The 72089-nt window shown below is 32.9% G+C and overlaps 4 protein-coding genes across 4 annotated transcripts; 2 read left to right on the forward strand and 2 right to left on the reverse strand.

Annotated features, from left to right (window-relative positions):
* Positions 1-16076: 16076 nt before the first annotated feature.
* Positions 16077-18109, reverse strand: LOC112805809 (uncharacterized). Its single transcript, XM_025848140.1, has 4 exons — positions 17999-18109; positions 17543-17881; positions 16481-17060; positions 16077-16387 (listed from the first exon to the last, which is right to left on the reverse strand). The coding sequence occupies exons 1-4, from the start codon at positions 18107-18109 to the stop codon at positions 16077-16079; spliced, it is 1341 nt and encodes a 446-aa protein (XP_025703925.1).
* A 22182-nt stretch (positions 18110-40291) lies between these two features.
* On the forward strand, positions 40292-40987 carry LOC140173731 (uncharacterized). Its single transcript, XM_072198281.1, has one exon. The coding sequence runs from the start codon at positions 40292-40294 to the stop codon at positions 40985-40987; it is 696 nt and encodes a 231-aa protein (XP_072054382.1).
* A 3656-nt stretch (positions 40988-44643) lies between these two features.
* Positions 44644-47552, reverse strand: LOC140173732 (uncharacterized). The gene is made up of 2 exons (XM_072198282.1): positions 46901-47552; positions 44644-44747 (listed from the first exon to the last, which is right to left on the reverse strand). Exons 1-2 carry the CDS (start codon positions 47550-47552, stop codon positions 44644-44646), a joined length of 756 nt encoding a protein of 251 aa, XP_072054383.1.
* Positions 47553-52293: 4741 nt separating this feature from the next.
* Positions 52294-62521, forward strand: LOC112697154 (uncharacterized). The gene is made up of 8 exons (XM_025750206.2): positions 52294-52469; positions 53839-53955; positions 54425-54672; positions 56873-56992; positions 57088-57244; positions 57792-57931; positions 58009-58044; positions 61208-62521. Exons 1-8 carry the CDS (start codon positions 52331-52333, stop codon positions 62003-62005), a joined length of 1755 nt encoding a protein of 584 aa, XP_025605991.1. The 5' UTR covers positions 52294-52330; the 3' UTR covers positions 62006-62521.
* Positions 62522-72089: the final 9568 nt, after the last annotated feature.

Here is a 72089-nt window from a genome sequence, read left to right on the forward strand (position 1 = left end):
GTCGGAGAGATTTCAATGTCGTAGACATGAGGACGAATGCCAATGATCCCATTTTCCACGAAGGAATAAGAGAGAGTCTCTTCGACATGAGAAAGTACATTGGGATCATGAGAGACAAGGAAAGTTTAATTCCAAGTCTGCCAGTCTAAAAGGAAGCGAACTTCGCAAAGGAGTCCGAGTCCTAGAAGGCATAGGGATTCTTGGGAACACATAATCATGGGACAAACTCCATTCACTTCGCATGTTCTTCAACTCAGGCTGCCCAAATACTTTGACAAGCCGATAGACTAGAGTATGAAGGCAAGTCAGGTCCTCAAGAGCAAATTGACGCCTTTGAGGCACGAATGAACTTAGAAGGAGTAGGAGATGCTATAAAGTGTAAGACATTTATGGTTACACTATTTGGGCTTACGATGGCATGGTTTAATACTTTACCTTTTGGTTCTATTATCGTTTCACGATATCAAGATAAAGTTTCTTACTTATTTCACTACAAAACAAACTCAAGCTAAGCATCCCATTTCACTACTTAGGGTAGAGCAAAGATTTGGGAAAAACATTTGAGATTCTCTAGATCACTTCAATAAGACACTTTTGGAAGTTAACACACAAACTCCTGAAGTCATGTGTCTTTGTCTCATAGTTGGATTACTCGAAGAAGATTTCAGAAAACATCTCACTTCTAAAGATGTCAAATCTCTGAAAGAAATCCATAAAATTGCTCTAGAATACATGAGGGACAAAAACATTTTGAGAGTAGTTTTAACGATACGAAAGAATCTAGCCCCCTTGCCTAATAAGGCGAGGAGTTCGGGGCAAAATACTCCGAAGTCATCAGTTCCACATGTGGAAAAGTTCTCCATATATACACCTTTGGTTGCATCATTGGCAGAAGTCTATCAACAAGTTTTTCATAAAGGTATGTTGCCAAAAGCAAGGCAACTTCTAGGATATATTGCCATGTTTTCCATAAAGGTATATTGCCATGTTTCCCAGGGGAGGCATAAAGTCCACAAGGTCATTTCCCGTCATTCCAAGATTCGCATTACCTATTCTACCTTTGCCTTACCCGCAACTGCGTCTACGAGTCAACATCAGGTCCATGTTCACACCAAACAAGTGATATCAAGTTAATCAATCTCAATATCGCAAGTTTAGTACTTTCAAGCCCCAAATGCATGCTCATGAACATTCATGCCACATATATCAGTTAGATAACCTAATTTACCATGTAAAGACTCCCAAAGTATGCCCAGAAGTACAGTCAGTTAGTCCCTCAAGCTCTACAAAAACGAATTACTCTGATACCATAATGTAACACCCTACCACACAGGGCTTTACGCTTAAGCTGTAAAACGGAGGTGGTGTGGTATTACGATCTCTAAAATAAAACATACATACATAATATGGTTGAAGGAATATAATATTCAAGGAGTCTTGAAGGTTGGTTAAAGTAAAGTCATGAAGATAAAAGTGCAATGCTCAAGATAACGTTTACTTGCGTACGAAGAAAGCATATATATATATATATATATATATATATATATATATATATATATATAGATAATAAGAGTGGAGAGTCAAGGATACAAAATATTCAAGCTCCAAGCTCAACCTGCGAAGCTAAGGTTGGCCAGAGAATATTTACATACATACATATAATCCCAAGTCTATATGAGGTATAGCAGCAAAACATAACATGGGAGAAGTCTATACATATACATAAACACCCCCAAAAAGTAATATCCCACTCCACTGCGACAGAAACTCCAGATGCCTAACGAGGTGTCTCTCGACTTGCATCTGAAAAACAAAACAAACATATACATATGATGTATGTCTGTGCTATGGCTAATGAGCTTATTTGTCAGTTATACAGCCAACCCGACATGTCTGGTAGCTAATCCGGGTATTATCTCTCTGTTGTAAATATCTCAGCACATCGGTTGACCGTTAGAGGGAGAGTGCCCTATCACCATTAGAGGAATATGTGCCATGTCACCATTAGAGAGAATCGGTGCCCTGTCACCCTTACAACCAGAGAGAAAACATAGCATACTCATCATCAAACATCCTCAATCATGACTTATTTACCATATTCATTCATATTAATTTTCATTATGGCCATATATATATGGGAAGTTCTATGGTGGCTAAGAATGACCAAGAGTTGACTAGTTACCATATTCATTCATATTCATTTTCATTATGGCCATATATATATATATGGAAAGTTCTATGGTGGCTAAGAATGGCCAAGAGTTGACTAGCCTATAGGAAGCGAATCTATAACGCTCCAGCTCTCTGCAAGTCTACCGTGTTCCATATGCTCTAGTGTTGCCAAATGTCAAGCTTTTGACTAGCCTATAGGAAGCGAATCTATAACGCTCCAGCTCTCTGCAAGTCTACCGTGTTCCATATGCTCCAGTGTTGCCAAATGTCAAGCTTTTGATATTTGGAAAATTGCAAAATGCTTCACAAAAGGGAGCGAATCTATAACACTCCAGCTCTCTGCAAGTCTACCGTGTTCCATATGCTCCAGTGTTGCCAAATGTCAAGCTTTTGATATTTGAAAAATTGCAAAATGCTTCACAAAAGGGGTTCGAACCCTTGCCCTCAAGGATATAAGGGAAAATATGAAACCACTATGCTAGAATGCTTCTTATCAATATATAGCCAAATTATAATATATATATATATATATATATATATATATATCTTTTATTTTACTTATATTTAATTTATTTTAATTTTAAAGTCACTCATTTTAAAATTAATTATATTTTATTTAACTATAAATTTTATTAAATATATACAAATTAAAAAGATAAACAATAAAATTTTATTAATCACAATTTATTTTTTTATGATTATATGATATCTATTAATATTATTTTTTCAATAAATACTTATAGTATATAATAATAGGTAAAGACTCACATGCAGCTGTCTTCATATGAAGTTAATAGTTGAAAAATTTTAGATGGTATTTAGTCAAACTTGTCAAATCATCTAACGGTTCTTAAATATCAACGTCACATGAAAACAACTGTATGTGACTTTTCACCTATAATAATATAATAATACAATAAATATAAACTAATTAATAAAGTATTAAAATTTGAAAATGATAATTATTTTTATAAAAACAAAATAAAAGTACTTATAATAAAAAAATTAAATTTTATATAATTATTTAATTATACTGGATTAACCGGTTCGACCAGTAATTCACCGATTGAACCAATGACCCAGTGACCCAATAACTTTACACCGATTCGGTTTTGACGTCCATTAGACTGATGTAGAGTGCAATAATTTGTATGAGTTTAATGCAGGGTAGACTTATATATACGTTGCCCAAAAGATATTTTTTATGTTCAGGCCTTGCAAGTAAGTGGACAAACTTCAATAAATTATTATGGTTTTTATTTTTCCTTTTCCTAATATTGGTCCAATATAAATAGTTATGAATTTGTGAAACAAAACATCTTCTCCATTTACTAAAATCAGCTATCTTTTGTGCAAAAAAAATGATCTATTTAGTGAAAATTTATAATTTAATTCTGATAAAAAAATTTCAATCTGAAAATACAACAACATTGATTATTATTTTTGGATCTATTTAGATTTATTTTAAATATAATAGTTGGACGTAGTTTGAACTAATAATTTTTAAATTTTAATATTGATATTTAGAATCTATTAGTTAAAATAATATAGAGTATAATTTTAAATTATAAATTAATGTATCTAAATTATATTAGATAATTTATTATTAATTTTAAGAATAATTAAAAGTAATTCACTTAGATGTAATTAAAGAAATAATTATATAATTATCTATTATAAAAGAATGATATTCTCGCAAAATAAAATAAAAATTTGTTTCGCAGTTAAAAATACAATTTATTTAATTTAAACATTAACAAATTCGATATGTATTAGACTCTTTTTTTTATCTATTAATTATTATACAAATATTATAGAAAGAAATATTTAGTATTGAATAATAAATATTATACAAAATTCAATCGTTGTTTTATTTTCATATTGAAATTTTTTATTTATTAGAATTAAATTATAAACTTTTCTCTAAATAGATCATTTTTTTGCACAAAAGATAGCTGATTTCAGTAAATGGAGAAGATATTTTGTTTCACAAATTTATAACCATTTATACTGGACCAGTATTAGGAAAAGAAAAAATAAAAACCATAATAATTTATTGAAGTTTGTCCACTTACTTGCAAGGTTCAAACATAAAAAATATCTTTTGGATAATGTAATTACAAGTCTATCCTGCATTAAACTCATGCAAATTATTGCACTCCACACCAGCCTAATGGACATCAGAACCAAACCGGTATAAGGTTACTGGGTTACTGGGTCATTGGTTCAATCGGTAAGCCACTGGTCGAACCGGTTAACGCGGTATAATTAAATAATTATATAAAATTTAATTATTTTTTTATTATAAGTACTTTTATTTTGTTTTTATAAAAATTATTATCATTTTCAAATTTTAATACTTTATTAATTAGTTTATATTTATTGTATTGTTATATTATTATAGGTGAAAACTCACATATAGTTGTTTTCGTGTGAAGTTGATATTTAAGAACCGGTTGATGATTTGACAAGTTTGATTAAATATCATCTAAAATTTTTCAACTATTAACTTCATATGAAAACAACTGTATGTGAGTCTTTACCTATTATTATACACTACAAGTATTTATTGAAAAAATAATATTAATTGATATCATATAATCATAAAAAAATAAATTGTGATTAATAAAATTTTTTGTTTATATTTTTAATTTGTATATATTTAATAAAATTTATAGTTAAATAAAATATTATTAATTTTAAAATAAGTGACTTTAAAATTAAAATAAATTGAATATAAGTAAAATAAAAGATTGTTATATATATATATATATATATATATATATATATATATATATATATATATATATATTATAATTTGGCTATATAATAATAAGAAGTGTCTCAGCATAGTGGTATGATCATTTTCTTTTTATCCTTGAGGGCAAGGGTTTTAAGCATTTTGAAAAATTTTTCAAATATCACTAGCTTGACACTTGGCAGCGCTGGAGTATATGGAGCACGGTAGACTTGCAGAGAGCTGGAGCGTCGTAGATTTGCTATCAACCCATTGTATCACCACCTCTCCTCTTCCTATAGGCTAGTCAACTCTTGGCCATTCTCAGCCACCACTTCCCATGCCACCATAGAACTTCCCTATATATATATTACATTAATGCACTTCTCATACATAATTAATCATATTTCAGGCTTCCTTCACTTCCAAGTTACCTCCGCTTTCTAGTTCAACCCCTTTCACTATCATTACAATTCAATTCTAGGGTCTTAGAGAATAAAAATAGAAATTTAGAGGTTCAAAATCATGTTTAAATCATAAAACTCAAGTTGCTGAAAAACAGGGCTCCGCATATGCAAACCATGTCCTGCATAGACGGTGGTCTGATTTTTCCCAACTCACGTACACGAGTATTCTGGATAGAGGTGAATGGTTGCTTAAGCAGCCATGTTTTCGCGTACGCGTGTGCCTCATTTTCCCAGGCCGCGTATGCGATCCTTGCTTACGTACGCGAGTGCACTGGACAGAGGCGAATGGCCGTGTAGGCAGCCATACTTCCGCGTACGTGCCCCCTTCATTTTCCTTAAAAAAACTGCTAATAGTGCAGAATTCACATTTTTCACATCCAACTTCCGACACGTATAACTTTTCAATTAGAAATAATTTTTAATTTGTTCTTCGAGCGGCGTAAATTTCACGGATCCAATTTTCAAATGAGACAAGTTTAAAAAGATTTGGGAACCTGGACGTCGAGTTATGACTCGCCAAAGTTCAGTCAAAAATCAATTTTTCACAAAAATTCTTAAACCTCTATTTTCACCAAATCACAATTTCCTACTAATCTTTGACAACTATACACAGCACCAATACATACCAATCCACGCATACATATGAAATATAAAGTATTTTTTAGATAAATCGTAATGATATTTTAATATTTTATTGATATTAAAATATAAATTAATTTTTTAATTATTTTTAATGTCTTATTTTAATTATATTAAGTATTTAAAATATTTTTTGTTTTAAAAAATAATAATATATACTATATCTAAATATATTTCAAGAATATATGTTAAGAATAAGACTGGACACGCTGACACGTAATGGTATTTAGGTGTGTCCAAGCGTGTTCAGAGAAGAATTTTTTATTTTTATTGAGATACGGTTGGACACAGCAGACACGCGTGTCGAACGAGTGTCGGTAAGTGTCGTGTCCAAAATGTGTCTGATATGCGGACACAGCAACTCAGCGAAGTGTCTGTGCTTCATAATTCTTACCAAATTGAGTATTGGGATTTGTAGAGCTCGACGCGGTGGACGCGTAGTCGCAAATGGCACCGCGATCGGAGCTCGGAGTTATGAGATATGTGAAATTTAGTAAAGGGTTGGAGTTAAAGTTCTTCCTTCTCCTTCCATGGATGCTCATCATGTTTCATTATGTTGGAGGGAGAGAAGAGTTGATGCTCATGTGTCTAAGTAAGTTGGGTTGGGCCTTGGGCCCGGTTTGGCCTAATATTCGGGATAAAACTTTTAAAATTAGTGTCAAAATTAATGTTTTAATTAATTATAGAGTAAAGTATCATTTTTGTCCCTAACGTTTGGGGTAAGTCCTAAAATTATCCCTAACATTTCAATCGTCCTATTTAAGTCCCTAACGTTTTAAAATTGACTCAATGTTGTCCTGCTGTTAGGGATCCGTTAACAGAATTGATGGTAGGGCAAAATTGAAACGATTTTAAAACGTTTGGGACTTAAATAGGACGAAAACGTTAGGGACAAAAACGATACATAAAAATAAATTTTAATTTAATTTTATCTTTCAATAATATTAATTTTTTTACTGTACATAGTATTCAATTATTTTTTAATTACATCTAAATAAATTACACTTAATTACATTACTTTCATTTTAAATAAATTTATTTTTTTTATAATTTTAAAGAATTTTGATACATTAGAGACAAAATGTATAATTTATATTTTATTGAATATATATTATTTTTTTTCTTTTTTACAATTTTATATACTAGTCATTCTACAAACATTTCATGATAACTAAAAATCTTTAAGAATAAAATTATAAAAAAATTAATTTATTTAAAATGAAAATAATATGATTAAGTGTAATTTACTTAGATGTGATTTAAAAAATAATTGAATACTATATATAGTAAAAAATTGATATTATTGAAGGATAAAATTAAAATTTATTTCTATGTATCATTTTTGTCCCCAACATTTTCGTCCTATTTAAGTCCCTAACGTTTCAAATCGTCTCAATTTTGTCCCGTCGTCAATTCTATTAATGGATCCCTAACAGCAGGACAACATAGAGTCAGTTTTGAAACGTTAGGGACTTAAATAGGACGATTGAAATGTTAGGAACAACTTTGGGACTTACCCCAAACGTTGGGGACAAAAACGATACTTTACTCTTAATTCTAACTCATTAAACTATAAAATTCTATCTTCTAATTTTTTATTAATAATTAATTTATTTGCTAATTATTTACTAATTACGCGGGGTTTACAACCTCCTCCTCTTCCTCTTCCTCCTCCTCCTCCTCCTCTCCTCCTCCTCATCTCCTTCTTCTTTTCTCATTGGAATTTCTTCTCCTCCTTCTCCTCCATCATCTTCATAATCACGATCATCATCGTTATAGTCATTGTCGTCTTCTTCTTATACATATCGTTATCGTCATTAATGTTATCGTTATCGTAGAATTTTTGCCATATTGATGACGTTTCTTGATCCAAAATTAATTTGGATGTATTTTTGTTGATAATTCAATTATTTTTTTGTGTTGTTTTTTAACTGAATTTGTGTATCGCAATCATTAAGTAATTTTGGTGCATTTCTGAGTTAATTGAGGTGTATTTGGTCTCCTTCACTTGGATTTTGTGCAATTTTGTGTAATTGTAAACATTTGTGCTTTTCTCACAAAATTTCGATGTAAAAATCAAGACATTTATGTATTATTGTTAAGAAATTTTGGTGTATTTATATTCTGATAAGTTTTGCATAATTCAAAACTCTTTCTCTTCCTCTTCCTCCTCATCTTTTGCTGTTTCTTCTTGTTTTTCATCATCATCATCATCATCATCATCATCTTTTTCTTCTTCTTCTTTTTTATTCATCTTTTTCTTCTTGTTTTACCTTCTCAAGTTTCTTCTTGATTTACTCTTTTAATAAGAATAAGAATAAGAACAAAAAAATTAAATAAAGAAAAAAAATACATAATGCTACAAAATTACTTAGAAGATGATGAACCTACATTCATTCAACTAAAAGAAAGAAAGAAATCAGGAAAAAAAAGAAGACGAAAAAAATGCAGCATTAAAAAAATATTTTTGTGTATTTATAACAAAATTTTGATGTAAAAACTAAGAAATTTATATGTTATTGTTAAAAAATTTTGGTGTATTTTTATTCTAATTTCAGAATTAATTAAGGTGCATTCCAAAAACAAGTTCAGACTAAAAATGTACCTTATTTAAATCTATAATGCACCGAAATTAAATATAGAATGCACCAATATTACTTACTGATAACCCTCAATGAATTAAAATTACTTAATGATAACCCTCTTAAAACCTTGTATCACAATTAAAAAATTTCAATATCAAAATTGAGAAGTTTCTGTGCAATGGTTAATAAATTTTGGTGTTATTTCCTGATAAATTCTACATAACTCAAAATTCATTTTCCTCCTCTTTTTTCATCATTATTATCTTCTTCTTTTCTTATTCATCTTCTTTTTATTATTTTACTTCTTAATAAGAATAAAAAAAGAAAAAATCAAACAAAAAAAAATACATAATGCTGTAAAATTTCTAGAAAGAGAATGAACCTACATTTACTCAACTAAAAGAAAGAAAAAATAAGAAAAAAAAGAAGAAAAAAATACAGCAATAAAGAAAATATTTTTGTGTATTTGTAGCAAAATTTGTGTGTAAAAACTAAGAAATTTATGTGTTATTGTTACAAAATTTTGGTGTATTTTTATTCTGATAAATTCTACATAATTCAAAACTCTTCCTTTTCCTCCTCCTCATCTTCTGTTGCTTTTTCTTTTTCATCTTCTTGTTTTGTTTTCTCATAATTATTCTTCAGAGAAAAAATCAAACAAAGAAGAAAAAATACATAATGTTACAAAATCAATAGAAAGAGGAAGAAAAAAATGAAGCAACAACAACAGTAATAAAAAGAGCGACATGAGGATGAAACACGTAAAAAAGAAGAAGGAACGCGAAGAAAAAGGAGGAAAAATACAATGAAAAAGGAGAAGAAGAAGGAAGAAGAGGAGGAACGCAGAATACAAACATTGGAGGAGGAATGCAAAGAAGAAGAAGAAAAAATACAAAGAAGAACGGCGTGATTTCACACGCACTTTATGTAAGTGGGTTTTGTTGGGTTAGGGTTAACTTGGTTGGACTTGTTTGACAAAAAGGGTTGTATGTGTAGGCAGGGACGGATGTATGGGGGGAAGTGGAGGCTTGGCCCCCAGCTTTAAAAAAAAAATAGTAGAAAGCTTAACCCAACCCAAATAAAACATAAATGCTTTTAAAATTTTTTAAATCCCTAAAACTAATTTTGTTTCTTCACGTTTCCTATTCCTGTGTTGTTTCCTCACAAGTCACGCGGCGCTCACCAAGTCAGTGTTACAGCGTCACTGCCATTCCCAAGCTAAGGTAAGTATCTAGTGTTATTTTTATATTTCAATCATATATAATATATTCATATCAAACGCAAGGTATTCATTTTATTTTTGAGATTTATTTTCTCTTATTTTTTTATTTTATTTTTTAATGAAATTGATAGTAATTTACTAAAAAAATTATTATTATTGATATTTAATTAATAAAAAATATTTAGATTTTGTTTATTTATGTAAGTATATAATTTTTTGAGTTTTTTTTTCAGGTAAAAAGAAATTAGAACATTTTATGATGAAAAAGAAAAGTAAAATTGATGCAATTTTTAAGAGAAAAGCTACTGATAATGTTGGAGTTCAAACAAGTCAACCCTCTAATCTTATTTCACAAGAAGTTCAAGTAAGTGAGTTCTCTAATCTTACTCAAAATACACATCAACATGAAACCAAAGTACCAAGATTAGAAAGAGATGTTGATATCTCTTTACTAGAAAGGGATCCAGGAAAGCGACGTCCAATTTGGCAGTATAATGTCAATGAACGTGATAAGATTCGTAGAGCATACATAATAGCTGGGCCATACCAACCAACTAATATTAGCTATCCAGCTTCTGGTAATAACAATCACTGTCGATATTTTCAATCTTCTTGGATTAAGAAATTTTCAAGTTGGTTAGAATATTCACCAGAAAAAGATGCTGCTTATTGTTTGCCTTGCTACTTGTTTGGTAAACATTATGGTGCTCGCAATGATGGAAAAAATGCATTTTCAGAGTTAGGATTTAGTAATTGGAAGAAAGTAAACAATGGGGTAAATTGTGCATTTGTATGTCACGAGGGTTCTATTCCTAATTCTCCCAATAATTTATGTGTGAAATCTTGTGATGATTTAATGGCTCAATCTAAGCATATTGACAAAGTTCTTGATAGGCATAGTGATGAAACTATTGCAAATAACCGTTTAAAGTTGAAGACATCTATTAATGCTATTCGATGGCTTGCATTTCAAGCATGTGCATTTAGAGGCGATGATGAAAGTCCTGGATCTTTGAATAGGAAAAATTTTATTGAGTTAATTAAGCTTTTAGCTTCCTGTAATCAGAATGTTAATAATGTTGTCCTTGAAAATGCTCCTGAAAATGCTCAATATATATCTCCCAGTGTTCAGAAATATATATTGCATATCTTTGCTAGAAAAGTGCGTGCAACAATTCGAGAAGAAATTGGTGATTCAAATTTTTGTATAATCAAGACATATTGAATGCTTTAACTCTGGTTTCTACTACCAAGACTTTAATCCAAAGAATGAGAGAATCAAGTTGGGAGGCTTTCATAAAAGAAGTTATACTATTTTGTGAGAAACATGAAGTTGAAGTTCCTGATATGAATCCATTGCATATTCCTAGAAGAGGCCGAACTCGCAAAATTGTTGATCAAATTTCAGTGGAGCATCATTACCGTGTTAATTTATTTTTGGCTGTAATTGATACACAATTGCAAGAGTTTAATGGAAGATTCAATGATAATATGGTGGAATTGCTTACTTTAAGTTCAACTTTAGATCCCAGAGATAATTATAAGTTCTTCAGTGTCAACAAAGTATGTGAATTAGTAGAACGGTTTTATCCAGGTGACTTCAGTGACCAAGAGAAATTTCACATTAGAATGTAAGCTCAACATTATGAACTTGATGTTCCTAATCATGCTGAATTAACTAACTTGTGCACGATTTCGGAGTTATGTCAAGGATTAACGAAGACAGGAAAGTCTTTAACATATCCTTTGATTGATCGTTTGATTCGCTTGGTATTAATTCTCCCTGTTTCAACTGCTACAACTGAGAGATCTTTTTCAGCTATGAATATTGTGAAGAATAGACTCATAAACAAAATGGAAGATGAATTGCTTGCTAATTGTCTTTTGATTTACATTGAGAAGAAGATTGCTGAAAATTTTGACACAGATTCTATTATCGATGAATTTTATGATATGAAAAATCGACGTGTACCACTTCGTTAGTAAAAAGTACACATTTTTTATACTTTAAATATATATTCTCTATCTATATATTTTTTTAATACATCTTACACTATAATTTATTTGCATATATTTTTTTATATTATATATATTATTGGCCCCCATAACAACATTTCTGGATCCGTCCCTGTGTGTAGGGGACTGAAAAACATATTATAGTTTGTATCTATATTTTACCAAAATTTACAAATATGAATTAATATAATTTGTACTCACATTTTCCAGAGTTTACACACATAAATTAGTAAATTTTATTTGTTAAAGACAATTTAGTGTTTGTGCTAGTCAAAAAATGGCTAAAAATGTTAAAAATGACTGCCCCAAAAGTTTCTCATATATATAATTTTTTTATTTTTTATTTATTAGATTTGGATCTACAAATTGAATTTGTGGATACTTATTAAAGATATTAATCATAAAACTAAATTTAAAATCAAAGATCAATAAATAGTTTTTAAAACTTATCTAATCACGAACCATTAAAAGAAACAATAACTTCATATCTATAAATTAGTAAAACTCAACATTATGTTCACCAATATTTTTCATATCTAAACCTACAAATTAAAAAAAATTAAAATTCGATGAATTCATAACTACAATTAAATTTACTACTTGAATAAGGGATTTTTTGTTTTAATAAATAAAATAAATATAATAATTACAAAAATAAATATTTTTTCGAAAAATTATCGATTTAAATTCTCTTTTCATATCTCGTTTACACTGTAAACGAGATGTGTCATATCTCGTTTACACTATAAACGAGATATGGCCCGTACCCGCCTATATATAGAAGTCGTTTACAGCCGACTTCCAGGCCCCAGTTTCACTTTATCAACATCTTTCTCTCCTCTTTAAACCCTTTCTGACTATACCTTTGACTCAAGCGGTGATGGCGCGCCAAATAGGAAATGACGGAGACATAAACAAGCTGAACGAGATGACACATTATGCCGGGGCGGCCGACTTTGAGGTTAGTTTCGTTATCATTGTTAAATTTAATGATGTTGTCATTGTTAGGGTAGTCATGAAGATCTGAAACATTGATATATGAGTTAGTAGTTAGGTCTGTAGGCTTAATTTAGAACTCTATCTGCTTGTGCTAGGTTCGTATAAACTCAGGTATGATTAGTTTGGAACCCCGTTATTCCTGTACTATTTTGTTAGTATTTATAAATTTAATGCTGTTATAGTGGTTACGTTAATAAATTTGATATTTTTATTTTATTAGAAATTTAAAACTTTATTTTGTTGCATTATATTATTTAATTTGTAATAAAAGTAATAATAAAAATAATTAATCTTGAGACTTTTGTGAGATAAATAATATGAGAAGTAAAATTAATTTTTTAAAATGTTAACAAATAATTTATAAGTTATAATTGATTTTATATAATTAAACTATATTTTCGTTTGTCGTTACTCAAAGGCCTCGCCTCCTACTGTTCGGCGAGTGAGCCATACTTTATCTCCACCGGACGCCATCGTCCCGTATCTGGCTGAGGCCGGATTCGGCGACATCGTGCCTCTCAAGGATTTTACCTTTGACAATTTCCTTATTTCGATATTGGTGGAGCGATGGCGTCTAGAGACGCACACGTTTCATCTCCCATGGGGTGAGGTCACTATCACCCTGTAGGACGTGGCATACCACCTAGGCCTACGTGCACATGGTAACCCCGTCGGGGTGCTTCCGTGACTTTGGTAGGTGATACCATACGGAGACGTGGGTGTTGGTGGAGCATCACCTCGGTGCTTGGCCTCCCGTGGCAGCACAGTAGGCAGCGTAGAGGAAGGAGTCATTCACGCTGAAGCTTGTGTGGCTACGGGATCGTGTCCACCAGATGCCACAGACAGACGATCCCGAGAACCTCCGACAGTACACCAGGTGTTATATCATATTACTGATTGGAGGGTATCTGATGACCGACAAGTCCAACAATCTGGTGCACCTTCGTTGGCTACCGTTGCTTAGGGACTTTACGGAGTGTAGAGCGTTTTTCTGGGGCTCCGCTGTGCTGGCCTGGACGTATCAGTCCTTTCCTTTGGCAGCTCAGCAGGGCATCACGGATATCACCGGCTGTACTTCGTTGTTGATGTTCTAGATTTATCAGAGATTCTCCCAGTGGTGTCCATCAGATAGACGCGTCTACCAGTATCCGCTGGCTGTAAGGTCAGAAATGTCTTTTTATGTATTTGAGTTAAATAATTTTGTCAAATCTTTTGGTATGTTACTTAAAGAATCCTTTTTTGCTCTCGTTCGATGTGTTAGGTTGGTTGGATTGCCACAGCAGAACAAGGATCAGCATGAGGCCAGGGTCCTGCGTTGGAGGGTTTCCCTGGACCGGCTACAGTTCGACGAGGTCAGTAGTTATTATGTATGTTTTTATTTTCTATAATTAGTTAGATATTGTATCCTTTAGTATGCTTGTTATAAGGATAATTCAAGAGATTTTGTATAATAATTGTGTTTGTGTTATTGGTGAAAATTTTCTTTCTTCAGTTTGCATGGAAAGTCTACGATGACCCCGCCCTGCAGGCGTTGTGTCCGTCCTGATTTCGTGAGGAGGAGGAGTGGGGAACATGGTTGTCAGCCGTCCTCCTGTTGTACTTCAATATCGTCCGATTTCACCACGTTGATTGGGTGAAACGACAGTTCAATGGAGAGCAGCAGGTATCAGGCACTCCGATAAATCTTGATAGGTGAGACTGATGCTGTATTTCTACTTACTTATCCGTTAAAATATTTCATTTATTATGACTTAACGAAGTATTTAACACAACATGTTCATTGACAAGTACCTGACTACTACTGGTCGAGGTGAGGATGTATGGTGGCCACTCAAGCTGAAGGAGTGGTACGATAGATGGCATCAGAGGTTTGAGCCCGGTCGCCGGATCACTGTGCACCACACGTTCGATACGAGGCCGACCTTGGAGTACTATGACTGGTGGCGTGGGGCTTCTCGTGTTAGGCATCTATCGAAGCAGGATTTATTAGAGGATCCGAGGCTGGCGAAGTTGCCCTCTGACGTACAGCCCACTGCCAGCAAGCCCAGGGACGATCTCGCCCTTCCTTGGGGCGTGCCAGATCGACGTCGACGTGCGAGGGAGGGTAGGGATGATACTCGACGACCTGCTCGGAGGGACAGGGGCCATAGAGAGCGTCAACCTGGCGAGCCAGTGAGGAGGGAGAGGGCCCGCCCACGACGGGTAGGGGTCGGAGTTGAATCTGATGAGGAGGCAGAGTACGCCCACCAGGAGGAGCATGGAGACATACCACAGGACAGAGAGGCCTCACCTCTACCTCTACCACCACCTCCTCCCCCGTCACATGGAGCTTGGCATGCATCTGGGAGCGGCGGTGCGTAGCCTATGGGAGACTGGGATATATCACCTCCTGGTTGGCATGAGGGTGGTCCTTCTGGTACCCATCGGGAGGAGGAGGAGATGCTTGATGAGATCCTCCTTAATGACGCCTTCCAGCTTCACACGGCTGCGCCGGTAACTATGGATCGTTTAGCCGAGCATTTCCACATAGATAGGGAGGTTGGGATAGCAGATTACCAGCATGTATCAGGTCTCGTGCAGACGACCTCCTAGATTCCTCAGATATCACCGGCTTCTACGTCGTCGTTCGGGGCGGGTATCCGGCCGGGTAGCCAGTATGCGACGCCGCCCTCCCATGACTACGGTATGTATCTAACCTCCTCCTAGCCGCCAATCACCCCTCCATCAGGGCCACCGTCTCATCCACACCTACAGCTACATCAGTACGCCACCGGTCCACCGTCAGCGGGGGCCCACCCATACCATGCCCCACAGCCCCAGCAGCCGGTTGGCCCGGCACCGCCCCGCGGAGACCCTAGGCCATCTCGACCGCATCGCCAGGCTCAGCCTCCACCATATGGCACCGGTCACAGACTCCACTATCAGGATCCCCACCACAGATGATGTTTACTAGTAGCCATTTTGTGTATTTTTTCTGTACTTTAGTTGGATTGTATGTGTGTACGTTATTATGAGTTATGTTTATGTATTCGTTGGATTTATGTTATGTTTATTTTGGTTGGGTTGATGTCATGTTATCTTTATTTTCATAGTAACGAATAATTCAGAGATACGACGAAGAAATTATTTAACATTAAAGAACTAAACTTTAAACGATGACAATAAGAACTAAAACATGGAGTTCAACACTTTCAAAATGAAACTAAAAAAGTAGTAAAGTACATCCAAACTAAAATGACCTAGGCATCTCCGGTGGGTTGGTTAGGGCAACCCCGTCTAGTGTGGCCGACTTGCCTACACAAGGCACACCGCTTCTCTTGATGCTCGACATCATCCATATCGTTTCGGAATCTGGTGGACACTGGTCTTCTGGTCGCCTTTTGCCGCATGGTTAGGTTAGGACACATCATCGTTCCATGCCACTCCGACCACAGCGACTCATTTGGAATGGGTGGGAACTCCATCTCATACACCTTGAACACAGCTTCCTGCCGGTAGATTGGATTCACATACGGGACCCACTCAATGCTAGCGGCGGTGCACCCGGCAACTGCGTGCCGGCACGGATAGTGAAGAGACTGGAATAACCCGCAATCACATGTGCCCTCTGATAGCCGAACCCGAAAGGAACCATGACCCTAGCCCTCGAACGGCTCTAGCTCCTCCACAACAAACACAGAGGCCCACCTATCGCAATGTGTCACATGCATCTTCGGAATGCCTTTCCTATTCTTCTCAATGGCCACTAAGAGTCTCTGTGAGAAGCGGTTCCCAGCCACCAACTGGCTCTGCGCTTCCCTACCCTTCGTAACAAACAACTTCTGCAGTCTCTCATACGTGATACGTATAACAGCTGAAATAGGCAAGTAGCGGGTCCCCTTCAACACAGCATTGATGCACTCGGACAAATTGGTGGTCATGTGACTAAACCTCCGACCACTGTCGCAATGCTGAAGCCAAATCTCCTTTCTGAAATGACCAGCCCAGTCCGCCATCGCCAGGGAGACACCCCTCAATACATCCATGTACCACTCAAACCCGGCCTGACTTGGACTGTAAGCAGCGTTTATGAGGTATCGCTTGCCCTCGGCTAACTTGAACCGGCTCATGAAATTCACTGTCATGTGTCTGATACAGTAATCATGGAAAGCCCTAGGGGGATGCCACCCACTATCATCGAATGCTAGGGCGGCCTTGATGGCCTGAGATCTGTCCGATATAACCTATGAAGCATGGACACTTCGCTGAATTGCCGTGTCCGTGTGTCGGACACATTTCGGACATGACACTCGTCCGACACGTGTGTCTGCTGTGTCCAACCGTGTCTTAATAAAAAATAAAAAATTCTTCTCCAGACACGCCTGGACACACCTAAATACCATCATGTGTCAGCGTGTCCAGTCTTATTCTTAACATATATTCTTAAAATAAATTTAGATATAGTATATATTATTATTTATTAAAACAAAAATATTTTTAAAATTTGATATAATTAAAATAAGACATTAAAAATAATTAAAAATTTTAATTTATATTTGAATATCAATAAAATATTAAAATATCATTACGATTTATCTAAAAAATACTTTATATTTTATATGTATGTCCCCGTGTCATGTAAGATTTTAAAATTCGCGTGTCGGCATGTCCGGTGTCGTGTCGTGTCCCGTGTCCGTGTCAATGTCCGTGCATCATAGGATATAACCAGTAAGCCGTCTTGTGGGGTGACGTGACGCCTCAAATTAGTAAGAAAGAATGACCATGACTCGGTGCTCTCAGACTCAACAATGGCGAAAGAAATTGGCAGTATATTGCTGTTCCCGTCTTTCGCCACCGCTATAAGCAACACTCCACCATACTTGCTATAGAGATGTGTGCTGTCTACAAAGACAAATGGCTTGCAATGCTTGAAGGCCTCCACACATGACAAAAAAGCCCAAAATACTTTGTCGAACATGCAGCAGTCTCGCACCATGAGGTGTCCTTCGTAGTACAGTTTGACGCGTAGGTCACATATGGTGTCGGGGAAACAGCTCTGCAGTGCCTGGAGCAGTTTTGGCACCTTGTTGTACGACTCTTCTTAATCACCGTAGATCTGTGCAATCGCCTTCTGCTTTGCCATCCACACCTTTCTGTATGACAGTTTGAAGTGATAGCTTACCTGGACCGCACCTTGCAAGACCGGGATACTCACAGACGGGTTGGACTGAATCAATGGCAATATGACTCTGCAGATGAGACTGCTATCTAATTGACGATGGTCTTGAGACATGGTGGGTGTCAGACAGCTATGTGGTCCACCAAACCTCCGAGCCTCCCTAATCACAATAAAAAATTTATTCTTACATAATATCTCTAACTAAAATAACATATCATACAAAACTACTCAAATTCACAATTAAACTTGAACTTATCAGTATCCGAGATTCTGACGAAGGGCCACACGGAGACTCCATTGACACCCACTGTCAGCTTGACGGTACTGCACATGGTACTTTAATCGGTCGGACTCGATCACACGGTACTCAGCACTCTTGCGAATACTGTAGTTCTTCACACCTTGAAGCACCGCCTCTCGGCTTCTGAACCTGTGTCCGACCCGAAACTCCACACCGCCGTCTAGGTTGTAATCCACTCCACAGGTGTCAGAAACCGAGATCCTCTCATGCATGGCATCCAGATCTAGACTGTGATAGTGACTAGGCACAGTCGATAGCGCCGGAATCGTGTGAGGTGGAGGCAGCACATGGCGCGGCATAGCCCCTGTAGGTGTCTCTAGCACAAACTCATTATCATCCTCACCATCGGAAATAATGCTACCGGTGCCCTCCCCACACTTAAAACCAAGCATCGTCCTCGATGCTAAACCGGAGGATCAGTGGGAGGTACAACGATAGGCTCTGTCTCTGGCTGTGGGACCGGCTCCTCATGAGTCTCTGGTGGCTCTATAGTGGCATGGGCATCCTGCTGAACCGGCACCTCCGCAGCCTCCTCCTAATGATCCTGGTCATCGGAGGCTGGAGAATCAGGAAGCGGGGGTAGCTCAAGGCCCTGGGCCACGAACATCTGGTCGATCCGATCCAAACGGCGTCTGATATGGCGTTTCTCACGCTCTAAGAATCGGAAAAGGCGCTGAACTAGGAGGTAAGTAGGCTCAGGTGCTGCGGGTGGATCAGTGGACGATGAAGGGGGTGCAGCTGTAGAGGATGATGGGGCAGCTGTAGGGGCTGATGGTGAAGGTGTCCCCACAACAGCTCTGGCCCGAGAACGGCGTCTAGCAAGTGGTCTCTCATGCACCCAACCACCCCAGGGGATAGTAACCTCCCTGTCATCATCATCAGGGGGCGGTGGTCGCACATCATCATCCAACCATGGAACCTCAGCTAGGGCCGCCATACTCGTGACCAATGTAGGAAATGGAAGTAGGCCACGAATATGCGCCCGCCACATGCACTGCCGGATGAGTCTAGGGAAAGAGACCTCCTTCCCCTCCATAACACACCCAATCAGTAGAAGCATCTCCATGGGAATCTCAGAGAAGTGGGTGGTGGGAAGGACATAGCAAGCAAAGATCATCTGCCAAGTCTTGGCCTCCCTAGTCAAATGAGTAAACAACATCCCTTTCGGCTTGGTGTTGTTGGCATCCGTAACCCAAGTAGCCTCTGGTAACCCAATAACAGTCCTGAGCGCCTCATAATCGAAGGTCATGCTGTGTATGGCTAACTCAACCTGCTGATGGGCACACAGCTCATCAGGGACATGCCGGCACTGTAGCGCCTCCTCAATGGCAGTCTCAGTGATCATAATCTCCCTATCCCTCACCTGAACCGAATCCAATGTCGGACGGAAGAAGTTGCAGTAAAATTCCTTCACCCAAGACACATTAATATCCCCCAAATCCCGGTCAACAAAGTTGATACCTAACTCAAGGATCCGACCGTCAATGGACCGTCTCACATCAGTAGGAAGAAGCAGCTTCTTCTCGATGTTCAGCTTTGTAGTCCGATATTTAGAAAACTGGAGCTCACAGTAGAGATTAGGGAACTTGTCCGGATTGGTAGAAGGCAACTGCTGATTTTCCTTATCCACATCATTTAGCGGATTCTTGGCATAATTCTTATAGATGGAAGGAATAGAGAGGGTAGAGTGTTTTCTCTTCTTGGAGGCAGTGGCTATGGCTTTGCCTTTGTCCGACATCCTGAAAAATATGATAGGATATATAAGACATTTAGCATGTAGCAAAGAAGGCATGTTCAGGAGACAAATGACAAAAACAATCATGATGTTGTAATGAATATGCAAAAGTGAGTCAAGCAACCCGTAAGTGAACAATTAAACCAAAAGATATAATCCTCATCAGGGCAACAAGTCTTATTCAAAAGGCAATAATGGCATCAAAATGTAAAAGAATGGTTAAAGAATGTTAAAGAGGAGTGGAAGGTAATTGGTTAAAGAAGTGAGTGAGTTTAGAAAAGTAGGTTAGGAAGATGATGACATTTATGCACAATTAAAAGGAAAAGATTGTGGTGCATGTTCACACTGGTTGTGCAAATCCGGGAAGTTAAAAGGAAAGGAAAGTTGCCCAAGTTTGAAACAAAGATTAAAATGAAACCAATTTTCGTGAAAATCGGGCAGCATTCCAGCTTAAAATTGGACGTTCCCGGATAGCAAATCAGCACAATAAGCATAGAAAACAACATCAATTAGGCACAGTGACAGTGATGTAGCATTCAGGTAACATGAATTGCATAAAAATCAGTCCAAAAAAAAATCAGCATACAACATCCAAATAGCAGACAGCAAATAAGCACGAACGGAGCACTTATCAGGCCTAGCATCCTCTATCCAGCCCTATCTACCTAACCGCAATTATTTCTATCTAACCTAGCATACAAAATTTGAATTTGAACTAACTAACATACAATTATACTAACTATAGAAATTAAACAGTAAAAGGAAAACAGAAAAAGAATTTGAGTGGAACCTGGGAGCAGAGGAACTGAGTGTGGGAGAGAAATGGGTAGTGGGGTGTAGTGGTGAACAGAGGCAGCAGTTGCGCCGCCGTGGGCGGTGGCGGTGAAGACTGCCGGTGCGGTGGTTCGGCTAGGAAACGAGAAACCGAGGGGCGGCGGGACAGTGATGATGAACGCGGAGAAGGAGAGAGGAATGAGCGGGAAGGGAAGAGCGGTGGTGAGCCGCCGACAGAGGTAACGGCGTGGCGGCGGGGTTGGTCACGGCGATGTGGCCGAAGGTGGAGGAAGAGAGGTTAGCGGAGGAGAGATGGAGGATGAGGCGAATGGAGGAGGGTGGAGAAGGTTGCGGTGGTGAACAGGGCGGCCGCGGTGGTGGCCGGCGGAGCAGTGGTTGAGGGAGAAAAGAAACAGAAATGGAGGTTGGGGAGGTGGGGTGCGCGACTGCGCAGTATGCGTCGCGCATTAGGGTTATTCCAATTTTTGAATCGACGCGCGCGCGCCACTTGCGCGTCCGCGTCCCTTGATGAAACGTGGGACCTACGCGTGCGCGTACAATGCGCTTGAGCGTGGATGAGGAAAATAGGAAAGGACGCGTGCGCGTACAGCGCGCGCACGCGTGCATGGAGTTGGGCTAGGGGCTTAGAGTTGGCCCAACTCAGGCCTAACTCTCTGGAAAATGGGCTGGAAGTCGCGCATTCAGATCGGCGCGTACGCGGCATGGGCGCGTTCGCGCGCAGTGAGACGAATTGGAGGTCCACGCGTGAGCGTGCAGTGCGCTCTAGCGCGGTTGGCAGAGTAGGTATGGGCGCGTGCACGTAGCGTGCGCGCATGCGTACATGAGATTGGGCCTAAGGCTTAGAGTGGGCATGAGGCATGCCTAACTCTCGGGTCCTTGGCCTAGATTGGTGGCAGCACGCACGGACGCGCGCGCGGCAAGTGCGCATTCGCGTACATTGCTAAGTGATGAAGCGGCGCGTCGGCGCGATGTGCGCGCTCGCGCAGACCGAGCTGGGCCAGGGGCCTAAAGTTGGCCCAGAGCCGGCTCAACTCTCTGAAATTTGGCGCAAAAACCTGCAGCAGCAAATCGGCGCGGACGTGGCATGGGCGCGTCCGCGTGAACGTTTATGTTCTTAGAAACGGCGCGCACGCACGTTGTGCGTGTCCGCGTGGATCGAGCTGGGCTTAAGGCATAATGTTTGCCCACGGGAGGCCCAACTCTCTGGTGTTTGGCTCGTGGTACATCCATACAGGGGCGCGTGCGCGTACACGGTGCGCATGCGTCCATCCCCCCCCCCCCTTTTTTTTTTATAATGAGAACAATTGCTGGGTGCTCCCCTTAATGTTCACAACTCTTTATTCACTCACCCATCATACAATTCACAAGAATGCAATTTTGATATTATTCATCTACTACTAAACACAACATGCATATGACTAAGCCAACAATTAAATTGTACAATCAAATTTGTATGAAACATCTACCTACAATGGTAACTCAAATCACTTATTAAGGGAATGTAAAAGATTGGAAAGAGTTTACCATGGTGGGGTGTCTCCCACCTAGCACTTTTAGTTTAAGTCCTTAAGTTGGACAATTGAGAAGCTCTTTGTCATGGTGGCTTATGTTTGTACTCATCCTTGAATCTCCAAGGATCTTTGCTCCTCAATTGGTTGACAGAATTTTCAACCATTTTTATTAAGCTTGGGCAGATTTCTACCCAAAATACGAGTCCCCATATTTGGTTTTCACATAGCGAACCGGGATCCCATATCTTATTTTCGCATCCATCCGTTAGTTGAGTTTCATGATTTTGTCGGATGGGTGGTTGACATAAACGTGGTGGACACACAGAATTCTCTTTACTCCACCAATGCTTCCTTTTAGATCCATACAAGGTGATCCTTGTCCCAACATCATCCCTATACCTTGAGACCTTGACCTTAGTGAGCTTAACACCAATTTTCCAACCACTGCACAACTCATTCTTACTTTTAATTCCACAAAGAGTTCTAAGTTGACCATCACTTTCAATCAAACCATATTCAAGTGAGAAATTAAAGCTTAGAGATAAGAGTTTTACCCACTTAAATGTTGTGTCGGATGGTGACTTGGGAGGGAAGGCTTCCCCACACTTAGACAATGCAAGATCTACCTCTTTGTGCTCCTCTTTGGTTGTTTCCACCTCTTCACAAGCTTCTTCAAGTTCAACCTTTTCCCTTTTGTTACATGGCTTGGTGTTAACATTTTGTTTAATGGGAGGTGATTCAATTTTGGATAGGAATTCATCGATGAATGAGTTCATCTCTTGATCAACCTCTTCATATTCTTCGATTTCGATATACACCATGCCATTTTCGTTTTCCATGGGAGGTTGTACACACTCTTCTATAGCTTCAACTTCATGTCCAATGGGAGAGGATTCGATTGTAGATAGAAATTCATCCATGATTGAATCCATCTTTTGATAAGCTTTTTCCAAGTCTTCAACTATGACATGCCTTGGAGGTTGCGCACCCTCCTCAACATCAATATCAAGCTTCTTGGGAAAGTGCTCCATGATGCTACATTCCCATGGACTTTCAACATCCCCTAGATCTTCAACCACTTCTTCCCTTTCTTCAATGATCATAGGCTCCTCCAATTGTTCTAACACAAAATGGCATCCCTCATCCCCCACCGGAGTTTTCAATCTCTCCTTCATGCTTTGTTCTTCTTTTGACTTTTCACATGGGATCACGGAGGTACCTGGAGTGTTCAAACATCGGTAGGCTAAGGTGGACACTACTTTGGTCAAGTTGGTCACAAACTCAAGTGTATCCCTCTTCATGGCCTCTTGTCCTTGAAGTAACAAGGTAAGAGAATCATCTATTGGGGCTTGGGGTGAGTAGGAAGGTTCATTATTTTGGAGAGAGGATTCGTGGTAGGAAGGTGGTTCCTCTTGATAAAATTGTGGAGATGGTGTGTATTGAGGTGGTTCTTGGGAGTAATCTTGATAGGGTTGTGGTGGTTCTAAGGGTTCTCGCTCATAATGGTCATAAGAATATGGTAGGGATGGTTGGTTGTATGGTGAATAAGGATCATAGGAAGGTGCTTGATGTGGAAAGGCTTGTGAGTATGGTTGAGGTTCATGTTGAGGATGAGATTCATAGGCATATGGTGGTGGTTCTTGAAAATCACAAGGTGGTTCACCATAGCCATTGGGTTGGTATGCATCATAGGATGGCTCTTCTTCATAGTGCATTGGTGGAGGTTGTTGCCATGAAGATTGATCATATGCATATGGCTCCTCCCACCTTTGATTGTTCCATCCTTGATACACATCCTCATTGAAGCTCTCATTACTTACAACATAATTAGAACCAAACTCATAGCCAACGTGAGAATTCATAATGGAAGAAGAAAATAAAATTCTACACTAGCAAATGAAGCAAAAAGCAGGATATTTACACTATTCACATATGTACAATAACCAATAACTCAACACCATTGCAATCCCCGGCAACGGCGCCATTTTGACGATTGGCTTTTTGATGGTATAGAATTTCACAAATGAATTCTCGTCGAAGTATAATCTCTAAACCAACAATAATCCTCTCATACAAAAATTTGTTTGTCATAAGTACAAACCCCTAAAATCTATAAACCGAAGTATTCAAACCTCGGGTCGTTCTCCCTAGGATTTACAATGAAGTGTCTTGTTATTGGTTGTGAGTTATTTTGGGGTTTTGGATAAGAAACATGAAAGTAAGTGGCAATGAAAATAAACTAACAACTATAAAAGGCTCTTGGTAAGGTATGAGAACTAGAAGTTCTATCCTAGTTATCCTTCTCAATTGTGATGATTATTGTTCATTGCTACCACTTAGTTAACCCTTACTAAAGAAAGGAAAGTCAAGTGGATGAATTGACTTGAGCCACAAGTCCTAGCCAACTCCCAAGGAAAGACTAGCTTTAGTGCACTCTAAACCAATTAGCAATCTCTCCAATTATCAATCAACAAAGGAATTAGATAACTCAAGTGTCACTAATTACTCTACCTAGGCCAAGAGGAACAAAATCTACACTAAAATCCAACCAAGCATTTCATCAAACACTTGGAAGGCATAGAAGAAGAGCATAGTAAATTGGCAACAAGAATAAAAATCTAACTGCAATTATTGCAAAGAATTAATCAACAACATCACAATCACATGAATTATCTCAAATTGCATTATTGAAAGGAAATAAAGGAACAATAATCTATCCAAAACAAAATGAAGAATCACAATTATGAAAACACATAACTAGAAGGGGGAAGAGAAGAAGATTGAGAATTGATAAAGAAAAATTGAATCAAAGCATGAATTAAACCTAGATCTAAGAAGAGAGATTAACCTAAACCTAATCCTAATTCTAATTCTAGAGAGAAGTGAGAGCTTCTTTCTCTAGAAACTAAAACTAAACTAATCCTAGTGAGTGTGTGTCTATTGATATCAATCCCCTTCAATCCTTGACTCTTATATGCATTTTGGCGCCAAAGTTGGTTGCTGAAACCTTCCCAAAATCGCTAGGCACATGTTGCTTTAGTGAGGTCATGTGCCATCATCGGCGCGTGCGCGCCCTTGGTCTGCTCCGCAATGTGCGCGCGAGCGCCTTGTGCGCGTGCGCGTGCATGACCTGGATCAGTTCTTTGGCTTTTTGTGCTTCTCTCCACTTGTATGCTTCCTTCCTTGCTTCCTTTGATCCATGCCTAGCCTATTTCAACCTGAGATTACTAGCAAACACATCAAGGCATCTTATGGAATCAAAGAGAAATTAGAATTCATCAATAATAAGGCTTAAAAAGCATGTTTTTACACTTGGGCACAAATACGGGAGAGATAGGAAAACCATGCTAATTCATAGGCTAAATGTGACAAAAGGTTATCAAAATACTCTGAATTCAATACAGGACAAACCGTCAAATTGGGGTTTGTCAACCCCACTACCACTGTGACCCACCTCGGCGGACAGCTCCATTACCTGTTCACACATGATCCTTCCATGAATGCTGAACATCAGTCACACATGCTTGTCCCCGTGAAATCGGAATAGTCGAAACCGGAAGACTCCATTTCCCATGGGTGCCAGCAACCTATACACCATCCTTCCGATTTTCCTCCTTTCTGTCCCACCAACCTTGCTCAATATCAAACTCTTCAAATCCGACAACGTCTCCACACGCTGAGTGCGAAACAATATCTGATCCTGACACTCGAATGTCACCTAATTGTCGCCATTTCTCATACGACAATTCGGATAAAGAAGCACAACTATGAATGGATTGTTACTGGCCATTCAGCTATTGTTACACATCCTTTTATAGAAGTTGGATATTTGTCTTATATTTATATGCCGTTTACAGTGTAAACGAGATGACGTTTTCACGTATCTCGTTTATAGTGTAAACGAGATATACACGTGTCAGTCTGACTTGCCATATCTCGTTTACACTGTAAATGAGATACATGAAAAAACATCTTGTTTACACTGTAAACGAGATATGTCAACGGAATTTAATTCGGTAAATTCTCTAGAAAATATTTATTTCGGTAAATCTTACACTTAATTTATTTATTAAAATAAAAAATCCCTTGAATAAGTTTGTTAAGTCAAATTTTACTACACAATATTCCAAAAAATGCAACCGATACTTCACGACTAGAAGTAGCAACCATTAAACAAGGCTTTTGAAACAAATTAAAAAAAAGGACTATATCATAAAAAATTAAAAAATACTTCCACAAGAAATACTTCCACAAGAATCCGAAAAATGGTACTTCCAAATGAACTATAAAAAAACTAAGGAAAAAAGGAGTATTTAGAAAGAAGAAGAGGAGGCTAGGAAGGGGAAAGCAAAACTCTCGGGCGCCCAAAAATTAATGTAGTAGTGGGGAAAAACAATTTAGATTAACCCCCTCACCACAAGTCAAAAATCGAAAAATTAGGGATAATTTGGTAACTACTATTATGTTAATGAAAGAAAAGGGTAAAATTGCATCAAAATTCGAACGACTAACGGAAGAAAAAAAAGAAAAATTCCACTCCAATCTTACAAACTGCGAAACCACCCCGCATTTTTTGTATCCATCAATCATTTTTGAAAAAGTTGCAAGAAGCATTAAATGCCAGGATCCGAGCATATGATTCCAACAATGAGAGAATCTGACTCCAAATAAAAAGAGGATTTGACTCCTATAAAGAGAAATCGAATGCGTTGTTCCGTTAGCTCAAAATGTGGATAGGCATTAGGCAGCCTAGATTATCCTTGTTTGAGAGACATTATCTTTAAATAATTACGATATAGATAAGGTGACGAGACTTTTTCGATGACTCAATCAGGGTCCGAAATCCCTTAATCATAATGAGAAAATATTTGATCAATTGAAAAGTATCCACCACAATTAAAAAGGAAGATTCCGACTTATTTTTTCGAATCATAGGAATTAATAGCCTGGTCATAGCTATTGGACAGATATAAAAAGAGGAGACTCAGAGCTCCTCAAGTACGTTTTAATCCACCCCTATGAATTTCAATTTTGCCTGCAATACCTTTTGCCTTACACACAAATGCCGGATAACTCTTTTAGTCGCAACCTCCCAACGAGTTTTATATTCAAGTACTTGATCTCATTAACTCGTATTAATAGTACTTATTTTTGAATATGATATTTTATATTTTAATCTCAAAATCTTATTTTAATAACTCGTGGTTAACTATTCAAAATGTCTAAAATATATATGAAATTTAAAAAATCTCAAAAGTCTAAGATAGTCTTTCTAAACGAAAAAAATTGATAAATTAAGAAATGAAAATGAAATCTTAAGAAAGTGAATGCACTCCTACATTTTTAAATTGATAAATCTAAGAAGGATATCCTTAAAGAAAACGAAATTCAAAAAAAAAATATTTATGAAGTTTGATAGAAAATATGATTAATAATTCTAAAAATATTGAAATAATATTTGATGGTCAAAGATCATATTTTATGAAATCTAGTTTAGAATATGTTAAAAAAAATTTGAAAAAAAAAAACTAAAAATTAAACCTTTTGCCGTGTATGTTATAAGCTTAGTTATGATATCAAGAATTGTTATCTGAAGAAAAAATAAATAAATTAAGAGTTTAAAAATTTAAAAATTTAAAAAAAATTATAAAATATCTCAAAAAAGGTCATGCTACTAATAACTAGTGTTAAATATGTGCGATGCACGAGTTTATATTTTAATTTGACATGATAAATTAAAAGTATTATTTTATAATCATAAAATTTTTAACTTTAGTATAATACTATCATCGTTATTATATAATAAGTGTATTGAATATGTTATTTTATATTTATTTAAAATAAAATGTAAATAAAACAGTTTAAAATTTATAATATTCTTGAACGATAAGAAAAGAGACCTAAAAAGATAAGAATATATATAACTGTATTGGTAGCATATCAATTTTGCACTAAACTTTATACCAAAAAACCTAACAAAAGTTTATCGGCAATATAATATTTTACTAACATCATTAGATAAACAATTGCCATATGATGTTGTGCTCTATGTTACACATTTCATTTTAAGTCTAAAAGTATAGTTATAGATAAATTAGTTAAATTTACGACAAATATTCGTACAAAATTATAAATCATAACATGTTACTAAAATGAAAATACTATTTTTCTTACCTAAATATTATTAAAATTTTTTTTGAACATGACAATATCAAGTATCCAACATCAAGTATCCAATTAGCAAATCTCTTTATTTCACCTTCATCTTAATTCGAAGAAGGCATTAGAAGCCTCCATATGCAGTTTCAGAACCTTACAAAACGACCACAGATGGGATGAGTTAATAGTTGATGTCAATATATCGTGTCTACTCCCTTTCGGAATCACCGGAAGTATCTGTCTAAAATCACCTCCTAGAACAACAACCTTACTACCAAATGATTGATGTGTCTTATGTTGATCGGTAACTAACATAAGATCCCTGGGCGTCCGATCAAGTGCTTCAAAGCACATTTTATTGAGTATTGGAGCTTCGTCCCAAATTATTAAGTTACTTTGGATGAGCAGCTCAGCCTTCAAACTGCCATGCTTGATGTTGCAAGTAGATTCATCAGTAATTGTAATGGGTATTGAAAATCTAGAATGAGTCGTTCTGCCACCAGGTAGGAGTAAAGACGCAATTCCACTGGATGCGACATTTAAAACAATCTTCCCTCTAGACCGAATAGCAGAAGAAAGTCCATTCCAAATAAATGTCTTACTACACCCACCATGCCCATAAACGAAGTAAAAACCACCAGAGTCTGTAATAACAGCATTGAGTATCTCATTGAATACTAACCTTTGCTCATGAATCATCTTTTGTTCCGTATATAAGTTTGTATGAGTCAACTCATTTGTGCCATATGCTAACTCCTCCTTTATTAGCTTATTCTGAAAAAGGCGAACATCAGACATCTCAAGATATGGCATTGATTGATAGTCTCTTAAAGATCTCGCATTGCTGTTGAGTATCTTCTCAATCTCAATAAGGCAGAGATTTTTCTATTCGTCATCAGTCATGTTTAGTCCTAGCAAAAGCACATGGTGGTTTTATGAAATATTTAATAAGTAATTCCAAAATAAAACTATTAATATTATTGATAAAATAATAAGAGAACACAATCTTGATATATAAAAAAAGACATAGTAAAATACCTTGATTTTTCAAAGTTTTTCTCCTCTCATATAGTATTCCATCAGCTAATAATGTCTAAGTTGCATTCCAAACATGCTCTGGGTTGCTAATGCTATTAAATATCAGTAGCATCGCAAATAATTTTCTTAATTGATGACCAGATGTAAGTTCAGCTACCTCATTAATAGCTGTAATGAATTCCCTATCATCGCATAGTAGTCCCATGGAATAGCAAGCATCTTGAAAGCTAGAATATGTAATTCCATTAGCTGTCCTAATAGACTCATATGTTGTGCAACCTCTCTGAACAGCTAACAAAATTCTCATATAATAAATATCACATGTACCCGGTGAAACATAGTTTAACCTCCCGATAGAATACCCTCTTTTGCGTGGATTCCATACCCTTACTTTTCTATCATAAACAAATTGATTTGGAAACTCAGCATATATCAAAATTTGACCTGATTCAAATTTTTTATTGGCCTCCATCCATGCTAAGAACATCGTACATTTTCCTTCCTCTTCTTTCACGATTTCCTCAAGATCATCATCGTTTTTAAAAATGATATTTTGTTCTCCAGGCAAATAAAAGGTTAATCTCATCACTGAAGGCCACCTCTAATAAATATCATAAGCTAAAGTTCTCCACACAACCTTACATACAGACAAATATCTGCAATCATAAAATTGTTTGATCTCATCAATAACCTGAGCATCCTCTCCACTGGAAGCTTCCTTTGTAACTCCAACTGCTACCCTGTCTGGACCTTTATTCACGTACTTGAACAAATATTTGATAGCATTTGACTTGTTGCAGTACTCTACATTAACATGCGCTTGATAAGACATCAGCAGATATGCATTGTATGGAACCACATTCCTATTATCCATATGGATTCCCTTCTTCTTAGTAATCACTCATGTGCCTCGTCTTCTATATGATGGGTATCCACTATTATTGATAACTGTGGTTCTACTAAATGTTTTGGGATAATATTTAGTGCAGTACCCATCTTTCATGCAGAAAGATTTTGAGAAAGCTCTACCACATGGTCCATGAATCATATATGTAGATACAACTCTAAACAATTTTTTAGGTGCCAAACAGAATCTAGCAACTCTGAAAATATTAACCGATCAATTTGAGTTGTCGTTGTTATCTTATGGTCTCCACTTAACCATAAAAGAATGTGAGTATGTGGTAGACCTCTTTTTTTGGAATTCCACCTACATCCCTTATACCAAAAAGACAAAAAAAATATATTATAAATAAACTATCTATTTTATATATGTACTTTGATAAATTAAGGATGATAATAGAAAATCAATAATATGTTAAGTAAGAAAATATTTTGCCATTTATTTTATAACAATCTAAAGGAATATTTCTCTAAAAATAAGGTTAGATAATGAGCAATACCTGCATTTAGCACTCTAAATAGAATTCCTTGCTTAAGATCCGAGATTATCATGTCAAGCTTAATTTTGAACACTCTACACGATATATCCGGCCGGTCTTCAACCTTTAAGTTCCTTGGATTGTTAACCCTGCCAATCTCTTACCAACTCGAGTTACGTGTCATTGTGATGAAAAGGTCTGGATATCTATATTTCTTATAAACTGCCATAACATCTTGACAATTATTAAACATGTATCTCATGTCACCAGTGAAGGACGCGGGTAGGATGACACATTTACCTGCTTTGGAAGCACGAGTTCCAACCCTAACAACTGCATCTTGAATCCCTTTGTATATATCACTCCTCATCCTGGTTTGGTTGTTTCAATAGTAGGTCAGCCTTTGTGCTTCAATCATAGAAAAGCAATCAACCAAGAACTACTGAAATAGTCGTCCACCATTGACAATGGTTACATACTCGACCCTTTTTTTCTTGTATTCTAAATGCTATGAACTCCTGAAAGAACTGGGAAGATTGATGGTTTAGAGGTTATAGTAAACTCTCGTTACAAGTATAGTTACTAAACCAAGCAATCAACCTTTCTTACAAAAGTTTTGGTTGTCACAAGTAACAAACCCCTTTAAAATTGATAACCGAGTATTTAAACATCGGGTTGTCTTCTCAAGGAATTGCAGGGAGGTATGTTCTTATTATTGGTTATGGGTCTTGTAAACTGGGGGTTTTGAAAGTAAGAAAGCAGTATGTTGAATGATAAGAAGAATAAAATAAATAAATAATTATAAAATAAACTCTTGGCAAGGTATGAAAACTGGAAGTCCTATCTTGGTTATCCTTATCAATTGTGATGAGAATTTGATTTTTCTCCCACTTTGTTAACTTCTAACTATGAAGGTAAGTTAAGTGGATGAATTAATTTTGATTCCTCAAGTCCTAGTCTTTCCTTGGGAAAGGCTAGAGTTATTGGAAATATAGAATTAATCCTTGAAGAATTCCAAATTTCAATCAACAATGAGTTTGATAACTCAAGTGTCTCCAATGACTCACCCAAAGCCAAAAGGGAAAAATCCAAATTATTTATATAATAAATAAAAGAAAGCAATCATAATTCTGAAATACCTCAAATAATATTAATCAAGCGAATCGTATGTAACATGGAAGAGTTCATAAATTAATTGGAAAAATAAATAAAAGGAACATTGAACCTGGGATTGAGAGGCACTCCTAAAACTAAGAAAAATCCTAAATCCTAATCCTAAGAGAGAGGAGAGAACCTCTCTCTCTAAAAATTACATCTACTCCTAAAATTGTGAATATGAAAGCTTTATTTTTGAATGAATGGATTCCCCTGCTTTATAGTCTTTAATATGTGTTTTCTGGGCTGAAAACTGGGTCGAAAACAGCCCAGAAATTGCTAGAGAAGAAATCTGTCACGCTGGTTTTTTGTCACTGCGATGCATCCGCGTGGAGTACGCGTTCGCGTCATCTATCGTCAGGGAAACTATGACATATTATTAATCAAATCGAAGCCCCGGACGTTAGCTTTCCAACGCAACTGGAACCGCATCATTTGGACCTCTGTAGCTCAAGTTATGATCGTTTGAGTGCAGAGAGGTCAGGCTGGACAGCTTTGCAGTTCCTTCAACTTCTTGTATTCCTTCCACTTTTGCATGCTTCCTTTCCATCTTCTAAGCCATTCCTGCCCTGTAATCTCTGAAAACACTTAACGCACATATCAAGGCATCTAATGGTAATAAGAGAGGATTAATATTAGCAAATATAAGGCCAAAGAAGCATGTTTTCAATCATAGCACAAAATCAGGAAGGAAAATGTAAAACATGCGATTAGTATGAATAAATGGGTAAAGAGTTGATAAAAACCACTCTATTGAGCACAAGATAAACCATAAAATAGTGGTTTATCAACTCCCTTAAACTCACATGCTGTCTCTTTCTATTTTCATCAGTCCTATGAGATTCTCGTAAAGGAATGTCTTCTTGGTAGCCATCTTCACCATAAAAAAACATCATAGGATACTAAAAAGGAATAAATGCGGTGTCCTTTGTAGATGTCCGAACTTTAATTGAACTATAATATCACGCCCTGCATCTCCAGAATCAAAATCTCCTACTATTAGAGCTGCGACCTCATTAGAAGATGGTAAATTATAGACTCTTGCGTCCTTTGATCTTTTTTGGTACAACCGTAGCCTTATATTTATGATATCTCCTTGATTCAGGTAGTTTCTCACTATCCTAAATTTGTGAACAAGAACATTTTGTTGATCGATCATGTCCTTGAGGTCTAGAACTAAGGACTGGTCAATGTTGTTGTTGGTTGTTCTTGAACTGTATAAAACATTAATTGAAAAATGTTAGTATTCATAATTAACCAAAATCAAAGTACGAACTACCTTAATATGTTTTTAATCAATTTGGAATGCATGATACAAACCTGAAAATCTCTATCCTTTTTGAAACAACTTTTTTTGTATCATAAATATATAACTGCGCAAATTTCGGTCTTTGTCCCTCAATTAGCACCAAACTTCAAATTTTGTGGTAGTTTTGTCCACTCACAATGAACTGAAGAGGACCTGTCCCATTATTGATGGAGGTCTCTATTTTACCTCCGAGGGACGTGAAGCAAAACATGTTATTATAAGTTCTTATATTATCCTTAAAGTGTTTGCTTCTTTGGTCTACTCCATATATTAAATCTTGCAAGAGCTGAGGTGGACGTTGCAAAAATGATAGTTGTACCTTCCCTCGCATACAACATATTGAAAACTCAATACTGGATCCTGTTTTGGACTTCTCTGATCTCTCCTCATACCACATCATAGCGTCGCAATGCCGACAAAAAAAAAATCTAGGTCACCAATATCTATCACATCTAATAATCACCAAGATAATAAATTATGTTTCAGTTATATCTGCAACAAATACTTTATATAAAAATATACTTTTCTTTCACCATGTGAGGTATAAAAATAATATTTACAAAAAATTACTGATAACTACAATTTATAGATTAAAGAGATGAGATCATATAATACGGTTTCATTATGCCAACCTCAAGACTTATATTTTACATGCACGCTAATCAAACAATAAGAATTACAATAAATCAATATTCAAATACAAAAAAGTATAACGTATAACCATATCTTTGTCAGAATTTTAAAAACTTGTACACTAAATGATAATTTTTTGTTTATAAAAAGCATAACAATAGTAAATAATAAAGTGCTGATATTGCTACTTCTTAGATTACCTGTTTCTCAGCAACATTGAATATGGTTGGGTATTCAATCCTATTATTTGTCGATAAAAATAAATAAAATTAAATACAATCTAAAAATTAATAACCTTATAAATTACATAAATTTAGAAAAAACTATTTAAAAACCATAAGTAATAACCAAATAACTTTAATTTATATTAAAAAAATTCTAAATTCCAAACATAAAAATCCAAAAGAACCAAAGGAAAAATAACAACTTAAGAAAAGACAATGTTTTCACCAAAACAAACATATACTTGACATTATTCTATTAGATATACTCTAAAAGAGATTCTAAAACATGTGCATTCAAATTCTCAAGTTTCATTCTCAATCTTGATCTTCTTGCAAGTTGAGGTATCTCCTTGCACTTTCGAATCTTCCGACCCCGAGGATAGTCGCTTGGTTGGTGTAATAGCATTTTCCAACACTTCGAATTCATCATTGTCCGCAATTTCATTGGAAAACTCGAGCAACAAATTCTGTACAAAATACTATGTTAAATTAAAGACTTCCTTCTCACCTTTGATTTTATCTCAATAATATTTTTTTAATAAAATAAAGATCTAACTTTGAAAAAACAAACAAAAAAAATTCATTTTTTGAACAAATACCTTAGCACCTTCTACTTTCTACCCTTCAATGGTTGAGGATGCCTTTAAAGTTGGAAGCAAACCACCGGTGTTGTCAACATCCTAAAATTATAACTAGTTATTAATTATTCTTTATAAATTAGATACTACTAATGACCAAGGAAGAGAAAAATAAACTAATTTTTAATAGAAAGTACACTTATAACTGTACTCACAATTTGAATAGGGTGAGCTTTTTTGAATTTATTTATGAGGTCCACATTATCAGTCATCTTCTTAACTTTATAAGAAGGTGAAAAATGTGGATTATCAGATATTTGAACTTCAACGATGACGAGGAATGTCTTATCAATTAGGTTGAGAAAAAGTATAGGTGTATCCGATCGATCTCCTTTATCAAGGTATTACATAATATATTAATAATAAATAATATAAAAATTAACATTAAAAATATCTTCACTAATATTTTTAGAAATAAATATTGGTTAGAACTTACCAATAAGAGTTGATCAAGTATCTCTACACAGCTCTTTCTCAAAACTTGTTTTGCCTCCTTGTTAAAGACTACGAAACATGCACAATCAGAGTCATCAATGACACCAAACTTTATTCAGTACCTGCTTAATAAAAAAAACAGCATAACAAAAGGTTAAACATAGACTTATTCAATATCTAATCCATTGTGATTAGACTTTAAATTAAAAATAAATAAATAACCTTGGAGTTATGGATAAAAGGAGACGGCCACAACTTGAACAATTGAAAGTTTTTGTAAAAGCATATGTGAATTTGTTGCATTCACATTGGCCGTACCATCAGTCTAGAGTATCTATAATATGACTTATAGTAGCCAAGACAACACAAATAGCATTTTGAAAAAAAAACTTAATGACTTAAATCTTTTGAATTTGGTGAGTTTTTAAATCTAAAATATATATCTAAATAACTAAGATGAATAAACAAAAATAATCAATGTACAATAGATTTAAATTAATTTTTTTCTCAATTTTTTTACAGAAAAAAAATTATCGTATCTATTTCTTTTAACTGCTCAATGATTTTGTCTTGATAAATTTTTAAGAATGCAGCCTCATTTAGAATTCCGCCGATATTTTCCCAAAATTCTTCAAATCTTACAAAGCTAGATAAATAAAGCGAAAAAAACTACGTTAGATAATACATATAATATTAAAATAAAAAATTAAAATATATATATATATATATATATATATATCTTTATAGTAATACAAATGGGGAGCTCATATGCTGACGTGGCGCTCATACGTTGAGTCTGGGAGTTTATTTGCTTAGGTGTCGTCACTAGAAATTTTTAGATTTATATTTATAAATTATAAATTATTATTTACTTAGATTGTTATTTTCAAATTTTAAATTATTTATTTGGGTTGTTATTTTTTAAATTTTAAATTTTTTTATTTAGGTTGTTATTTTTTAAATCTTAGATTGTTGTACTTAGATTGTTATTTTTAAATTTTAAATTATTTTACTTAGGTTGTTATTTTTTAATTTTAACACTATTTTTTAAAAATATGTTGATTCTTTTTAACACTATTTTTTAAATTTTTGTAGATTTTTTCCTAAAATTGCAACTAGATACGTAAATTTAAATATATTTACGTTAATTTAGAATTTTAAAAATTGTTAATATATTATTTACTTTATCTGCAAATTTAATTCAAATTTAAATTAAAGTCAATCAAATTTAAAAAATTTTAGCTATAAGTCAACTATAAAAGTATAAGTTATGAGATATGTGTAGCACCACAATTCAAAGTATATCAAACCCTTTCTTTACATACATCCAAAATCTAAAATTTCTCTACTTATTCCACTGGATGGTATTCACAAAATCGCAGAAATCAAACCTACAATCGACAATTTGTGTGTACGTATACGAGTGATACGGTTATGAACACTACCAAGTTACAGTAATTCTTCATTGTCATACTCAATTGAGATGGTTTGGCTCGATGAAGACGTAAGTTTTCTACTAATATTTTTTTATTTTATTTTAAATTTATATTATTTATATTTTAAATTTGTTTGTTTATTCCCATCTAATTATTCTTTGATTTTTGTTTATCAATTCTAGGGAGAAAAAATAAACACCTCGGTTAAGAGGGTTCTTGTGTCTCGATTCGTGACAAAGAGGCAAAACAAGTTTTGGGAAAGAGCTGTGTAGAGATACTTGATCCACTCCTATTAGTAAGTTCTAACCAATATGTATTTCTAAAAACATTAGTGAAGATATTTTTAATGTTAATTTTTATATTATTTATTATTAATATATTATGTAATACTCTGCAGAAAGGAGATCGATCGGATACACCTACACTTTTACTCAACCTAATTGATAAGACATTCCTCTTCATTGTCGAAGTTTAAATATCTGATAATCCACATTTTTCAGCCTTTTATAAAGTTAAGAAGATGTCTGATAATATGGACCTCATAAATAAATTCAAAAAGGCTCACCCTATTCAAATTGTGAGTACAGTTATAAGTGTACTTTTTATTAAAAAGTAATTTATTTTTCTCTTCATTGGTCATTAGTAGTATCTAATTTATAAATAATAATTAATAACTAATTATAATTTTAGGATGTTGACTACACTGGTGGTTTACTTCCAACTTTAAAAGGCTTCCTCAATCATTGAAGGAGAGAAACTAGAAGGTGTTAAGGTATTTGTTCAAAAAATAAATTTTTTATTTGTTTGTTTTCTCAAAGTTAGATCTTTATTTTATTAAAAAAAATATTATTGAAATAAAATTAAAGGTGAGAAGGAAGTCTTTAATTTAACGTAGTATTTTGTATAGAATTTGTTGCTTGAATTCTCCAATGAAGTTGCGGACAATGATGAATCTGAAGTATTGGAAAGTGCTATTACACCAACCAAGTGACTATCCTCGGAGTCGGAAGATTCGAAAGTGTAAGGAGATACCTCAACTTGCAATAAGATCAAGATTGAGAATGAAACTTGAGAATTTGGATGCACATGTTTTAGAATCCCTTTTAGAGTATATCTAATAGAATAATGCCAAGTATATGTTTGTTTTGGTGGAAACATTATCTTTTCTTGTGTTGTTATTTTTCTTTTGGTTCTTTTGGATTTTTATGTTTGGAATTTAGAATTTTTTTAATATAAATTGAAGTTATTTGGTTGTTACTTATGATTTTATTTTTAATTCGATTCACACCGTTGATATTCTGTTAATTTCTAATTTAGTATTTAATGTCATAAAGTTATAAATTTCTCATATGAATTATTGTTGATACAATCAAGTTAGTTATTGATTTTTAATGCGTACTTATTTTAAAAAGAAAATCTAATTATAATTTTTAATTAAAGTATTATGTTTAAAATTTAAAATTTAAATTCAAATAATTTTTTTTGAATTTTTAAATAAGATATTGGGTTTGAGAATATTTTTTAAAATTTTATATAATTTATAAGTTACTATGCTAATTACAAAATATTATATTAAATTAAATATAACTACCCGTCTTATTAAAATGTGAGGTTATTTATACTATTTAAAAAAAATTAATTTGACATTTTTCTATATTTGATTCTGTTTCTAATGTTGTTCCGACAAAATTGAATTAATTTAAAAAAAATTATTTAAAAATTTAAAATTCGTACTAACTAATTAGAAAATTCTATTTAAAAATTTAAAATTTGAAATTCTAATACTAATTCATAATTAAGTGACTTCTTAATCGTTTCGATTTTTAATTTTAATTTTAATTTTTTTTTACTTGCCACATTTATAAATTTTCTCTTTACTCAATTTACATTGTTATCTTTTAAATTGTTTCTGCACAATAGAAGTATTTTCATTTTTTTCTCTTTTTAAATATTTTTTCTAAATTTACGTAATTTATAAGGTTATTAATTTTTGGATTGTATTTAATTTTATTTATTTTTATCGACAACTAATAGGATTGCCACTATTTATGACGAAACTAATAAAATTATTTTTAAATTAACAAATTCCTATATTTCTGATGAACAACAAACGTTTAATTAGAAAATTTTATTTAAAAATTTAAAATTTGTACTAGCAAATTAGTAAACTCTATTTAAAAATTTAAAATTTGAAATTCTAATACTAATTCCTAATTAAGTGACTTCTTAACCGTTGTAATTTTTAAATTTAATTTTTTTATTTGTCACATTTATAAATTTTCCCTTTACTCCATTTACATTGTTATTTTTTAGATTGTCTCTGTACAACAATAGAGGTACTTTCATCTTTTTCTCTCTTTTTAATTATAAGCTATTCATTTTCAATTTTTTTATTTAAAAAAATAAAAAAAGATTTTAACTATTAGTTGAATTTCATTAAACTTATATTTTTTTGAAAAAAGAAACTTTTGTGAAAAAATATATATTATTTTTTGTAAAATATATTTACGTAACTAAATAAATGAGAATGAAAAGAAAATTAAAGCCGCCTTTTTAGAGATGCAGCGGAGTGAGGAGTGAGGAGTGAGGAGGTTAAATTCAAACAGGATAGTTGGTGAAATGGTTGAAAAAAATACAGAGAAAATGAGAACTACATGGATATAAATATATAACAAAACATAATGATTGATTTAGAATTTTTGATGGAATAGGAACAAAGAAGAAGGAGCAAATGTGCGTGGTGGGTCATGGGTATTTTGGCCAAATAAAATTTCATAAAATACAATATTTTCTATACATTATTTAGCTATTAACAAGTAATAAATTATTAGTTTATATTGTCTTCGTAATATTTTACTAAATTTGTTTATAAAAAAATTATAGAAAATTCGAGTGATAGTTTCAATGGTGTGCATTTTAAATCGGTATTGTCGGACATTACAAATAGCAGCATCAATACAGGTTGATTTTTGGATGAATTTGTTTGAAACTTGCTTATGTGAATATGCATTCACTTTATGTATTTTGATTTTTCTACCATTTATTCAATTATAAACTTTAATAGAAAATTTGTTCAAAACTACAGGTGATATTTATTATATGATAATTTTGTTAGCTGTTCAAAGAGGTTGCACAACATATGAGACTATTAGGACAGTTAATGAAATTACATATTCTAGCTTCCAAGATGCTTGCTATTCCATGGGACTACTGTGCAATGATAGGGAATTCATTACAGCTATTAATGAGGTAGCTGAACTTGCATCTGGTCATTAATTGAGAAAATTATTTGTGATGCTACTGATATCTAATAGCATTAGCAACCCAGAGCGTGTTTGGAATGCAACTTGGACATTATTAGCTGATGGAATACTATATGAGAGGAGAAAAGCTTTGAAAAATAAGGTATTTTACTATGTCTTTTTTTATATCAAGATTGTATTCTATTATTATTTTTATTTTTATTAATAATATTAATAGTTTTATTTTGGAATTACTTATTAAATATTTCATAAAACCACCATGTGCTTTTGCTAGGACTAAACATGACTGATAACGAATTGAAAAACCTCTGCCTTATTGAGATTGAGAAGATACTCATCAGCAATACGAGATCTTTAAAAGATTATCAATCAATGCCATATTCTAAGATGTCTGATATTCGCCTTTTTCAGAATAAGCTAATAGAGGAGGAGTTAGCATATAAGACAAATGAGTTGACTCATACAAACTTATATACGGAACAAAAGATGACTCATGAGCAAAGGTTAGTATTCGATGAGATACTCAATGATGTTATTACAGACTTTGGTGGTTCTTACTTTCTTTACGGGCATGGTGGGTGTGGTAAGACATTTATTTGGAATGGACTTTCTTCTACTATTCGGTCTAGAGGAAAGATTGTTTTAAATATCACATCCAGTGGAATTGCGTCTTTACTCCTACTTGGTGGCAGAATGGCTCATTCTAGATTTTCAATACCCATTACAATTACTGATGAATCTACCTGCAATATCAAGCATGGCAGTTTGAAGGCTGAGCTTCTCATCCAAAGTAGCTTAATAATTTGGGATGAAGCTCCAATACTCAATAAAATGTGCTTTAAAGCACTTGATCAGACGCTCAGGGATCTTATGTCAGTTACCGATCAACATAAGACACATCAACCATTTGGTGGTAAGGTTGTTGTTCTAGGAGGTAATTTTAGACGGATACTTCCGGTGATTCCGAAAAGGGAGTAGACACGATATATTGACATCAGCTATTAACTCATCCCAACCGTGGTCATTTTGTAAGGTTCTGAAATTTCATACGAACATGAGGCTTCTAATGTCTTCTTCAGATCAAGATGAAGGTGAAATAAAGAGATTTGCTAATTGGATACTTGATGTTGGAAATGGAAATATTGGTTCTGTTGTCGGTGATTAATCAGAAATTGAAATTCCAGATGATCTATTGATTACAACAACTGATGATCCTCTCTTTCATTTGGTAGACTTTGCATATCCAAATTTGTTGCAAAATATATCAGATTACAGGTATTTTCAGAGTACGGCAATTCTTGCACCCACGCTTGAGAGTGTCGAGAAGGTAAACGATTTTGTCTTGACAATCTTTTCAGGGATGGAAAAGATTAATAGTTAATGAACTTCAGGTTTATGCAACGGGACAAGATTAATAGTTAATGAACTTGACAGCAACGTAATTGGAGCGACGGTAGTGGCCGGTAGAAATATTGGAGATAAAGTGTACATTCCAAGAATGAACTTGATCCCTTCAATTTCAGGGTTGTCATTTAAGTTTCAACGGAGACAATTTTCATTAACAGTATGCTTTGCAATGACCATTAACAAGAGTCAGGGTCAATCATTATCACATGTAGGACTTTACTTGCCAAAATCAGTGTTCACCCATGGACAACTTTAAGTTGCTTTGTGATGAGCGGATAATTTATACGCTTTTTTGGCATTGTTTTTAGTATATTTTTAGTAGGATCTAGTTACTTTTAGGGATGTTTTTATTAGTTTTTATGATAAATTCATATTTCTAGACTTTACTATGAGTTTGTGTGTTTTTCTGTGATTTCAGGTGAATTTTGGCTGAAATTGAAGGACCTGAACAAAACTCTGAAAGAAAGGCTGAAAAAGGACTGCTGATGCTGATGGATTCTGACCTCCCTGCACTCGAAATGAATTTTCTGGAGCTAAAGAACTCCAAATGGCGCACTTCTAACGGCGTTGGAAATTAGACATCCAGGGCTTTCCAGCAATATATAATAGTCCATACTTTGTTCGAGAATTGACGACGCAAACTGGCGCTCAACGCCAGTTATACGCTGCAGTCTGGAGTTAAACGCTAGAAACACGTCACGAACCAGAATTGAACGCCAGAAACAGGTTACAACCTAGCGTTCAACTCCAGAAATAGCCTCTGCACGTGGATAGCTAAAGCTCAGCCCAAGCACACACCAAAGTGGGCCCCAGAAGTGGATTTCTGCACTTAGACTTACTTCTGTAAACCCTAGTAACTAGTTTAGTATAAATAGAACTTTTTACTATTGTATTTACATCTTTGGTCTCAGTTTTAATCTATTATTCATCTTAGGAGACTATTGATCACGTTTAGGGGGGCTGGCCTCACGGCCATGCCTGAACCTTTATCACTTATGTATTTTCAACGGTAGAGTTTCTACACTCCATAGATTAAGGTGTGGAGCTCTGCTGTACCTCGAGTATTAATGCAATTACTATTTTCTTCTATTCAATTCAACTTGTTCTTATTCCAAGATATTCGTTGCACTACAACTTGATGAATGTGATGATCCGTGACACTCATCATCATTCTCACCTATGAACGTGTGCCTGACAACCACCTCCGTTCTACATTAGACCGGGCGCATATCTCTTGGATTGTTGACCCACGATGCATGGTCGCCTCGCCTGACAACCGAGCTTCACATTCCGTGGAATCAAAGTCTTCGTGGTATAAGCTAGAATTGATGGCGGCATTCATGAGAATCCGAAAAGTCTAAACCTTGTCTGTGGTATTCCGAGTAGGATTCAATGATCGAATGACTGTGACGAGCTTCAAACTCGCGAGTGCTGGGCGTAGTGACAGACGCAAAAGGAGGGTGAATCCTATTCCAGTATGAATGAGAATCGACAGATGATTAGCCGTGCTGTGACAGAGCATTTTGGACCTTTTTCACTGAGAGGATGGGATGTAGCCATTGACAACGGTGATGCCCTACATACAGCTTGCCATGGAAAGGAATAAGAAGGATTGGATGGAAGCAGTAGGAAAGCAGACGTTCTAGAGCCATACAACATCTCCATACGCTTATCTGAAATTCCCACCAATGAATTTACATAAGTATTTCTATCCTTTATTATTTAATTAATTAAGTATCTCTTTATATTTCCCATAACCATTACCATTTGAATCTGCCTGACTGAGATTTACAAGATGACCATAGCTTGCTTCAAACCAATAATCTCCGTGGGATCAACCCTTACTCACGTAAGGTATTACTTGGACGACCCAGTGCACTTGCTGGTCAGCTACACGGAGTTGTGACATATTATGAATTAAGATTAGAACACAAAGTTATTGGAGCCATTACCAGAGATCACAATTCTGTGTACCACTTTGTCAAGAGTTAAGAGTCGCAGTGGCCTCAGGGTTTTAATTCTAGATGAAGATGGCAATCCAAAGTCATCAACAACAAATATCGTGTTCAAAGAAGTTTTTAATAATATTTAAGTAAGAATAATATTATTTTCATTTTAATAGCATGTTATGATTTACACTTTTGTATAAATATTTACTATAGATATAACAAATTTATCTATAACTCTGTTTTCTTATTTGAGATGAAATGTGTAACAAGGAGCACAACATCATATGCCAATTGCTTTTCTAATGAAGTTAGTAAGATACTAGGTTGTCGATAAATTTTTATTAGCCTTTTGATATAAAATTTAGTGTAAAATTGACATGCTATTATTACAGTTATATATGTTCTTATTTTTTTCATGTCTCCCTCCTTATAGTTCAAGAATATTATAGACTTTAAACTCTTCTATTTGCCTTTTACTTTGAATAAAGATAAAATAACATATTCAGTACGTTTATTATATAATGACGATAATCGTGTTATACTAAACTCAAAAAATTTATAATTATAAAATATTATTTTTAATTTAACATGTCAAATTTAAATATAAGCCCGTGCATCTTTAATACTAGTATATATGTATATATATCCACCTATTTTTAAATTGGATGACATTTGCTTTTTCAAGATTGAAGAACATCTTTGTGCCATACATGAAATTCTGTAAAACAATTTTTTCTGAAAAATTTAATTTAATATAAAATAAGTAAAAACTCACATAAAAAATGAGTAAAATAGAATGTTTAATGTTAAATATATTTTTTATAACAAAATAAACAAAAAAATAATTACAACTAAAAAAAGTAACTACTAATAAAATAATATCAAATTATATATATATATATATTATATTTTAAAATTTAAAAATTAACAATAAAATTAAAACGTCAAACACAATTTAAAAAAATTAATAATTAGTTTATTAATTATTTTAAATTCATAAAAAACTAACTATGGAAAAAAATGTTTTCTATTAAAATTCTTTCTAAAAAAAGATTTAAATTCTTTTTTTCAAAATCAGTCCGAACTGATTTTTTAAAAAAATTTAAATACTATTAATAAAAAACGTTGCCTTTTTTTCAAAAATGTTTGCCCTTGAATAAAAACGTTTGTTATCTATTAATAATATTAATAAAAATATTTATAATAAAATAAGTTAAAATAACAATTTAAAAAGATGAGAATATCAAAATTTTTAGATTTATAAAGATAAATATATGATTATTCATCGTTAATTTCTAATTCAATAACAATGTACTTGGTAAATTTGTCATTCTTTTCAAGAGTTCTCTCACTCTTAATTCCAGCAAGATATCCAACAACATCTGAAATGATTTAAAATAAAAAAATTGTTATCAATAAGTTTGTTAAAAACAAAACACAGCTGAAATTATCAATTAAATAAATAAATTTATAAATAAATGATATTTTTTCTAAAACAATAAATTTACTAACTAAGTAGGTGGAGCATTGAGAGTGTTAAAATTCACAAAATTAAATCCATATCGTGGAATACTTGACGATTCTGGAAGTCTATGCAAATTCAGTATATTGGTTTAAATTAAGGGTTTGATGTATGTAAAGAAAGGGTTTGATGTACTTTGAATTGTAGTACTACACATATTTCATAACTTATACTTTTATAGTTGACTCATAACTAGAATTTTTTAAATTTGATTGACTTTAATTTAAATTTAAATTAAATTTACAAATAAAGTAAATAAATATATTAACAATTTTTAAAATTCTAAATGAACGTAAATATATTTAAATTTTACGTATGTAGCTGCAATTTTTGAAAAAAAAATTATAAAAATTTAAAAAATAATGCTAAAAAATCAACAAACTTTTGAAAAATAGTGTTAAAATTTAAAAAATAACAACCTAAGTATAACAATTTAAGATTTAAAAAATAACAACCTAAATAAAATAATTTAAAATTTAAAAAATAACAACCTAAGTATAACAACCCAAACAAATAATTTAAAATTTGAAAATAACAACCTAAGCAAATAATAATTTATAATTTATAAATATAAATCTAAAAATTTTTAGTGACGACGCCTAAGCAAATAAATTCTCAGACTCACCGTATGAGCATCATGTCAACATATGAGCTTCCCATTTATATTTGTACTAGTATTAAACCCCTGCGATGCACGGGCTTATATTTAAATTTGACATATTAAATTAAAAATAATATTTTATAATTATAAATTTTTTGAGTTTAGTATAACACGATTATCGTCATTATATAATAAACGTACTGAATATGTTATTTTATCTTTATTCAAAGTAAAAGGCAAATAGAAGAGTTTAAAGTCTATAATATTCTTGAACCATAAGGAGGGAGACATGAAAAAAATAAGAACATATATAACTGTAATAATAGCATGCCAATTTTACACTAAATTTTATATCAAAAGGCTAATAAAAATTTATCGACAACCTAGTATCTTACTAACTTCATTAGAAAAGCAATTGGCATATGATATTGTGCTCCTTGTTACACATTTCATCTCAAATAAGAAAACAGAGTTATAAATAAATTTGTTATATCTATAGTAAATATTTATAAAAAAGTGTAAATCATAACATGCTATTAAAATGAAAATAATATTATTCTTACTTAAATATTATTAAAAACTTCTTTGAACACGACATTTGTTGTTGATGACTTTGGATTGCCGTCTTTATCTAGAATTAAAACCCTGAGGCCACTGCAACTCTTAACTATTGACAAAGCAACATAAAGTTGTCCATGGGTGAACACTGATTTTGGCAAGTAAAGTCCTACATGTGATAATGATTGACCCTGACTCTTGTTAATGGTCATTGCAAAGCATACTGTTAATGAAAATTGTCTCCGTTGAAACTTAAATGACAACCCTGAAATTGAAGGGATCAAGTTCATTCTTGGAATGTACACTTTATCTCCAATATTTCTACCGGCCACTATCGTCGCTCCAATTACGTTGCTGCCAAGTTCATTAACTATTAATCTTGTCCCGTTGCATAAACCTGAAATTCATTAACTATTAATCTTTTCCATCCCTGAAAAGATCGTCAAGACAAAATCGTTTACCTTCTCGACACTCTCAAGTGTGGGTGCAAGAATTGCCCTACTCTGAAAATACCTGTAATCTGACATGTTTTGCAACAAATTTGGATATGCAAAGTCTACCAAATGAAAGAGAGGATCATCAGTTGTTGTAATCAATAGATCATCTGGAATTTCAATTTCTGATTCATCACCGACAACAGAACCAATATTTCCATTTCCAACATCAAGTATCCAATTAGCAAATCTCTTCATTTCACCTTCATCTTGATCTGAAGAAGACATTAGAAGCCTCATGTTCGTATGCAATTTCAGAATCTTACAAAACGACCACAGTTGGGATGAGTTAATAGCTGATGTCAATATATCGTGTCTACTCCCTTTTCGGAATCACCGGAAGTATCCGTCTAAAATTACCTCCTAGAACAACAACCTTACCACCAAATGGTTGATGTGTCTTATGTTGATCGGTAACTGACATAAGATCCCTGAGCGTCCGATCAAGTGCTTTAAAGCACATTTTATTGAGCATTGGAGCTTCATCCCAAATTATTAAGCTACTTTGGATGAGAAGCTCAGCCTTCAAACTGCCATGCTTGATATTGCAAGTAGATTCATCAGTAATTGTAATGGGTATTGAAAATCTAGAATGAGCCGTTCTGCCACCAAGTAGGAGTAAAGATGCAATTCCACTGGATGCGACATTTAAAACAATCTTTCCTCTAGACCGAATAGTAGAAGAAAGTCCATTCCAAATAAATGTCTTACCACACCCACCATGCCCGTAAAGAAAGTAAAAACCACCAGAGTCTGTAATAACAGCATTGAGTATCTCATCGAATACTAACCTTTGCTCATGAGTCATCTTTTGTTCCGTATATAAGTTTGTATGAGTCAACTCATTTGTCTTATATGCTAACTCCTCCTCTATTAGCTTATTCTGAAAAAGGCGAATATCAGACATCTTAGAATATGGCATTGATTGATAATCTTTTAAAGATCTCGTATTGCTGATGAGTATCTTCTCAATCTCAATAAGGCAGAGGTTTTTCAATTCGTTATCAGTCATGTTTAGTCCTAGCAAAAGCACATGGTGGTTTTATGAAATATTTAATAAGTAATTCCAAAATAAAACTATTAATATTATTAATAAAAATAAAAATAATAATAGAATACAATCTTGATATAAAAAAAGACATAGTAAAATACCTTATTTTTCAAAGCTTTTCTCCTCTCATATAGTATTCCATCAGCTAATAATGTCCAAGTTGCATTCCAAACACGCTCTGGGTTGCTAATGCTATTAGATATCAGTAGCATCACAAATAATTTTCTCAATTAATGACCAGATGCAAGTTCAGCTACCTCATTAATAGCTGTAATGAATTCCCTATCATTGCACAGTAGTCCCATGGAATAGCAAGCATCTTGGAAGCTAGAATATGTAATTTCATTAACTGTCCTAATAGTCTCATATGTTGTGCAACCTCTTTGAACAGCTAACAAAATTATCATATAATAAATATCACCTGTAGTTTTGAACAAATTTTCTATTAAAGTTTATAATTGAATAAATGGTAGAAAAATCAAAATACATAAAGTGAATGCATATTCACATAAGCAAGTTTCAAACAAATTCATCCAAAAATCAACCTGTATTGATGCTGCTATTTGTAATGTCCGACAATACCGATTTAAAATGCACACCATTGAAACTATCACTCGAATTTTCTATAATTTTTTTATAAACAAATTTAGTAAAATATTACGAAGACAATATAAACTAATAATTTATTACTTGTTAATAGCTAAATAATGTATAGAAAATATTGTATTTTATGGAATTTTATTTGGCCAAAATACCCATGACCCACCACGCACATTTGCTCCTTCTTCTTTGTTCCTATTCCATCAAAAATTCTAAATCAATCATTATGTTTTGTTATATATTTATATCCATGTAGTTCTCATTTTCTCTGTATTTTTTTCAACCATTTCACCAACTATCCTGTTTGAATTTAACCTCCTCACTCCTCACTCCTCACTCCGCTGCATCTCTAAAAAGGCGGCTTTAATTTTCTTTTCATTCTCATTTATTTAGTTACGTAAATATATTTTACAAAAAATAATATATATTTTTTCACAAAAGTTTCTTTTTTCAAAAAAATATAAGTTTAATGAAATTCAACTAATAGTTAAAATCTTTTTTTATTTTTTTAAATAAAAAAATTGAAAATGAATAGCTTATAATTAAAAAGAGAGAAAAAGATGAAAGTACCTCTATTGTTGTACAGAGACAATCTAAAAAATAACAATGTAAATGGAGTAAAGGGAAAATTTATAAATGTGACAAATAAAAAAATTAAATTTAAAAATTACAACGGTTAAGAAGTCACTTAATTAGGAATTAGTATTAGAATTTCAAATTTTAAATTTTTAAATAGAGTTTACTAATTTGCTAGTACAAATTTTAAATTTTTAAATAAAATTTTCTAATTAAACGTTTGTTGTTCATCAGAAATATAGGAATTTGTTAATTTAAAAATAATTTTATTAGTTTCGTCATAAATAGTGGCAATCCTATTAGTTGTCGATAAAAATAAATAAAATTAAATACAATCCAAAAATTAATAACCTTATAAATTACGTAAATTTAGAAAAAATATTTAAAAAGAGAAAAAAATGAAAATACTTCTATTGTGCAGAAACAATTTAAAAGATAACAATGTAAATTGAGTAAAGAGAAAATTTATAAATGTGGCAAGTAAAAAAAAATTAAAATTAAAATTAAAAATCGAAACGATTAAGAAGTCACTTAATTATGAATTAGTATTAGAATTTCAAATTTTAAATTTTTAAATAGAATTTTCTAATTAGTTAGTACGAATTTTAAATTTTTAAATAATTTTTTTTAAATTAATTCAATTTTGTCGGAACAACATTAGAAACAGAATCAAATATAGAAAAATGTCAAATTAATTTTTTTTAAATAGTATAAATAACCTCACATTTTAATAAGACGGGTAGTTATATTTAATTTAATATAATATTTTGTAATTAGCATAGTAGCTTATAAATTATATAAAATTTTAAAAAATATTCTCAAACCCAATATCTTATTTAAAAATTCAAAAAAAATTATTTGAATTTAAATTTTAAATTTTAAACATAATACTTTAATTAAAAATTATAATTAGATTTTCTTTTTAAAATAAGTACGCATTAAAAATCAATAACTAACTTGATTGTATCAACAATAATTCATATGAGAAATTTATAACTTTATGACATTAAATACTAAATTAGAAATTAACAGAATATCAACGGTGTGAATCGAATTAAAAATAAAATCATAAGTAACAACCAAATAACTTCAATTTATATTAAAAAAAATTATAAATTCCAAACATAAAAATCCAAAAGAACCAAAAGAAAAATAACAACACAAGAAAAGATAATGTTTCCACCAAAACAAACATATACTTGGCATTATTCTATTAGATATACTCTAAAAGGGATTCTAAAACATGTGCATCCAAATTCTCAAGTTTCATTCTCAATCTTGATCTTATTGCAAGTTGAGATATCTCCTTATACTTTCGAATCTTCCGACTCCGAGGATAGTCACTTGGTTGGTGTAATAGCACTTTCCAACACTTCAGATTCATCATTGTCCGCAACTTCATTGGAGAATTCAAGCAACAAATTCTATACAAAATACTACGTTAAATTAAAGACTTCCTTCTCACCTTTGATTTTATTTCAATAATATTTTTTTAATAAAATAAAGATCTAACTTTGAGAAAACAAACAAACAAAAAATTCATTTTTTGAACAAATACCTTAACACCTTCTACTTTCTCCCCTTTAATGATTGAGGAAGCCTTTAAAGTTGGAAGTAAACCACCAGTATAGTCAACATCCTAAAATTATAATTAGTTATTAATTATTATTTATAAATTAGATACTACTAATGACCAATGAAGAGAAAAATAAATTGCTTTTTAATAAAAAGTACACTTATAACTGTACTCACAATTTGAATAGGGTGAGCCTTTTTGAATTTATTTATGAGGTCCATATTATCAGACATCTTCTTAACTTTATAAAAGGGTGAAAAATGTGGATTATCAGATATTTAAACTTTGACAATGAAGAGAAATGTCTTATCAATTAGGTTGAGCAAAAGTGTAGGTATATCTGATCGATCTCCTTTCTGCAGAGTATTACATAATATATTAATAATAAATAATATAAAAATTAACATTAAAAATATCTTCACTAATGTTTTTAGAAATACATATTGGTTAGAACTTACTAATAGGAGTGGATCAAGTATCTCTACACAGCTCTTTCCCAAAACTTGTTTTGCTTCTTTGTCATGAATCGAGACACAAGAACCCCCTTAACTGAGGTATTTATTTTTTCTCCCTAGAATTGATAAACAAAAATCAAAGAATAATTAGATGGGAATAAACAAACAAATTTAAAATATAAATAATATAAATTTAAAATAAAATAAAAAATATTAGTAGAAAATTTACGTCTTCATCGAGCCAAACCATCTCAATTGAGTATGACAATGAAGAATTACTGTAACTTGGTAGTGTTCATAACCGTATCACTCGTATACGTACACACAAATTGTCGATTGTATGTTTGATTTCTGCGATTTTGTGAATACCATCCATTGGAATAAGTAGCGAAATTTTAGATTTTGGATGTATATAAAGAAAGGGTTTGATATATTTTGAATTATAGTGCTACACATATCTCATAACTTATGCTTTTATAGTTGACTTATAGCTAAAATTTTTTAAATTTGATTGACTTTAATTTAAATTTGAATTAAATTTGCAGATAAAGTAAATAATATATTAACAAGTTTTAAAATTCTAAATTAACGTAAATATATTTAAATTTACGTATCTAGTTACAATTTTAGAAAAAAATCTACAAAAAATTTAAAAAATAGTGCTAAAAAGAATCAACATATTTTCAAAAAATAGTGTTAAAATTTAAAAAATAACAACCTAAGTAAAATAATTTAAAATTTTAAAAATAACAATCTAAGTACAACAATCTAAGATTTAAAAAATAACAACCTAAATAAAAAAATTTAAAATTTAAAAAATTACAATCCAAATAAATAATTTAAAATTTGAAAATAACAATCTAAACAAATAATAATTTATAATTTATAAATATAAATCTAAAAATTTCTAGTGACGACACCTAAGCAAATAAACTTTCAGACTCGACGTATGAGTGCCACGTCAGCATATGAGCTCCCAATTTGTATTACTATAAAGATAAAAATAAAGATAAAGATAAAGATTACTATTATTATTACTATTACTATAAAGACAAAGATAAAAATACAGATTTCAAATGACCTAAGAATTAAGTAATTAAGATAAAGAGAGCAGTGATTGTAAATTTAAAATTTAAAATAAATATGCTAAAAAGGGTCTTTTCACTAATAATTTTAAATGACCCAAGAATTAAGCAATTAAGATAAAGAGATCGTAATTATAAATTTAGAATTTAAAATAAGTATAAATGACCCAAGGATTAGGTTTTAAATGGAGCCAACTCAATTTGAAATCATGTTTTAGGGTTAAAATATATATTTTATAATAAAATTAATTGTAAAATGTTTTTATATTTTAATTAATATACTTTATATTATATAATATCATTTTAATTCAAGATAATTTTTTTAGTATAATATTATATAATATTTGTTAACTTTAATGAGAAAAGCATAAAATATAAATATTATTAACGGGTCTTGCTAAACCGGATCCGACCTGCCATGTACACCCCTTAGTCCCTAAGCATAGAATGAGACCCGATTTCAGCCTCACACAAACGTCAGTAACCCACAAACCTTCTTCCTTCTCCGTTGTTCTCTCGAAGAACCGCCGACAGCATCGCCGCCTCGCCGCCGGTTGGCCCTCCTCATCCTCCTCCACTACTCTTGGTTGGTTTACTTTTCGAACTCTTAACTCCCCTCTTTTCGAGACTCTGTTTCTGTTTCTGGTCCTCTTGTCCTTTCTCTCTTTTCATGCGAGACCTTGCTACCAAGGTTTTGAGCTTGATGAGAGCTAGTCAATCTAGATAGTTCATTTGTTAGTTTAAAAACATGACAAAGACAATGTCTTTGGGGTTTCTTTTGAGCTTTTAGTATTTGACTATGACATAGTTAGCATTTAAGGTCTTATGTTTTTTGGTGTTTTATTACTTAATGTTGGGTTTATTTGTTGAATTTACTACTGTATTTGATTAATTAATTGCATACTTTATGGGTAGAAAGTTGTTTATGTTGATTAGATTTTATAATCTATTACATGTACATTTTTTCCGCATGTTTTCTTGTGCATATACTTGTACTTTCAGTCTATCTACCGTTTCCTGCAAGGCCATACACATAATCCTGTGGCGGATTTTGGACTCTCCGCCATCTGCAACCGAACACTATGATGCAGTTGCTCATCTCACCACACCATATTTGGCTATTCTGTTGCTTTGTTTTCATTCTTTGGAAATTGGGGCTCCTCAGAGTTAATCACTCTATATGGGCCCTATTTGGATATTCTATGCTCAAGTTTAGTGTTTAGTTGCTTTATGTGGCTCCTATGGCTGAAAAGGGGAGGTTTATGTTTACCTGAGAAAATTATACTCTTCTTAGCTGTTGATTGCATGTTAATGGAATTATTATTCATAAAGAGTGCAGTTGGAGTATTAACTTTTAGGATGTAGTGTCAATGCATCATTTAGCAAGAACATGTCAAGAAATGTGACTTACAGTGGCTTTTCGGTGACTTTGTGGTTTAAGGATCATCTGTCATTTGAGTACTTTCTGCGTGTACTCATTTCTTTTTGGTGTGTTTTACTGCTATTATGCAAATTATCAACTAAGAAATTGTATAAATGATTTGTGATTCCATTCATCCTTTACAACATTATTTTTCAGGGCCTGAGCATTTGGTTTTACTTATTTGTATAATCTTGGTATCTATTATTAGTCTTCAAGCCTGAAAGGTTATTGCGATGTTTTATTTGTTGGCAATGATAACAATTTACAGTACAACTCATTGAAAACTGAGAATCTCTGGCCTTGGATTTCTGTTCTTTGTTACTGTTTTCGCTTTCCATATGTACTTCAAATGCAGACGGTAGGGTAGTCTGAACTGCTGATATTTTGTTTCGAGGGATAAACCTCTGTTTTTCTTTCGTAACAGTGGATGAATATTTTTACATATAAACTATAAATTGATCCTCAATTTTAATTGGGTAATTGATCTTTGTCCTGATATTCCTTTGCCTCCTTTTTTCTACCTTCTCTGAAGGTTTTGTGGAAGCTGGTGTTCTAGTGGATCTGTGCCAAAAGATGGGTAGTACATTCAATCCACAGATTTTAGTGGAAAAATTGTCCAAGCTGAATGCTTCACAAACAAGCATAGAGAGTATCCTTCAAGAAGTTCTTGTGGAAACAAACACAATATTTTTCTTTTTGATAACAAAAGAGAGAATTTCATTGAGGTATTAAGGGAACAATACAAAGGGGTGGAGGAAAAAGAGACAAACACAATATTTAGTTTACTGTTTGTGTTTGATATCCTATTGTTGAAGCAGACTTTATTGAGTACGCTTTTACTGTTTAATATAACTTATTTTTCTAAATTTGTTTTATAGTTTATGTGCAAGTTGGAATATTATCCATATGATTTTTTATGTTAGGGGTGTAATTTTCCTTTAACTGGTTTGCACAGAATCTTCTTCCCGCTTTTTCTTTATTGCAATTACATTTATGAAGCTCAATACCATTTGATGGCCAGTAATAAATGTGCATATGATTTTTTTCAGTATTTCTTTTCTTGTTTGGTGGAGATAAATATTTGCTGCAGCTAGATTGTGATCCTTAATGAGATTAAGCTTTGTCACATTGGTGCATTTTTCATATGAATAAAGCCAAACAAGTTGTTGAAACATGGGATAGACAATTCCACTGTTCTCCACGTGACAAGAGATTGGCATTTTTGTATCTTGCAAATGATATTTTACAAAATAGCAGGCGAAAAGGGTCTGAATTTGTAGGTGAATTCTGGAAAGTTCTCCCCGATGCTCTTCGAGATGTGATTGAACATGGTGATGAGTTTGCAAGGAATGCAGCGCTTCGGCTGGTAATTTAACAATGCATTCATTCTGAATTAGCAAATGAGATTCGTGCTTTCTGATTTTTATAGCTTTTACTAATCTTTTTAAACTATTTTTTTATTGAAAAAGAATTTCATGAAGATGAGGGAAAGAATAATACAAGATTAGGGGATAGGAATTCCTAATACAAAAGCAAAGCGAAAGAAGGATTTATCTATAAAGTATAGCTTTCTTAGCTCATAACATGTCAAGAGAGGGGAAAGTCTTCTATAATGCTGATGAGCTTTACACCAAATTGATGTTGGACGTCTAATCATATCCCATAAAACTTGTTTGGAAAATATGTCATTCAAGGTGCATGCATTTTGCTCCAACCAAATAGCCTTACTATGTGCATATCAACATAAGCATTCAGAATTATCTTGGTAGTTTGAGCTAACAAAATGTCCTTGGTTCTTTTGATTCAAATATCAGAAGAAAGATGTGTAATTTTTGTTGTGTTGTGTATCTCAGCATTTGCATTTTCTTATTAATTCTATGCAAGAATGGAATGTGTCTTTTTCTGAATTGGTTAATATGTTTTATACTTTTATCTTGCCCATGAAAAGGAGAAAAATGGAGCTGAAAAAGTGAGAGAAGAGGGGGAAGGGGGAGAGGTTTCCAACTGTTTAATCTGCTGTGAATATTCATATCTATAGGCTATGTAAAGGAAAAGGAAAGGCTTTTTTGCAGTAATGCTATAAATTGATTTGTCATGTTGATTTCGCATATAGAATGGTACTGAATCCGTCATCAAGTTTTTTGTTGGGGTTTTGTATTTTTCTTCTTAGTTTTAGATTGAATATGCATTGATAATGGTATTAATTCGGATCATTGGGGGATGCAAGGTTTTCATGGAGGGAGATGAGGGGCAAAACGGGACTGTGGCCCTTTGTGTTATGTTTTTATGCTGATAGGCTAAGCCTACAACCACAAGGAAATGAAAGATATATAGGAGTAGCATTATCAAAGTAGAAGTGTCAATATCCACTCCCTGTTGGCTACTATAAAGGAAGAAATATTGTCATTTCCATTTTGATAATGCCTGCCGCTCCTGTTTGCAACATATTCATGTAAAAATTCAATCCAATGGAAATGAAAGATATATAGGAGTAGCATTATCAAAGTAGAAGTGTCAATATCCACTCCCTGTTGGCTACTATAAAGGAAGAAATACATGATTCCTCCGTCTCATCAGGTTTTATGTAATGTAAATAGTAATAACTGTACTCTCCAGAGTACTACTGCCTTCTCTGGATTTATTTTTTGTATGATGCGTTAGATTTTATCATTAGTCCTGGGCTTACTGGTAGTTGGGTGGTTGCCTTATGCAGCACAGGTTTCCCAATCAACTGGCCCTTTGTCCCTTTATTACAAAATCAGTCTCTAAATAATTTTAATAAATAAAGTGTATATTATGTGGCATTTGTAAAGAATTTTTTTCTAGAAAATAATTTTGCAAAATGGAGAAATTTTTGATTCTTCCAAATGAATGTCAGTTAGGTTAATTTTATCAATTTTAACTTTGTGCTCTTTTCTTCAAGTTCATAGCTGTGTTCCTCTTAATGAATTGCTCTTTGGAATGAGGGAGGTCTAATATCCTTTCCATATCTTATAAATGAGTATTTATAAAATATGTAAATGTTGCTTTGCTTCATACTTCTTTTGTATTTTAAAGGATGTGTTTGGGAAAGCTGAAAATTAAATGTATTTCAATAATTACTTGTTTTTATAATTCATTTGTGAAAATTAATTCTTGCTTTGGATAGTTTAGCTGAAAAGGAAATTTAAGATAATTTGTTTTCTTTGGATCATAATATCATTTGTAAAGAGTTGCTATTATATAATGAAATAACTAAAATGGTATATGAAATGATTATTATTTTATTGTCGTTCAATATTTGATGGTTGGGGTTGATTTGATAAAATCATTATAATTCAGAAATAAAAGCTTTTGGTTATAATTATAAGCTTCAGATGTGTTTTTCAGCTTAAAAGGATAGTCTTTTGATTATAATCTGTTTTTGATTTTTTTAACTAAACAAGGTTAATTTTCCCAATGGACAAAAAAACTGTTCTTGGTTATTCTCAAACATGCCTCAGATGTTCATAGTAAAGTAAATTATGTGGAACATTGGGATTAGTAAATTTTCTTCAGTTGTATAATTTACTTTCTTCATCATGCAGATTAGCATATGGGAAGATAGAAAAGTTTTTGGTTCTCGTGGTCAACTTCTCAAGGAAGAGTTTGGTGGGAAGCATGCGGAGAACAATGACCGTGATGCTAAACCTTTGAACATGAAATTGGTATAAGTTTCTATGTTCATATGATGATTTTCTGCACCTGCTGTCTTCCTATGTGTTTCACATGCTGATTCCATATCCTATACTTTACCTTGCAGCGGTCATCTGCTGGGAATGCATTGGACAAAATAGTTGCAGGTTATCGTGTTATTTATGGAGGGCAGACAGATGAGGAGGCTGTATTGAGCAAATGCAGAAATGCCATTAGCTGCGTTGAGAAAACAGACAAGGAAATAGGTCATGATAGTAATTCAGGTTAGTCAAATTGTCAGTTACTTCTATTAATTTTTGCTTATTTGTGCCAATAACTTGAGCATATATAACTTTCTTTGCCGATTTTCTTTTATTATTATATCTGTATACATGAATGCCAAAAGGTTAACTGTTTTTTTATTTGATTTTGTAGCCAATCGATACTCAAATCAGAAACTAATTATAATAAGCAAAAATAAAATTTCTTCACTTAAGTTGAGACATCTCTAAAGAGAAATGGATTGAATGGGTTGGGTTGGGTTGAAAAAGTTCAAACCATCAACTTTTTTTTAACCCAACCCTACTAGTTTTATTTCTTTAGTTGGGCCAAAGCCCATGAGCCCGTAGGATGCCCTACCCAATTGACATCCCTAATTGAATCATTACCTCCACTAAATATTTGATTTAACTCTGTCAAATCACCAATTCATCCAATCAGCTTGTGTATTAGTTGTAATGTAAGTAGACTATTAGGTAATGTGTTTAATGAGAGTTTTGTTGATTTCATCTTATTTGGATATCCCTTACTTATTTAATCTTCAATGAGTAGGACAATTCCATGGATCTACAGTAGTGGATGAACTCCAGGGACATAATGCCATACTTCGGGACTGCATTGAGCAACTAACAGCTATAGAATCATCTAGAACTAGCCTTGTATCTCATCTGAGAGAGGCTTTACAGGAACAGGTAATTTTTATTGTTGCTTTTCTTTTTGGAAGTGCTGAAACCTGTAGTATGTCATTCTAATTTGGTTTGGTTACCAGGAATTCAAGCTGGGTCAACTCCGAAGCCAGATTCAGGTTTGAAACTTATCCAGTCATCAAGTAGTTATATAGTTTCTATTGTCTATATTTTGATATAGTGGCTCGCCTAAATTTTGTACAATCATTAATCTGAAAATTAGTAAGTCTACTAAGTGGCCATTAATGTATTGATCAGCAAGGGAAAATAACAAAAAGAGAAAGATCTATAATTCTATATTATGTAACTTTTCAGGGTGATCAAAACCAAATAAAGTTTTTTGTTTGTTTTTGTGTGTGTATCTTGCTTCTGTGTTTATTTTCCTCTTTTACCCATTTTTATTAATGTTGATTCTTGTGGATGAGGGGTTTTTATAATCATAACTTAGTAAATTTATAAATGTCAATACTTTTAAGATTTTATTAAAGTATCTAGAAAAGGCTAACTATCACCGATGGGTAAAATTGGAAGGAATTTGCAAATTCTAAGGATAATAAAACATTATACAGATTGTGCTGTTCCCTATCAACACAGCAGGAATTTAGCATTGATCAGTATGAAACTTCAAACCTATGTACATGGCAGCCTAGATAAAGTAGTATGCTGGGAAATGAGCCCTGGTGGTTACTAGTTAGAGATTGGAATTGGTCAGTAGCAAAAGCGTATGAAAGAAGATATTGGGAAAGCAAGTGGATCACTTGAGAAGTTGGGAATTTTAGTTCAGTTTTGGGAGCATTAAGGGAACCTGAGTTATTCCTCACCCTTGTATAGATTTACATCTCGTGGTATATGGTTACGTTGACCAATAATTACTATAAATACAGCACTGTTTCCTTTGTTAGTCATACCTTGAATTTTCCAATCCAGGCTGACCAGGTAATATCAAAGCTCCTGATCTAGGTGCCTTGAATAGATTTGGGAAGCATGGAGCACTATCCATTCAAATTCCTCGTCTTTGAGGCAGAAAGGAATGGCCTTGTTAGATAGATTAGAAGTAGTAAAAGGAGGATTTGGAATGGGAGTTTTGGTTTAGTTTTGCAAGAGATGAGAGTACTCTTGAATTATTGTCTGCAGAAAATATAGTGAAATTCCTTTGTTATTTGTACCTTACGTGATTGAATCTTCTCATCTATTCTCCACCAATTAGTGTCATACCTCGCAATCTAAGAACCTTGAATAGATTTATGAAGCATAGAGCACAATCTGTTTGAACTCTTTGAATTGGATGCATTATGCTGAGTGCTTTTGAAAATCACATACCATCAATGGCAAGTATGTTGTTATGTGAATCACTGTCATCTTCAAGTGAATTCTCACTTTCTGGTGACGTTTCTATTTTTTGGTGTCTTCTCACCATTTTGGTTATTCCTATATTCTCCTTGTGTTCAAGATTGTTCTTGCTGTCTAGTATTGCTTTTCAGTAAATTTCGCTGATGATCATTTGAACAAACTATTTTCTTCCTAATCATGTAATTTTCTGACAAGTTCTTCAAGATGATAGTCAATTTTTAATTGAAATGGTAAAAGGATAGTAGGCCAGCCAGAGAGGATCAAATGAGATGTTGGAGTCTTGGTTGAGTGTAGGGAACTCTGATATTATCCACTCCTTGTCCTTCAGAGCTTTTGATCTCATGAACCAATGGTTCCATGTTATTAAATCATATCTTGTTATTAAATCATAGCCATGTGGTGTGCCATTGAATGCTGGATGGTAAAAGGACAGCAGGAACAAGCTTAATGTTGCAGTGAAGAGGATGCTTGGATGAGCAGGCACGCCAGACTAGATAGGGAGGGAGTTGAGCAGCGCTGATTATACAAAAGATGTTCTCTTAGGTGATATGAACATGCTTATAGGAGGCTTGTAGAGGCTCCAGTTAGGAGAGTGGAATAGATAGATGCTAGTTCTACACCTATAGGTAGAGAAAACTTAAGGAAACCTTGAGGATATTAGGCGGATTTAAATATAAATGGTTTAAACACGGATATGATATATGATGGGGTAGTATGGCATTGTTTGATCCACGTAATGGCCTTGTTTATTAGGACAAGGCTTATTGTACCTTGTCATTGATTGAGTTTGTCCCTTAAGTTATAATTTAGAATAACATTCTTCAATCCTATGTCTTTCTTTTCTGTTATGTTTTTTGGTTTAGGTAAAATGGAGCTCATCCATGAAAATTTCCAATCTAACCATAAAAGTTATAACGCTGACAAATCTGACCGTAGAAGAACTAAAACTAATTTGTCACCATGAAAGATGGATTTCGGTAAACAAAACTGCTCGAATCCTGAAAAATTATTAAAAAATTCCTAAATTATCCCTCTAACCTGATCTAACCACTCCCAAATTCTAAGCCTAACCTATTCTCAATCTTCAATACTCTTCATTACCATCCCCAATCTTCTAAACCCTTTCTCAAACCCTCTCCTCCCTCGTCCACTCCTCCCTTTCCCCTCTCCACTCCTCCCTCACCCCAATCCCTTGCTTCTAATCTCTCTCCCAACTCTATCATCCAAATCTTCTGTTTTTGGGTTATAATCGTCCAAAGAAAACTACAAAAAAATATTTTTCTTCCCTGCTGTGTGTTTGGGGATAGAAACAAAAACATTTTGGGGGGAGTAAGAGGAACCGACATTTGAGATGGTGGGACTTGTAAGAAAGTGATGGAATTATGTTTGAATAATGACGAAACCAAGCTTTTCCCGTTGCAGTGGCTTTTTCCCTTCTCTGTGGCTTGTCAACATTCAAGTGGCTAGTAATATAGTTAGAACCACATCCAACGTTACAAACATTTTAAGGCATAATCCCTGTCTGTGACACATTTTATATTTTAATTTTCATTCCTTTTGGGAGAGGATTGGGGTGAGAGGAGTGGAGAGGGAAGGAGGTGGAGTGGATGAGAGAGGAAAGGGTTTAGAAAAGGGATTGGAAGATGTGGTGATTAAGAGTATTAGAGATTGGGGATAGAGTAGAGTTAGAGTTCGAGAGTAACTAGATTAGGTTAGAGGGGTAATCTAGAAATTTTTAATGATTTTTTAGGATTTGGGTAGTTTTGTCTTTTGAAGCCTATCTTTCATGGTTACAAGTTAGTTTTAATTTTTCTATGGTCAAATTTGTCAGCGTCATAATCTTTCATGGTCAGTTTTGGTACTTTACTCTATCAATGTTGGGTATTATGTTAGAACAGTCTAATTTGAATGTTATGTGCTATACATTTTCAGGCCGCACGAGTTCAGTCAGAACAGGCAGGTAGCACCTGTCAACAGTTACTTGGTGGCAACAATATTCAGTCATTACCTGAACAGGTTTCAAAGGAAAATAAATCCTCCATGGCAACTTCAAGTTTTATATCTGGTGATAGGGAACAATCAGCTCCATCAATGTATGCACCACAAATGTCTTTTCCTAAAAGTTCTGGACACATTGACGAAGATCCACGAAAGTCTGCAGCTGCTGCAGTGGCAGCGAAACTTACAGCTTCGACATCATCCGCCCAGATGCTGTCTTATGTGCTTTCTTCCTTAGCATCTGAAGGGGTCATAGGCAATCCGATTAAGGAGTCCACGTCCCCAGCAGATTATCAATCTGAAAAGAGAACTAAGCTTGAGAATGATCAGTCATCTTATGTACCTTCTCAGAATCCTCAACAACCGCAACTCCCTCCGTTTTCTGTTCCTGAATCTATGCAACAAAGTGCGACTATGGCCCCGCAATCTACTCCGAGTGATCAACCACCCCTACCTTCCTCATCTCCTCTTCCATTGCCACCACTACCGCCAATGCCGCAGTACCCCGTGTCACCGTTCATGCAGAATGCTGGATCAATTAGCAGCATGTCATACACCTATGGCATGGCCCAGCCATCATCTATGGCTCCCTATCCGATGGTTGGTGCTTCCATGAATAATGTCCCTTTTACACCTGCTCCAATGAGTACATATCAGGGTTTCCAGGGTTCAGATGGAAATTACTATAACCAACCGACGTCAATGCCTATGGCCCCAATCTCTCGACAATGATTCATGGTCCTTAGAGCTACCACTACGACGAGGTAAGGAAAGGCTGCTGAGAAAGACTCGGCACCTCCTTCACCAATAACCTTGCTATTCGAATCTGATTTTTACTACAATCAGATGTGCACATAGTAATTGTTGTGTAACCTCTGTAGTCATTGACTGTTACTAATTTTCTAGAGTTACAGCATTTTTCATTCTGTTTTGCAGTGAGGATAATAACGGTTTTGTCGAGTTAGAGTTATTTATCTTTTAATGTTTGTAAAACTTAGCTGATATTAATTCCTGTAGTGGGCATGTCATTACTGATGTAGTCCTCATCAGTCAAAGCCAGCTTGCAAATCTTCAAATTCAAATGATTTGCATCTTCCTTGCAAGCAGGCAATATGTTTATTTTTAGTGTCACAGTTGTATGTATAGACGGGTTGTGTTTGTATTTATGGATCTATTTTTACGTGTTGCTGGAGTCAGAAACCATGTAGTAGGGCCCCAGTTCAATTATAAACAAAATCTTCAGTTCTACCATCTCTTCTTTTACTTTTGTTGATATGAATTTTAGTTTAAGCTAATTTGTGGATGAGATAGGAAACTAGGAATTAAGAGAATGAATGGAATTGAAAGAAATGCTGCCGTTCCTTTGGTTTGTTTATGTTTGTAATTATAAGATTTCACCAGAAGTTAAATTTCTCTTCTATATGTTGGTTTTTGATGTCTAAACTATCCAAGAGTTAAGGGTATGTCTAATAAGAGATGGTGCTATCTTAAGGGAGAAAATAGAAAGGGTATTAGAGTTATACGTATATCATTTTAAGTACAGTGTGTTTGAAATGTATGTTAATAAAAAAGTTAATCGAATTCAGTTTAGAGGAAGATGCTAGTTCATCAACATCAAGAATCTGCTCATGAGAAGGCTTATAAGAGGTTTTGTAATATGATTATGTTTCGGTGACTATGGTGGTTATATAAGTGTTATTAAAATTAAAATTATTTTTTATATTTTTATTTTTGAATTAAAATTTAAAAAACATTGTTAAATAATAAAAAACATGTTTAATTTTAATAATATTTTTTAAGACTCGGTAATCGCCATAGTATAGACATCTTAAAAGTTAAAATGCATCTTTGTAATCATGTTATATAAAAGGTATTAAAAAAAAGAGTAAAGTATTACTTTTGTTTTTAATATTTGGGGTAGGTTTTTAATATTTTAAAATTGTCTCAATATTATCTTATAATGAGTGATCTATTAATAAAATTGACGGCATGATAAAATTGAGATGATTTTAAAACGTTAGAGATTTAAATAGGACGAAAACGTTAGGGACAAAAATGATATATTATTCTTAAAAGAATTATCAAATCAAGTAAAATGAAAGTAAATTTTAATACAATGAATTGCATTACGAATTCAGGATTTTACTCATTATAGGATACTTCTAGAATCATTAGTAGATAAACTTTCGAAAAAAATGAGTATGATACATATATAATAAAGTATAAATTATACCTTTTTATCTTTAATGTATTGAATTTTTTTAATATTTAATTTAAATAAACTTTATTTTTAACTTATAAATAAATTTTAATTTTATCCGTCAAATATCAATTTTTTACAGTACATAGTTATTCAATTATTTTGTAATTGCATCTAATACAGTTAATTACATGACTTTCATTCTAAATAAATTTACTTTTTTAGTTTTACTCTTAAAGATTTTTACTCGTCATAAAATGTTTGTAGAATGATTAGTAAATAAACTTGCGAAAACGAAAAAAAAAGAATTTAGTACATATACAATAAAGTATAAATTATACCTTTTGTCTCTAATGTACCGAAATTCTTTAAGGTTTAATTTAGTTAAATTTTATTTTTAATTTTAAAATAAATTTTAATTTTATTCTTCAATAATATCAATTTTTTTACGATAGATAATTATTCGATTATTTTTTTAATTGCATCTAAGTAAATTACTCTTATTCACATTACTTTCGTTCTAAATAAATTTGTTTTTTAATTTTACTCTTAATCACATCACTTTTATTCTAAGTAAATTTTATTTTTGATTAAGAGTAAAATTAAAAAATAAATTTAATAATTATCTGCCGTAAAAAATTGAAATTATTGAAGAAAAAATAAAATTTATTAAAAAAATTAAAAATAAATTTTAATTAAATTAAACAGTTTAATAGTTAAATTCATCCCTGAAAGATCACCCATTTTTCATATTAGTCCTCAAATAATTTTTTTAGTCATATTAGTTCTTGAAAGATAAAACATAAGTCAAATTGATTCTTTTGTTAGTTAGATGATGACGTGTCACGTTAAGTGCCATATGACATAATGAAGTGGTAGGTTAATGCCACGTGTCACAAGATGATTGGTAGATTTGTCAGGTCAGTGACACCTACCACGCCACATGTCACTTGATATGTAAAAAAGTTATTTATAATAAAAATAGTCCAAACGTAAGTCATTTTTATCCCTAAAATTTAAAAAATTAATCAAATTAGTTCTTATATAAATTTCTTTTATTTTTTCTTCATAATATTAAATTAAAAATATTTTTTGATACTACTAATGTTAATATTATTTTTTAGACTTTAATAAATAAAATTCTCTTTACATAAAATAATAAAAATAATTAAATTATTATAAAATTATTTTGCCATTTGTATTTTAAAATTTTACAATTTCAAATTGTAATTTTTTTATAGTAAATTTTTTTTATTTAAATGAGTTTATCAAATTATTGTTCATTATATATTTTAAAATTTAATATTTTAAATCTCACTAAATAATATAGTAATTATTTTAAAATTTAAAATGTATTAAATTTTTTAAAATTATAATTTTTATTATTGTTTAATTTATATGGTAGAACTCAATAATTGAAAAATCGATTTGTGGGATCACTTATTGAATCTTAATATTTTAATATAGTTTTTCAAAAATAATTACTATATTTATTTAGTGAGATCTAAACGATTAAAACATTTAAAATAACTACTATATTTATTTAGTGGAATCCAAAATATTAAAAATTTTAGTATATAACTAGTGTTTTTACCCATAATAATATTACTGAATATAAATCTTTTGAAACTATATTGGCTTTATCCTGATATTATAGATTATGGCAGAAAATATTTATAGAATCAAATTATTTTTATAAAAAAGTCATAGGGGACAAAAGTTTCTGTCGATTAAGAAGACCAGAGTCTCCGTAAATAAAAAAATTAAATAATAAACTTTTTAGTTATTATTTTCATGTGAAAGAGTTTAATTTTTTACTACAAATTAATTTTAACATTCATTATCTAAAACTTGAAAGAATTTAATGTTTATACTTTTATATTTGATTAGATGGTAAGTTTGTTGTACAAAAAAATAATTAATTTTTATGTTTATTATTTAAAAAAAATTTTCTCTCTCTCTCTATATAAATATAATTAGATATTAGTATAAAAAAATTATATTGATAGTTATAAAATTAATTCAAAATTATTTTTTGAAACAATTGAATCTTGATTTAATTATTACATTAGTACTTTTTTTTCAAATTATATGTAATAAATATCTGAAAGAGAAGTAAAAATATAAATTAAAAAGATAAGTAGTGAAAATATGAAATTAAATAATTTTTTTTAAAAATACATATATAATAATATATTTTTTATGTGAAAAATATTATGAGATATTTTTTATTATATTTAATTATAAATTTAATGTATTTTTTATAATTTTATGAATTTATTTAAATTATATTATTTTATAAATTTTACTTTTGGTAGAACAGAAATGTAAAGAGAGATAGAAAATGAGAGAGAAAAGAGAGAGAAAGATAAAAAAAAAGGAGAGAGAGTGTTTGCCAATTTGGAGGGAAATATTTTATTTTAATTGTAATGAAAGAATATCTCGTGACATATTTTAGTTTGTCAAACTAGTAATATAAAATATAAATATAAATTATATATAGAGTGGAAAGGATAGAGAGAAATTGAGAAGGGGAGAGAGATAGATGAGAGGATGGAGAAAAAAATTTTATTAATTTTAGAAGAAAATATTGGGAGAGTAGCATGTGACATATTTTGATTGTTAGATTAGTAATATAATATAGTTATATTTTAATTTTAATTATAATTATAATTAGAGAATATTATGTTACACATTTTGATTGTTAAATTCATAATTAATTATTGACAATGATATATAAGAGATGTAAAGTAGGTGAAAAAATGAGATAGAGAAAAGGAGAGAGAGGAGGAGAGAACTCATTAATTTTGAGAAAAAGATTTAATTTCAATTGTAATAAAAAAATGACATATAACACATTTTGATTGTAAAATTAGTAATATATATATATATATATATATATATATATATATATAAATAGATAATAGATTAATAATAGTTTGATAAAATTATTTATATAAAAAAATTTCGCTACAAAAAGCTAGAATTTGAAAATGAAAAATATAAAAATACATATGAAAAAATAACTTTGTAACACTTTGATTATTTTATTATTTTATTTAAAATTTTTTTATTAAAATGTAAAAAATAAAATTAAAATGAGTAGGATTAAGAAATATTAAAAATTTAATATTATAAAAAAAATTATATAAACACTAATTTGATTAATTTTTAAAATTTTAGGGATGAAAATGATTTAAATGTGTATTTTTAAAGACTAATTTGATTATAAATAAATTTATGATATGTCAAATAATCATCTTGTTACACATGGTATTAACCTACCAGGTCATCATCCAATTCACGAAATGACTAATTTGACTTATGTTTTATCTTTCACGGATAAATATGACTAAAAAAATTATTTGAAGACCAATTTAGAAAATGAGTGATTTTTCAGAAACGAATTTGACTATTAACCCTAAATTAAAATTTAAAGAAGCTTGATATATTAGAGACAAAAAAATATAATTTATACTTTATTGTATATGTACATGCTCTTTTTTTTTTCCTTTTCCAAAAGTTTATATATTAGTCATTTTACAAGTATGAGTAAAAATATTAAATTCGTAATACAATTCCGTTAAAATTTATTATCATTTTACTTGATTTGAAAATTTTTTTAAGAGTAATGTATCATTTTTGTCTCTAACATTTTTGTCTTATTTAAATTTCTAACATTTTAAAACCGTCTCAATTTTGTCTTACTGTTAATTCTGTTAACAGATTACTAACAACAGGACAACATTGAGACGATTTTGAAACGTTAAAGATTACGTAGGACGATTTAAACGTTAGGAACAATTTTGAGACTTATTCTAAATATTAAGAACAAAAATAATACTTTACCCCTAAAAGAATATTTGCAGTGTACAATAATAAAAGAAAATGTTTACTTTTGATATTCATTGGATGAATTTTGAATGGGTGGGTGTAAAAAATTTATTTTACCCATTGTAACCATAAAAAATCAGGTCAATCTTTTTGATACGGTAGCAAAATATGTGATATATTTACATTGTTTTTGTGCAAGTGAGTTTTATACTATTATAGAAGTACAAAATCGGTGACGTTTTGTGTGTGTAATATTTTTTTAATTCTTTAAAAAGAAAACGGCATCGACGTTTTGATTATTCTTTAAAAAAAAATTGAAGCACACAACGGCAAAGCCGTTTAGATTAAAAAGAACTTTTTAAAATTTTGTAACACAAAACGTCAAAATTGTTTTGATATTTTAATTTTATACAAAACGTAATGCCGTTTTTCTATCGTCAGTGACGGCCTCCTATAATAACGTTAAATACATTTTTTGTATCATTTTGGTGAGATATATTGCTACAAATCCAATAATATAAAAAAAAAAGTTCTAAAAGAACAAGTAAGGGTGTCCGCGAATCGGATCGGATTGGATATAGTCAAAAATTCAATCCGATCCGCACAATTTCTATCGGATTGGATCGGATATAATATCCGCACTTTTTAGTGCCGGATCCGATCCGATCCGATCCGCAAAAGCGTACAATTTCTATCGAATCGGATATTAGATATATCCGCATTATTAAACATTCTCTTTTTAATCATATTTCTATGTAAAAAAATTCGATAAAAATATTTCTTTCATACTTTTAAACTTATTTATTCTTAAAATATTTTTAATCAAACTCTCTCTAAATAATAAAAATAAAATAATACAATATATGAATAATAATTACTAACTAAAACATACAAACAAGTAAATATAATACCAAACATATATATATTTATTTATTTTTTAATTATTATAGTGCGGATCTGCGGATCCGCGGATGTAGAGCAGATATCCGTGATCCGATCCGCAAAAGGTGCGGATCGGATCCGATCCGATCAATTTGCGGATCGGATCGTATCGCAATTTTTGGATCGGATGCGGATATTTACCGCGGATCTGCGGATATGATCCGATCCATGGACACCCCTAGGAACAAGGTAAACTATATAAGAAATATGAATACATTTACCTAGGTTTCTAGTCTGATTTATTTTTCTCACGAAACAAAGTTGGAGTTAAGCCCCACTTTGGTCCCTGAGATTGGCGAGTTGTACTGATTTAGTCCTCCAGATCCCAATTGCACTAAATTAGTCCTCCAAATTAAAAAAAATGCACCACGTTAGTCCTTGTCCTATTTTTCGTCACCGGAGCACTGACGCCGTCAGTGACGTGGCCAATTGTTGCTACACTGGACACAATAAAACAGTGTTGTTTCTAATTTGGCGCTAAACACCCCCTTAAACGACGTCGTGTGTATGTGATAAAAAATAAAACGTTAGCATCACTCTTTTGTCTCCACTCTTTGTCTTCAACATTTTCATGAGAAAAAAGCTTGTCATCCATGAGTGACGCACAATAGGAATTGGTAGTTGCAATAGGATTTCTGGAGACTATTGGAACACGAGGAACACTATACGGTTGTCTGTTTGCCGGTACAAGGATCTTCTGTTTCGTTACTGAGGTTAGTGAAGAGAGTAAAATTTTATTTTTTCAAATTTTAGGAAATGCTTTGATGTTTGTTGATCATGGTTTATTGTTTTGTATATTTTTAGTCCCCAAGTTTTGAAGTGGATTTTGTGCTAGGGTTTTATTTTGATGTTGTGTGGGACCGTTTTTAGGGATTTCTCTTCATGCTTTGTTTTGATGGTGGAACGATCAGTATAGTATCCCCTAATGGTGGACAACTGTGGTTTATTTTGATTAATTTTCTGTGCCATGTATGAAAATGACTGGACCACTGACAAAGAAAAGAAGAAAGGATGCAGATGAGGGCAACGGAAGAAGCAAGAAATTTAAGTTTACTGGGGTTCTAAAGAGACAACTTAAACCCTTCACTTGCAGATACTGCCTACAGAAGGGGCACACCAAGAGGGGTTATCCAAAGAAGAGAGCAGCTGATGTTGTTGCTGCAGCTGCAGCTGTCGCTACTGCTAAGAAAAAGCTCAATACAAAAGAAAATAGTGCACAAGGATCAACTGTTGATCCAAATTCTGTTATAGCAGATGCTGTTGATGCACCTGCTCAAACTCCTCCAAAAGCACCTGCTCAAGCTCCTCATGTTATTACACCGGTTGATGTCCAGGTGGTTGAGATTGTCCTCTCTCAACAAAATTACTTAGATGCACAACAGTCTCAAGAGGTAGTTCCATTTAGTTTCACAAAACACATTTAACATTGTTGTGCACATTCATCCTAAATTTATGTACTATTAAAATGAAATAGGATCCACCTGCGAGGCCATCCAAGTTGCAGACCAGAAGGAGGTCCTCCCCACTGCCATCAAGATCGGTTACTATGGATCCACTACAAGGAACAAGCTCAGCCACAACTTCTAGACTGGCCAACTTCTTGAAATTCATCGCAACACCCGGCTTCAAGCCACCGAGGAAGAAAAAATGAAGATGTAATTGATGGCAGTAGACCATTTTGAATGATACTGTGAATCTTTTTGTGAATCATGCTTCTGTTTTGTGGCATAATTTTATGGCAATAGACTATTTATAGATTTGGATACAATATAAGAATTATGGCACTCTCTGTCCTTGCTATGGGCGTATTTTGAATTTAGAACTAGTCTTTACTTTTGTGGGAGAGTTGTCATTGATATGGTAATATGTTATTATTATTATGACAATTTGTTCTAACTTTAATTATGCTATTGCAGATTTTTTTTTGCAATTTTTTTCAATAATTTTATTAGATGACAGAAAAAAAAAACTTGCTTTACATTTCTACCATGACTAACAACTTGAAAATTTGGCAATGACACTTTGTCTTTCTTCTAGTATACATTAATCCTGAACACAGTAAAACAAAATCATTCTCAAACTTTAAGTACCAACATGAAACCAGCAACAAACACTATAAACAGAGCCAAAAATAAAATGTACAATTTTTGGGTTCTAACTTTAGCTTCTAACTTCCCAATTCTCCAAACCAAATTCACCCTTACTTGGTCACTATCTTCGGTAGAAATTACCCTTCCACCGACGTCTTCTTTTTCATTGTCAGCCCAGACAAACAAACCACACCACCTCTTTCCATTAACATTGTAGTTAGGACACCCAAAGAATGGCTTGTTAGGATTAGACTCTGTTGTGGACCACCAAAGAACAGGGCGGCAGCCACACCCACACCACTGTGGAATACTCGATGCTCTACTTCGACTGAAAATTCTTGTGTTGGACTGCATGAAACTCTGGCTCCCACTTGCAATCATGATGCTAAACTCAGAAGGGAGTAGGAGACGAAGAACCAGAAAGAAATGGGAAGAAGAAGAGGAGGAAGAAGTCACGAATGCAATTTAGGTTATAAAAAGGGATAAGGACCAAATTGGAGCTAATCGAATATTATGCCATGTCATCTAACCGTTAGTGTGTCCAGCGTGGTAACAATTAGCCACATCACTGACGGCGTCAGTACTCCGGTGACGGAAAATAAGACAAGGACTAACGTGATGCATATTTTCGAATTTGGAGGGTTAATTTAGTGTAATTGGGATCTGGAGGACCAATTTAGTGTAACTTGCTAATCTCAGGACCAAAACGGGGGCTTAACTCAACAAAGTTGATATTATTGTTGATGAAAAGTATGAATACATCTTCACCAGGAGTTGATCTGTTCCAACTACAGCTAGAGCTAGGGTTCTAAGTTTTCTTCTTGGTGATAGGGGTTCTATGTTAATTTCGTCCTTTTTGGGAGTTAAAAAAAACCCAGAATATTTTTTGGGTCTTTAAAAACTTTGCAATGTCTTATCAACAACAATGAAACTACAGAAGCCCCTGATGGTCAAATATTTCTTGGCCCAGGTATATATGGGAAACAATGTGACAAAAAAAAAAAAAACAATACCAACTGTTAATGGTGATCATGTTTATGATCGTAACTGAGCCTGAAGAGTAGTATTGCTTTTATTTATACTAGCAGCCATTTTCTATATTTTTTTTTGAATATTATTATGTCTTGATAGTTTAAAATATATTATTTAATAGAATAAATAAATAAATTTTTGTTAAACTACATATGTGCTTAAAAAAAAGAAAAGAAAAAGAAATAAAAGAAAAGAAAATAGCATATGAAAGATGAATTAAAAGAAGTTAAAGGAAAAGTGATTGCATTGAGGGTAATTATTATCTCATTGGTGCACTAATATAAGAGAGTGGATTAGATCATTTTAACCATACTCTTTAGCAAGATCTTAAATTTGACATCACACATAAAGAAAAAAGATTAATTGAAAGAAAAAAAATACTAAAAAAATACATAGTTAAAAAGTGTATTTACATTATAATAGATATGTATATTATATATAAACACATAATAACCCTACAAATTTTAGTTATCATACATAGAGTTCAAATTGCTATGTACATAGTTTTTTTTTTTAAATGAAGTTCTTTGAAATTTTGTCTTTCATCGTAAAATGCAAAATATTAACCTTATTACAAATTACAATGGAAATTGGAAAAGCCGAAAAGGAAGCATAGTGGGTGATGGAACAATCACGTGTCTCTGACGTGAGAATAGTGATGCGCATTATTCTACATTCCTTCATTCTTGTGTATCAGGTCAATTAGTTTGAACCTCTA

The sequence above is a fragment of the Arachis hypogaea genome, chromosome 6 (genome assembly GCF_003086295.3).
Source record: "Arachis hypogaea cultivar Tifrunner chromosome 6, arahy.Tifrunner.gnm2.J5K5, whole genome shotgun sequence".
In the NCBI taxonomy this organism is placed as follows: domain Eukaryota; kingdom Viridiplantae; phylum Streptophyta; class Magnoliopsida; order Fabales; family Fabaceae; genus Arachis; species Arachis hypogaea.

Bases quoted from the DNA above. Each gene is read 5' to 3' on its own strand.
- LOC140173731 (XM_072198281.1), top strand. From the start codon at position 40,292: ATGACTGATAACGAATTGAAAAACCTCTGCCTTATTGAGATTGAGAAG.
- LOC112697154 (XM_025750206.2), top strand. From the start codon at position 52,331: ATGAGACCCGATTTCAGCCTCACACAAACGTCAGTAACCCACAAACCT. The intron at 52,470-53,838 runs GTTGGTTTACTT...CCTTCTCTGAAG, and splicing joins ATCCTCCTCCACTACTCTTG to GTTTTGTGGAAGCTGGTGTT. The intron at 56,993-57,087 runs GTATAAGTTTCT...TTTACCTTGCAG, and splicing joins AACCTTTGAACATGAAATTG to CGGTCATCTGCTGGGAATGC.
- LOC112805809 (XM_025848140.1), bottom strand. From the start codon at position 18,109: ATGTCTCAAGACCATCGTCAATTAGATAGCAGTCTCATCTGCAGAGTC. The intron at 17,061-17,542 runs GTTATATCCTAT...CATGCTTCATAG, and splicing joins CCCCACAAGACGGCTTACTG to GTTATATCGGACAGATCTCA. The intron at 16,388-16,480 runs GCTAGGGTCATG...GCCGGCACGCAG, and splicing joins GGAGCTAGAGCCGTTCGAGG to TTGCCGGGTGCACCGCCGCT.
- LOC140173732 (XM_072198282.1), bottom strand. From the start codon at position 47,552: ATGACTGATAACGAATTGAAAAACCTCTGCCTTATTGAGATTGAGAAG. The intron at 44,748-46,900 runs GTAATTTTAGAC...AAATCATTTCAG, and splicing joins TAAGGTTGTTGTTCTAGGAG to ATGTTGTTGGATATCTTGCT.